Below are 72,089 nucleotides of genomic sequence, written 5' to 3'. Positions count from 1 at the left end.
TGGCCATTGTCTTAACTAAAAATTTTACTATAGCATTTGTATACACTGTATGGGTGCCAGTTTTAATACCTGTTTGTTCCAATATCCGAATTAATTATTTATAATTGTCTATGGCTAACGTACATGTTTTACAAATTGCCCCATTTTATCGTTGTAATGTTGCTTTTATGGTTTTCTACTTGTAAAACCGAATAAAGTATTTTAAAATTAAATGAATGCGGTTCCTGTAGCCCATGGGCAAACTAAGAAACTGGCGATGTTTGCCGCTACAGGTAAAACTCGTCCACTCACTAATAAAAGGGTACAAGTTATGGGCAAAGAAGCCATTGGAAATTTCAAGCGTGGTTTTGAACCTTTTATGCACAAGACTATCTACTAGAGCAGAGCTGTGGGTATTCTGCACCGCACACGTACGACAATGTGAGCTTAAGTGGCGGTAATCCAATACCAAACGGTACGAGCCATCGGGCTTGGTCACTGTAAAAAGTGGGTTATTCATCGGAGACACAGACGTTTCAATTACACTTTGATATTCCATTTGTTCAAGGATCTCGGCTACAGAGGCTTTCGCCTCACGCCGTATGGGGTATTGGGGTGGTGGCTGTGGCATGGACCGCAAAGGAATCTCATGTCGAGGGGATAATTTGTCCCATCCACAATGAGTACAACGCTGGCGCAATCACCTTAGCCCAATCTTCTGCAAACTGCAGTGCCTACTCCTTTGGGACAGTGTGCGCGAAAGCGGGGAGGATCACCTCCTCCCCTTGCGGAGCATCCAAGACAAACAGTGGGGGCCAGTCGACCTCCGCCAACAAAATGTCATAAGTAGTTGTTAGATTTTCCCAAAACACCCCTTTTATGGTACATTCTAAGTCACCTTCTATCACAAGGACTATTTCAAAAGGTCTGTCAGGGGGACCTATCCTGGTGTCTGCTGTTTCAACAACAACAAAGGTGTCAGTCGCTGTCACCTTCAGTAGAGGACGCAGCGCCTCTAGAATGATGGTAATCTCCGCCGCGCTGTCCAGCAGGGTCAGAGCCCATCTCAGATTCCGAAGCAGCGTACTCACTATCTGTGGCATATCTCACTGTTACAGTAGCAACTTTCTTCTTCTGAAACTGGGGTCTTTGACGTGGTGCCTCGTCCTGCTTGCCTTTTCCGTCAGCCTTACGAGGCTGCTCACAGCTCTGTTGGGAACCTTGACCTCTGCTGCGCCTCCTCCACCGGTGGCTGTTACCGATGTTTCCTGCAAAGAGTGAGGAGAACGTTGTTCAGGAACCTGAAACCTATCAGGTGACTTAATAGTACTGAGGTCACGCAAATCATATTTCCGCTCAACAGGGCAGGTGTAGGCGAAGCGGGAAGGGAACCCTGTTTCTGCTGCTGCTGCTTACCCTGCTTTTTGTTCTTACTCCAATTTTGTTTCTGAACTTTTGGGCGGTCATCCTTATCAGATGACCCTTGCTGAGCTTACTGTTGCTTTTCTTTCTTCGCGAAAGGTTTAACACCTAAACTATTACGGCCCACGGTTTTATAAGCAGTGCTCTCCATGCCACTGGAATCAAGCTATCCAGGCTGATGAGGGCTGAAAGCCCAAAACCGGTCCTTGGATGCTTGTTTCCAGTCCAGGGAGAACCTGGCTTGGCAGTTCGGGCTGGACTGTTCCCATGTGGTACAGGGTCAAGACTGATTTGCATATGGCTGGGTTCAAACTGGAATGGCATGGTGAGCAAAAAAACGATGGATTTAGTCCCAGATCTCTGTACTGGGGTGAATGTATGACATTGTTCTGCATTCTGTCCAACAACTGTTTTTTTTTGCATTTGTCGTGCAGAGATCACGCTGACCCTTAACCCTGATGAAATTGCCGGTAAAAAAAACTAGGCAATGAAACATGTTGGTTTTTTAATCAGAGGGGGCACACAGCATGGAATAAAAGTAGATGAGCCAGTGCAGCCTAGCTCTTTTTAACATAGCTCTTTTTAACAGGTGGTGGGACCAGGTCTCAACGTGTGAGTTTGGCATACCTCATTGGGTCACTTACACATAACACGTACAGGTTTTCTTTCTATGCACTGCTTTTGTCCCCTTTAAGTTGTCAGTTGGCAGATGCTGATGATGAGAACGTGAGGACACAGGCGAGTACCAGCCTGTGAATTCCTCCCCGGGTGTTGCTCCTGTGAGGCTCTGTCAACTTCCCTCCCCCCTTTTTTGAAGGATACACTTGTTCAGAAAAGCACAGTGAGGTGAGGGCTTAGGTACACGCTTGTCACGCACACAATTTTATTCTTGAAATCTGTGACTTTATTGAGCACATGTAGACAGGAGGTTGTAGTCTACGCTCTGTTGAATAGGTATAGTATAGTAACCAGGGATCATTGATTCCATGTTGAACTTGGGAGTTACACGCCAAAGATAACTCCTGCTCACCCCCTTGGTAGCTTGGCACGAGCAGTCAGGCTTATCCTGGAAGCCATATGTAAAGCATTTGCGCACACACACAGCAACAACATCCCAGGCACACTACAAAAGGAACTCCACACAAGGTTATATAAGAAATAGCCTTTGTATTCTCATAACACATTAGAATAGTAAACATATAATATACACTGTGCCATCTGGCCCGAGCAAAATTCACAAGGGATTTTATACACATGACAGGGCCACATGGACCACTGTCAGAACCATCACAAAGCGAACTTGGTAAAAGTAAAACAGATCATAAACGTACAACAAGTAAACACTGGTAACCACTGTACTTACCATCAGCCTATCACATAAACTACATTTTGCACAGTCTCACATCAGGCGAGAATTACATTCTGCGCCAACCTCACCAGCATAAACACCTTATGCAATCATCTCTCAAGTCTAAACACATTAGACCCTAACCTTCTAAGCATAACTCACATTAGGGGCGTACATCACACAGTGAAACATAATCTCACTAGCATAAACCATGATATGCAAAACAACCTCATAATCATAAACCATATTTAGAGGCATAAAACAGGGTGCGTAAAACATACTAAATGCATTACATTTCCTAGCACCACATCACATTAGCACATAAATCACATTAGGGCCTGGCGCCCTAACAATCTAACCATCCCCCGGGCCAACCGGCCATCCAATAAAGGAGCTCAAATGTCCTATGTCCACAAAGTCAGGGCTGCTGCCTAAGCAGCGAAAGTCAAGGGTGCGCCACTGCGCAAACCTAAACGTAGCAACTGCCCACTACTTGCTGGGCAGCTAAAAGTGTGGGGAAAGGAGTGCATCTCACTCCTAACTTCACAACATATCCCCCCAAAGAACTCTGCACCTAAACGGTGCAGCTGTGATTAATTGCTGCGCAGCTGTAACTAATTAAGTGGGGCATGGGCTCTCAGTGGCTCTAAAAACACATATGCCCACGTGAGAGCCACACAGGCTCTGGAAATAATGGCGCCAAACGTTGGGCCACACAGGGCTTTGTATTCAAATGATGCCCCCATGGAGCGCACTGGCTCCTGAAGATGAATGTGCCCACACAGGAAAAGAACGGGCCCCTCTGGGCCAGCCTACGACAATTATGGCCATTGATAGAGCCACGCACAGGCTCTGAAGATAATTAGCACCTCCAAACGTTGGAGCGCGCTGGATTTTGAGGAATAACGGGCCCACTGGACCTCAGGAACCCCACGGGGCCCTTGAAACAAATGTTGCCACATTGGAGCGGCCCGCTGCACAAACGGGCCACTCTGACTGGGTGCCTCTGCCAGGCACCATTGACTGCGAGCCCCACTCACCTGAGCTCTTTGCATGTCGAGGGTCTCCTCTCCGCAACGGGACTCTTCTGGTCAGGGTGATGCTGGGCTCCCTTTCGTCAATCACGGGAGCCCGGTGTCGCCGCTTGTACACTAGACCGTGCAGCAACAAGCGGGGACACCAGGAGAGCCCCCCCCCCCCTCTTCCCAGGGACTCTCCCTTTGCTTTGGCTGCTACCGTGGGGCTCTCCCGCGAGCCTGGGAGCCCTGCGTTACAAACTCACGCCGGCCTCTTCCGGCTTGGTTGCAGGCCCTCCTCGTCACGGGCGGGCCTGCCTGACTTCTGGTTTTCCACGAGGGCCACGGCGGTGATTCTCTCGGCGGCAAGAGGGGTAGGCTCCCTCAAAAAATAAATGAAGGAGTGGGGTGGGCACCTGCTGTAAAAATAGCACCATAAGCGGGGTGGGCACCCGCAATTCTGAAACAGATACAGAGCGGCCATGTGGGGTGGGCACCCACAAAGCCCCGGCAATTTTGGAGGAATCCCTACGCTGGGGATCCCTCCGGGCGAGAAGCAGCTTGGCGCTACGACGCCCACGCTCTCCCTCAGCTGGGCAGGTTTAAAAGCAGAATAAAGCACTCCTCATGCACTGGAAGGCTCTAGCAAGCCTTGGCACAAACAAAAATAAAGAGCAACAGGTCCCAGCAGTCCTGGAGGCACCAAAGGAGCAATGTAGGGCCCAGGGGCCAGCACACCGAAGGCAGCCCCCATGGCGGTCCCTCCTGGGCCCCACCAGAAGCAAGCCCCCCTCTGTCAAGATTCAAAAAGAGAACAATTTCATGGGATCACAGCCCCTATATTTATATCACATTTTCACAACTGTAGGGCGAGGGGAGAACCAGATACAACTGCTTCAGGAGCACTTTGTTTATCTCAGCTCCCCTCTTCTATTCACAGGACAGGCCAGGGACATCAGACGCACCACAGGAGGTGGAGCCAGCATTGTAGAGGGAAGGCACAGTCCTATTCAGGTCCCAGGTGCAACTCCTCCCTCCCATCTACATGCAGATCTCCATATTCACCACACCAGCCAGCCCCTGTCAATCACAAGCCAGACATGCAATTCACATCAGGCAGGCAGACACACTGCATACAGAAATGGCAACTTCTAAAAGTGGCACTTCTCCACTAGTCACAATAAATCTGCGCACACGATCACGCAGCATTTGTTCTCACGAGTTCGCACATACCAAACTTGCCCCTGCACTCCTCTCATACCAGGAATTACCATGTACACACATATCCCCCATTTATTCCTATGGGAGGGCAGGCCAATCTTACCACAAGAACTCAGAGAACGCACGCACTTTACACTGGGCCACAGTGCTAAAGTGCGCAGAGGCCAAAAACAACTAACATCAGGTCACATTTTAAGGCAAAACGTTCAGGGGTGAACCTGCCAAAAGGGTCAAGTCCAACAGTGTGATATAGACTAACATCTATTTTGTACTGGCATTTTGGGACAAATTCTATTATTTGCGCCATGCACGTTCTAGTACTTTACATTTTCCCCTCTTGTTCATTACTTCTCTCATAAACCATGGAGCCGAAGGGTTAGTTCTAGGTGTCCTATTTCTGACTATGGGGACAGCTATGGATGTGGCTTCTACAAGCCACTTGTTTACCTCGCTTACATCAGAAACCCCATCTCCTTTTAGTGTTGGTGTGTTGCCAGTAAGGTTGTCCTTCAGTAGGGGTATTTCAACTTTATTCCAAGAGTGATTATTGATGGTGGGTCTCTTTCCACCAGAATGTTTGACGGGGGACCAGGACCAAGAGAATGGCAGGATAAAGTAATCAGACCAAGGGGTATTAGTAAAAATGGCATCAACAGTATGGCCCGCTTTATGTATGGGCCCAGATGGAGTCATAAAGAGCTCTGCATCAGCTAGTATTTTGGTGAGTTTTATTGCCATAATATCCGCAGAGCTATCTAATTTGATATTAAAATCATCCAGGATTGATAGAGAATGCAGCGATAGAGCGGGCTTCCCTCCTTCATCTTTTACATAGTGCCACACGCCTAGATTTCATGCAGCCTACTGGGAGAGTTGTGATACAGCTGTGGCGGGCTAAAGTCTGACATGTGGGCTGGTGTCGGAAATTCACCCAGAAAACCCCTCTATGGCAGGGTACATACCTCTGCCTGGTGGCTGCTCTGAAGGGGTTCCGGGATTGGGACCTCGTGGGGATCTCGACCCTCGAAGATGTGTTAAGGGGCACCACACTGAAATCCTTCCAGCAACTTCAGGCCGATCTTGACCTCCATAGAACATAGTTCTACAAATTCCTTCAATTTCGACATGCACTCACTCCCCTGATTCGCACACTTGAAGCCCTCTCGGAATTTCACCCCCTGGAGGGCCGCCTGCTATTGGGCAACCTTGGCATCCACAAGATTAGGCAAATATGTTAGACCCTGACAACTCACGCACCAACAACACTTGACAAGACACGACTTGCGTGGCTTTCCGACATCCCAGACTCGATGGATGATGACTGGGCTGAAGCCATCGCTAGCCCGAGAGATTTGGCGGTCTCCATGTGATACCGTCCAATACAGTTCAAATATCTACACCGGGCCTATTAAACGCGGACTCAACTTTGCGAATGGGAGTTATCCAGTCCCCTACATGTCTGCTGTGTGACTGGGAGGAGGGTACATTCTTGCACACGGTATGGAGCTGCATGGCATTGCAACCCTTTTGGCGCAGGATTCATTCCTGCCTTCATGAGGTACTATCGTGGGAGCTCCCACTTGACCTGGTACTCTTTCTCTTACAAAGCACTAACGACATGGGGGGAATAGGTATAAGCAGCATTTACTTTTTCTCACTCTTACTATCACCAAGAGGGACATCGCACAACTATGGAAAGCGGCATGTCCCCAGACCCTAGGTAAATGGAAGACCCAGTTAGATAGATGTATGGGGGCCGAAATAGCTGTGTTCCTTGCCCGGGGATGCCCTGCAAAACATCGGAAGATCTAAACCCAATGGGCGACATATCGAGGAATCGAACTTCCCCCCTGCCGGAAGCAGACCCTGAGTGCTGCCCCTTGATCTTCATTACTCATTACTCTCTACTTCACTTTGACCGGGCTTTCCAGCTCTGTCTGTATGTGAATATCAAGGCCACTGTGCCATATTTTCTTGTATGGAGATCGATAACTGTCTGAATCTTGTTTTTGTTGTTTCGCCTCTATGTTTGGCAGGTGTTGATCAATGGTAGAAATGCGGTTATTTGTGTGAAGCTAATCCTCTTTCTCATACAGGTCATTTTAGGGCTATTGCCCACCCACTCGATAAATAACCCAATGAAATTTGTTGTTAAAAAAAATCACCCAGGATTGTAAAATTGGCATAGTGAATGTTTTTTGGCCTAAAACTTGTGAGATTCAATCAATTAAGTTTCCTATGTAACCTAGTGGGTTGATATAGTACGACTCCAGTGAAAGAGCATTGGGCGGAAGGTGAGATAGTAAAACCTAGGGCTTCCGCACCGGCTATGTCTTCCACTTGAAAAATGGTGCATTTAAGTGATCGATTAAAGCCAATTGCCACTCCACCACCTCTCTTGCCTTTTCGGTCAATATGCATGCAGGAGTAGTCTGGGGGCAGCACTAGATGTAGGTCAGGACAAGAGTCCTCATTTAGCCAGGTTTCCATCTTGAGGAGGGCATCAAGTTGATCCTCCTCAATCAGGTTCTATATATCTAATAAATGCTTAGGTAGAGAGCGAACGCTAATGAGTATGGCTTTCAGTTTATTAGGGGAGACACCTTGCTTTCTGTTAATATTGGGTTTGAGGTTAAGAGGGTGAAGGGGTAACTTGCAGAAGCGGCAAAAAAACAGGGCCCTTTACATCATAAAGCTCCAGGTTTTTACCCTTTTTTAGAGGTGCAAATTAAGTAAATCAAACGAGGTGTAAGCAGTAAAGGAACTTCAAACTAGAGGGGGACCCCACATCAATTAAAGGCAGGTCGACGGGGGCAATAAAGATCAGACAAGAGAGGGGAACCTGCCCTGTATGGTCTAATAGATGGCCTCAACGAGGTCCACTATATCATGTGACGCACCCAGAACCCACGAAGGACACTTCAAAAATACATTGGCTCCGATTTATCGAAATTATTTTTTATTTGAAAGTTCATTTTTCTTATAAATAGGTTGAAACAATCCAATGAATAAATATATACATAAATATAAGAAAGAGCAGCAAAACAAAATTAACAGTGGTTCTTACTCCACACTATCATACCAACTACACACATACTTAGACATTCACACATCACACAACACTATGCAGGGATGGTCTTTGATGGAATGGAGACCGATGGCTGGGTATCCTGGTTTGTTCTATGAGTTCCAGGATAGGAACAGACGCCAACGCGCGTTTTGGTGTGCGGCCCCGTCCGGAGCTACACCTTCATCAGGGCAAAGTGAGGTGGAGCAAGTGGAACCACAAAGGAGGTAGATGATCTGTATAAGGTAATATATTAAAAACGTGATTTCAGAAAGCATCCTTACAAGGGTTCGGGGCACATTAATATCGAATAATTAGTGACTAAAAGGATGATGACATCCTGATTGCCCAACAGTAATAACTAGGCCAACTAACAAGGATTAAACTAATAAGACAGCATACGCATATGTACATGTTTCAAGTGAACAAAAATGACAGATTCAACACAGAACAAGGCACAGACAAAGGGGTGCAAAACAGAAAACAGACCGTGCAGTTTGAGGGTAGCTACAGATTCAATGTCCTATATTTTACCTGTTACTGCTGAGCTAAACTAGCTTCAAGTAGAGGAATCTTCTCGTTCAAGGTTAGTTATATCTGTTTAACCCAAGAGTGCCAGGGCGTAAAGGTCTTTTAACATCTGTGGGGATAGGGTCATGAGAATATTTGAACATCATAAGTACACGCCCCTACGGATGGTTTTATGTTGTGCACATGAGGGGAGAGGGGGCCCTTTATTATTAAGAGTCACATCATACCTGTTGGAAAATTCGAATATTTCGCCCGGAGATAGGTAAAAGAACTGGATCTGCTGTAGACGCCAATGCGAAGAAGTTGATGGTTCCCTGAGGAAGGAGGAAGTAGGGATAAGTAATCTGAACTAACAGTGTAGGAGATTCTGTAGCATAGAGTGACGGTCCCACCATATCAAGGGGGTAACATGTACCTGGTAAAGCAGAGAACAGTTCCGTAGATTGGATTCCATTTTTCATAAAAAATTACATGTGCTGGAGTGCACGCACGACGCCGGCCGGCAAACACCTGACACAAGGCCTAGAAGAAAGTTCGAACTCCTTAGTAGCTAGTACATATAAGTAAGATGATTTCTTAACTAGTCCCAGAGTAGAAACATTCCTGGTATAAAGGAGCCGGTTCTAAATGGAGACTATCTTAAGGTAAATGGAACGTATACCGAGGAATGCATGCAGGTATCTTTACCAGGAGAGGGACCTTTTCCACAATCAAGAGAGACTTCAAAGATGCGGCTATCTCGCGACGCAGGGTTTCCTTTCAAGATAGGGGAAAGCCAAGGACGTATAATCTGTAAATAAGTACATATTGGCGGGTATCAGGGAGGTGGGGATTATGTCGTTTACGTCCTAGAGGGATGAGGGGGACGCGTAAAGAGAAATAAAAACAGGCGTCCTTACCAAGTTAAATGTCTATTCACCTTCCAAAAAAGAACGGCTTATTCGTAACGCAGGATTTCCTTAAGGGATAGGAAGAGGCGAGGGAGACACAATCTATAGACAAAGATATAATGACGGAAGTATCGTTTAGGCTCAGTTCATATAATAAGCTCAGATGGTAAAAAGGAGCTACACAACATCAGGACACGATAGATGGCATAGTCATACCTGAGGAGAGGATGTCTAGAGCGCATCTGGTCGGCGGCGGCGGCAGCACAAACGGGGACAGAGAATCAGCAGTGGAAATGCAGTAATAACGCCTCTTTATAGAGATACCCAACTTTAACTCGGGCCAGCTGTGGTGGTGCAAGATTACTGACGCATAGGAGACATCAACAGAGGATCGGAAGAAACGAGTCTACCAGTAAATAATGGAGCGGCCATATTGGAAGAGGAGTAAACAACCCGCAATTCAAGTTGAGGACTTCTCAGAGCAGATACACAAATTTCACAGATAGGCGGCTCCTTACGTGTGTATGCGTATACAACAACAGGGTGCCAATACGCATAACAGATAAACAATAACGGAGTGAAAAAAGGAAGAAAATAAAATAAAATAAAAATTTCAAACACGAAGGAGAGCGGAAGAAATGGGTATATTGGAGCCTCATCACAGGGGTGGGGAGGGGACACCCCCAACCGCGCTTGCAAGTATATTCAGTTTAAACACGGATGCCAGTTCTCAAATAGCATCATAATATATCAATCAGTTCAAGGACATTAAGGCTGGAGAAAATAAGAGAAAGGGAATTACAATAGGGCATTAGCCCATTGGCAATCCTCATTGAGACCCTTCTCCATACTATTGAGGTAGAAAATCCAAAAGACCTCCTGTTTTTTTTCTTTTTTCTTTCTTTGGGAGGTGGGGTTAACGCCCTTGGGAGTCTGGATTTTTTCCAATATGGGCCACCTTAAGTCAGTTTCAGAATGACCCTTGGTAGTCTAATGCTCTACTAAAGGGGCTCCCCTCTTGCTCATACGTATGTTGGACTTGTGTTCCCCAATGCGCAGACGGATCTCCCTCCCCGTTTCACCAACATAGGGTAATTTACAGGGGCAGTAGATGATGTAGATAATGTTAGAGGAACGCCAGTTCGCCATTTTGGTAAGGTTGATGGTACGAGTGGGTGTGTTGATTGTATTTCCCACTGTTGCACTTTGACAAGCTTGGCATTTACCGCATTTGTGGTTGCCAGTCACTGGATAAGGGCCCATGATGGAGCTCTGGAGTAAAGGTTCTGATCCACGTACTTTACCACTAACCAAATGGTTTTTAAGGTTTTTGTTTCGTTTAAATGCGAAGATAGGTTTGGGTAGGGCACTTTGATCCTGATTCAAGTTTAGCAGGAACCAGCTCGAGTTGATTGCCTGTCTTAATTTGTTGTTGATGGTTGAATGTTTGGTGATACATACAATAGACTCCTTGGTCTTGATGGTCCTGGGTTCAAACATGGATTCCCGGTTGTAATAGCGGGCTCGCTTAAAGCTATCCTTTACCAGCCGGTGAGGATAGCCCCGCTGTAACAGCTTGTCCTTGAAGATATCGCCCTTGGTTAGAAAATCCCTGATATCAGTGCAATTCCTCATGATACCCCCAACCGCGCTTGCAAGTATATTCAGTTTAAACACGGATGCCAGTTCTCAAATAGCATCATAATATATCAATCAGTTCAAGGACATTAAGGCTGGAGAAAATAAGAGAAAGGGAATTACAATAGGGCATTAGCCCATTGGCAATCCTCATTGAGACCCTTCTCCATACTATTGAGGTAGAAAATCCAAAAGACCTCCTGTTTTTTTTCTTTTTTCTTTCTTTGGGAGGTGGGGTCGTCGCCCTTGGGAGTCTGGATTTTTTCCAATATGGGCCACCTTAAGTCAGTTTCAGAATGACCCTTGGTAGTCTAATGCTCTACTAAAGGGGCTCCCCTCTTGCTCATACGTATGTTGGACTTGTGTTCCCCAATGCGCAGACGGATCTCCCTCCCCGTTTCACCAACATAGGGTAATTTACAGGGGCAAAAGATGATGTAGATAATGTTAGAGGAACGCCAGTTCGCCATTTTGGTAAGGTTGATGGTACGAGTGGGTGTGTTGATTGTATTTCCCACTGTTGCACTTTGACAAGCTTGGCATTTACCTTATTTGTGGTTGCCAGTCACTGGATAAGGGCCCATGATGGAGCTCTGGAGTAAAGGTTCTGATCCACGTACTTTACCACTAACCAAATGGTTTTTAAGGTTTTTGTTTCGTTTAAATGCGAAGATAGGTTTGGGTAGGGCACTTTGATCCTGATTCAAGTTTAGCAGGAACCAGCTCGAGTTGATTGCCTGTCTTAATTTGTTGTTGATGGTTGAATGTTTGGTGATACATACAATAGACTCCTTGGTCTTGATGGTCCTGGGTTCAAACATGGATTCCCGGTTGTAATAGCGGGCTCGCTTAAAGCTATCCTTTACCAGCCGGTGAGGATAGCCCCGCTGTAACAGCTTGTCCTTGAAGATATCGCCCTTGGTTAGAAAATCCCTGATATCAGTACAATTCCTCATGATACGGAGGAATTGGCTGAAAGGGATGTTATCTTGCTGGCATCGGGGGTGGTAGCTGCCATACTGGAGGGTAGTGTTACAGGCGGTGGGTTTAGTGAACAATGATACCGAGATCTGCTGGTTACGATGTTCTACCCATAGGTCCAAAAATTCTATTCTGTCCTGGTTAAAATGACTGGTGAACCTAAGGTTGGGGTCCGCTGCATTGAGCCATGCAATAAATTCATTCAAGGTAGTGTCATCACCCTCCCAGATGAAAAACACGTCATCAATAAAGCGGGACCAGGCCCGCACATTCTCGCAGAATGGGGCCATCTCATTGTACACATTGGTGTGTTCGAATGCACCCATATACAGGCAAGCGATGCTAGGAGCGCAGGCTGCGCCCATGCTTGCTCCACCCACCTGATGGTAAAAGTTGTTGTCAAACTCGAAATAGTTTTCCATTAAAACTATTTTCAGACAATCCATAATGAAGCTGGCATTATCAATGTCAGTATTGGAGGTAAGAATGTCCTGCAAGACCGCCAGTGCTCCCTCCTGGGGGATGTTGGAATATAGGGACTCCACGTAAGGAGTAAAGGGACTCATCTATCTGTTTTTAGGAGCATAGTGGATGGCACTGACTGTAGTTGGGACGCAGACAGGCTTGCCTTAGGAATTCCTTTTGCATGTCAGCAGCACGTCCACACTGAGACCATCCTTTAATACAAGGTCTTGGGTGCCTGAAACACTAGTGTGCTGCGGTCAAAGATGGCGCCTCTCAGTCCTGGGCCCCGCCTCTATCTCGGGCCTCACCTCAACATGTCGCAGAGCACGTGTCTCAGTGCAGGTTATATGTTTGGAGTGCGTATGTGGGGCGTACTAATGAAAGTCACAATATGGTGAGTGACAAGGATTAGAATGATTATATTGGCGCTAGTAATAAAAAAAAACACTTTGGGCTTAATACCATGTTATTGAGGGACAATGTGACGCAGTGATTGCAAGTCAGATTCAATCAACAGCTTTTAAAAAGCAGTTAATGCACAAACACTTTAGATCTTAATTCAGTCATTATGCAGTGTGAATTAGTGAATTCACATCAAATTCAACTGCAATTCTTTAAAACAATTCCCCATCCACTGTTTAATCCATACATGCACCATGCTAGTTCAAATAATCAGCTGTCCACCCCTGAAATAAATGAACAAAATAGAACATGATTATTGTATCAGTTTGCTTGAACAAGTGTCATTATTCAAAGCATTTGATTCACTAGCATTAGCCTGTGAGGAATATTAAAAGTAACAGTCTGTCAGAAAGTGATATAGGAAATCCATGGCAATAAAATGTATTTTATTCTTTAGCATACCGTCTTGTAGGGGTTATGTTATTTTACAAGGCTGTCCTTATCAACTTTGTCTAAGGGTATAGTTTAGTATTTTTTAAGCAAGGTCCATACAGTTCTGTCTCAAGCCCTCAATTGTGGTTGACTGAAACGGGCACACAGATAACTAAGAACATGTCTCCTTAGGTTTTGTTCAGCCATAAAGTTATACCATACATGAGCCAATTCTTCAACTCATTTTGATTTATTTCCTCACCGAGAAAGCACGATCTCAAGTGCCCCTTAAAGCCACAAGTAATTCATAAACTATGTTTTAGCCCTAGTGAGTAAGGATTCAACTCATAATCCGGTGGGTGGTCTGACAATGAGTTTGGCAGTCTTCCTGCAGGGCGCTGGTGTGGCGGCCCGCAGCAAGACCACCAAATCCGTAATCAGGCCGTAAGTATGGCATTTTTTTGTCATCCCTGTGACTTATGGAAGTTTACTCTGAATCAAATGTACTCCTTGAGTAACCAATCTTCCTGGGAAGAAAGAGGATCCATGAGTTCACTGTCAGCCTACAGCATAACCTCCTTGCCATCATTCTGTCCAAACTACTAGCTCCTCAGGAAGTTTCAAAAGGAAATGCACACACCTTCCATCAGTGCTGCTTAATGTGGAGATCTTCTTAGTGCATTGTTTATCCTGTGATGAACATCACCTCTTGTAACCTCAGTTCTTTCCTATAATCTAGTATGGAAAAGGTCCCAGTTAGGTTTAATTAAATTAAACTCTACCCTTTGAATAGATTCATGAAGGAACTTTTGAGAGAAACTAGCAATAAGGTCCTCTTCAGTCACAACTCCAACTCTTAATATCACTCCCTCCCCAAGGTCACATGTGCTGCACTCAGAAATATCGAAGTAAACAGCAAGCAACAGTAACACGGGTAACTGAGCTCAGAACATACTCATCAATTAAATATAGACCAGCAGCTGTTCCCTCTGCCCCTCGTGTCAATTACCTCCCTTGGACTAATGTTCTTATTGCCGTGCTTCACAGGCGCTACACATAGTCCATTGAAAGAGGTGGAGGACCGGCTAAAACTGAAGACAATTTAATGGTTATTTTAATGAATAACCTTCTTCTGTAAAATTTGATTCAATCCATTTAGGCAAAATGGAAAGATGCATTCAGGGCACTTTGGCAAAACTGTCGAATTTTACTTCATAGAGATTTGCCATTGCACCCTTTTAAGCGTACTATGGGTTGCAGACATGTTCACCCACTCCTTCAGAAGACCTAGCCCGAGGCATGGGTGGACGCAGTAAAGCTAACTGAACTATAGAAGCAGCGGTCAGGCAGCGGCTAAAAGGGTCTTGAATAATGAAACCGATCCTAACTTTCATTAGAACAGGAGTTACATTATTGATTCTGATTAAACTATGAAAAGGAAGGGGAAAATAACTGATACTCCAACGAGTAATACCTCACATGTCTCTAGCTGTTCAGCTTCCATGCTGAACTTTTCGGATAGCAAACTCGAAAGAAGCAAAAGCATTTGGGCATCACTTTTATTACATTTTTTATGATGTGCACAGTACTCATAAAGGTTCAGGTGTTAGCATACATCCGGGTCTACTGAGAATAGGATTTACACTTCAACAACCCTTTGTACTGCTTGGATAGCACATGCAGAAAATCTATCTTTTTCTATACTTGCAGTTAAATTATTCTAAAAAAAAGAAGAATTCGTGTGTTTTTAACAGAATGCTCTTAAAAGGCTGTTAAATTAGTACTCTGTTTCCAGATGTAGGATTCAAGTGAAAGAACGTGGAGACATTGACTACGCCAGCAGCAATTACATCTGTACAATGGATGCACAAAAGCCACATAACGTTGAGAGACGTGTATTAGCATATTGGCACAAAGAAAGCCAGAGCAAAACTTCTTCTGATATTCATTCACACATACACCCAACAAGCACTCAGAGCAACATAGGGCCCAATTCACAAACTGCATTTTATAGTACCTACAGTGGTACTGCTCACATACTACAAAAAGCTATTCACAAACCTACGGCCAGAGACCTCAGCTTTCACAGCTCCACTCTTTTCTGTGTGGGGACTCTGCAATGTATACAGAGATCTTCTCACACATAGGTATTTGTTTTTGTTGTAAAATTTGAACGGGGAAGTGTCAAATAGGGAATGTGTACTGCTTGCTGAGAGTGTCTTATGGAAATAAAAGAACTGTTTAGTGAGGGGCATGTTAATACCAACATTTTCCTTCAAACGAGTAAGCCAATTGCAATTCACAAAATATACTTTAAAAGTTACTACAGCCCTAAAGGTGTGACAACAAGCTCAAATGTACTCCAGCTTAGCCTTGCAGTAAGTCAAGCACCACACATAGCCAACAAATGGTGCTACATCACACTCCCATGGAAACAAAGCAGACAGGGACTTAAAATAACGCCCCATGGAAACGAATATTAAATTAGTTCCGGATATACAACATATGCATTGCAAATTATGTGCCCAAAAACTGTCTGACCCCTTCATTTTCGAGTTTGCATATGTGTACGGACTGCCAGTAATTTATTCATTCCATATTGTTTCTCTGCATGCCACACGCATGTTACTGAGATATATTGCTTCGTAAAGTAAAAGCAGACCCAATGATTTTCAGTTCGTTTGAAAAAGCATTGTTCACGGATGGACACAATTTTAATTACATCACATACAAAACATTGCAAGAGTGAAAAGAGAAAACAGACTGAATGTTGAAAAAGATTTTATTAGAGTCAGGTAGTGTACGCATCGTTACACGTTGCTAAGCGAAGTTAACGGTTATCCAATTTAAAGGAGTAATCCATAAAATCTCAGTAAGGACGGAAATCATTCTGGTTCATGTGTTGAAGACCATAGTCTATCCCTAGGTGGGACCAATGTTCGTCTTTTCATAGCAATCGTCACCATCTTGATGTTCCTATTTTTTTTAGACATTATCACTTTGATGTATTCAGTAATATTAGCCAGATTGGCATTGATTTGAGTATTACACTGGGCAGGATTAATTCAAATAGTTACTAAAATCTGCGCAACCCCAGCACGATATTCAGTTTACAAAAAATCATTTTATAATACAGTTAGAATATTTCCTCATCTATGGACCGGCTGGTAATCATGTGTGTCAATCTCAACTGTTAACACAATGTAGCCCCAGTGGGTCTAAATAACCACACTAGTAAAAATGTCCAAATTTCAAATGTCATGATGCTTGGGGAGGTAACTAAAATAATTGTATAAACCTTTTTTTTGCCAATTTGCATATCTGTAAAAGAGTAAACAGAAAGAATGTTTTCTAAAAAAACAACAATTGCTTTACAAAACAGCAACCTAGAGGCATGTTGTTGCAGAGCCAGTTAAAATCTTTCATCATGGGATGCGCTCATTAGGGCAAAATGAACAATTAAATCTCCCCCTACCTCTGGGGCTCACAAGTTTCAAGATAGACTGGGACTATAATTTTCTCAGTTCCCATTTCTTGTCTCCTTCTTACATGGGCATAGTAATTCACATACTACATAGTCAGAATGTCAATCTAATATGTTTTCATATAAGTCTTTGGTTATTATACAAAAGCTATAACGGGTCATTTTCAAGCTGTGTTTAGAAGTCTTACAATTTCTATATTTTTTAAAACCCTGGTTTTTCTTTCAATCAACTTCCTTCATTCTGGATTGACATTAAATGACTTCAGGGTAGAATATTCCTAATGAATCCGTTCTTTCTATACAAAATATACATATATAAATGTGCTTAATTATTAATTCTATATAATTACTATAATTATTTTTTCAAATTTAATAATACACCTTCTTTAAAAAAGTACATTACATTGTTTTTATTGAAAACCTTTTTTAAACTAATTATATCATTTTCAGCCAAGTTTAATAAGTATGAAATAAAGATGAAAATGTTAATGAGGTTAAATATTTTTGTTTAAAAGTTTATACTTTTAGATGATATTAATTATTACAATTATTTTATTATTCAATACACATGTAATTTGAGGTGGGTTGTAAAATTTGATTGTATTATTTCCCAGTTATAATACATTTTTTATTAATTCCCATTTATATTAGACATTGAATGTTATTTATTTATTAATTTAATAGTACACTTTTATTAAACTTCTTTACACTTTCCCATAGAGAGATCTCCAACTCCATGGCCCCTGTCTCTGCCCTGGTGCCAGACCTGTCCGCTAACTTGTATGAATGTAAAATATCATCATAATGTTACTTCTAATAACTTTACCATTGTAAATACCATTGTAGGAAGCTTTAGCCCCTCATTAAAGTGGTCTCCAACTCCAGGGTCCCTGTCTCTGCCCCAGTGCCAGAAATGTCCACTAACTAGACAGAATATAAAATATTATCATAATGTTACTTCTAATAACTTTAACATCATAAATACCATTGTGGGAAGCCCCACCCGTCAATAAAGTGGTGGGTAAAGATGTGTAAATCTCCATGTAAGTGTAATTCTCCTTGAGGAAATGATGAATAGAGGAAACATGGGGAGTTACACTTAAGTGTAATAGTACATATTCATGTGCTTAATTGTTCACATATGAATTAACCTTTGTGAATCTGGCCTATAACAAAGTACACGAATTCATGTCCCGAGAGAAGAAACAGAGCAGTCCTCCACACCCATAGACACAACATATATAGTATCAGACAACACAAACATAGGCATACGTGTATAGAAGCATGGGTACCTGCTACTATAAATAATAGTTAAGAGAGATTCATGACTGAAAAATCTAAAAAATGCATTTGCAGTTTATTATAATGACAATTTAATTTGCTTTTGTTTGCTGACCTAGATTGATTTAATTTATTATATATACTGTGTTAAATTTGTCTTCTGTTATTATTGCAAATGATGTTGTAAAGTCCAGTTCAGCTGTTTGTAGATTATAAAACTATGACTGAAGAAATAAAGGAGGAGTTTATTGTAGGTCCACCTAGAGATCTGAAAGCAAAGAAAATGGTCCGCTGATCATTTTCATTGTTGTGCCCTGCAAAATGCTTGTAACATTCACTAGTTATAAGTCTTGGGTGGCATTCCCTTCATTTGCATGTACACTTCCCTTTTTTCTATTGGTCATATTAAAAAATAAAGCTATATGGAGGGGACACATTGATGGTTGCCACTAAAACACTAACACAGTCTCCCAAAACCCCAAACCCAATGACAGCCTGAGACTGATGCTTTTTTTGGTGTGTGATAAAATTTCAGGCCATATTATTTAAGTGAACAACATCAAACGTAATATCAGTGCCTAGCACTCCTTTTTACAGGTTGGAACATAGGGACCCGATTACGATGGCAGTGGGACTGCCACCGTCAGGCCATCAGTGGTGGTCCCAACGTCATCGGCCCATGCAGGAACGCCCGCCGGATTAGGATGGAGGGCGGGTGGAGTGAGCGCCTGACACGCATCCCACAGGCTCAACGAGCCCGTCAGACCGTCGAAAGGACTGCAATCCCTACAATGGTCGCAGTTAACCCGCTATGAAAAGGCTGGTGGGAAGTGACTTTTGGGGCCTTTAGCAGCCCCCTTTACCCTAGCCCTCTGCCACAGGGGGCCTATAAGGGCCCCCTGTGGCTCTTTGGCCTGGGGGTAGTGCCCCCCTGGTTATGCACCCCCAGTTCCTGTACATGTGGCACGCAAGCCACACCGTACAGGAAGGTGCAGTTGACGCTCTCGGAATGGCAGTCTGCATATCAGGATCTTCAATGAGCCTGACAGACCGCCGCCTTAGACCACTGCAGCACCACGCTCCAGATCAGGATTTAACTCCTAAGCTGGTGGGTATCAGCACCACAGCTTTGGCAGTCCTACTGCGGGCAGTGCGTTGCACCCTGCGCTGAGGACCGCCAACGTCGTAATAAGGCCCGTAGTCTCCGATGATGTTCTGCCAATAGTGTAGGAAGTTCTACTACTTCTGTATGGAAATGCCTGAATTCCTTCAGCTTAAAGTGAGACAGAGAGTCAGTGGCATTATAGAAAACTCCAGGTACATCCAAGGACTTAAAAGCTCCATCAGCAAAATAATTTCCTTCAGAAACCTCAATGCCATCTTAAAGCTAGCTAGCTCTTTGCTGGTTTATGGACTCCACCACTGCCGTTTTGTTTGACCAGAATATTTCCGACTGATTACAGAAATGGTTAGTTCAAACAGTCAGAGCTACCAAAAGGGGAAACGATGCCAAGAAGGCCATGTTTCTTGACAGGCCCATTCCAAATGGTTCAACGGGCCATTGTTGCACAAACAATTTATGACTCATAAATGCAACAAACCCCATACTTCGAGCCATGCCAGTAAATAGGCCAAGCTCCTGATCAGATCTGGGAGGTGCTGGCCAGACCACTGACCCATGACACTGTTGTAAGAAGGACTCCAACATTTGCAGGTCCTGCTTCACCTTCCCAGACAGCCTTTAGTAATGCTTCAGCTTAAGGTCTGAAATTGCCTTTGCAATGTATCTTAAGAATGGGTGCCTCATGGGAATGATGCAGAGTGCAAAATAGAGCTGATGCACCAGGTCCTGGAGCTGATGACGTAGGGTCTTATTGAATTCCTGAAACTGCCACCTTCTGCTGAGTAGCCTGTACAGACCAGCTATGGAGTCCACTTCCATATTCCAAAACATAAGAGTCATGAGGAGCTCACATATTTTCCCCTGGGTTAGGGAACCCAAAAGTGGACTAGGACCTTCTAAAACTTTCCCACATCGAGGGGATCCTGGAGGTCCCAAAATAGGAAGCTGTTCAAGTAATGTAGGACCCTAGGAGAGAGTCTGATACTTCCTTAAATGCCCACTTCAGGAGTGAGCTACATTTCTCAAAGAATGTACAAGAGACCAAACACCCCATAGGCACGCATTTGTCAAAGTAATATTCCCCTTCAAATTGAAACCCAAAAGATGGAAATCCTCCAGTGTACTAGTAGTAGTCTGAAAACTGGTTCAAGGTTATGCTTTGCCAATAGTATCCTTGTATCCAACTTCTGCACCTTGGTGATATGGTGGTCAAGCAAAGCAAATTTAACAGAGAATAGGGTTAGGTAATTTGCTTGATTGACTGATCTCCCGTGTGCGGCAGATAGATTGTGTATAAAGCAATTTCCCCTGGCTGTTTTTAGGGCATCACCCCCAGCGGGGAAGAACAAACCCATCCAATGATATCTTAGAGAAAGGCCCTTCTAGCCACCTCAATTTCTTCTCTTTGTCAATTGTTTGCATGGCTACTGCCTGGTTTTGGCATAAGGAGTGCTGTTCTTACGTAAGGGGACATCCAACGCAATCCTAAAACCACACTTGAAGCCTTTATACAGGAATTGGCTGCTTAAGTGTTGCTATAATGGATGGAACTGGCCCTCTCTGCAGGGTCACCCCAAATGGCTTGCCTTTACCCTAAATTGTTTGCTGATTTTGTTTTTGTTGTACAAAAGGGGGTGGTGATGGACGGAGCATCTGAATCAATCAAACACTCACACCCAGTCAAAAGATCTGAGTTTAATCCATCACCGTTCTTTCGCCCACTCTGCCACCCCAGTTCAGACATGGCTATATGCAAATCAGTCTGACCCTGTGCCTCATAAGAACAGTCCAGCCCGAACTGCCAAGCCTTGTCTTCCCTGGACCGGAAACAAGCTTCCGAGGAGCGGTTTCTGGCATTCCAGCCGTCTTCAGCCCGGCTTGCTTGAATCTAGTGGCAAAGTGAGCAAGGGACTCACATCTGAGCATACCCTGCCACACTTACGGCTGCCAAAAGCGGTACAAAAGGGGGTGGTGATGTACGGAGCATCTGAATCAATTAAACACTCACACCCAGTCAAAAGATCTGAGTTTAATCCATCACCGTTCTTTATCCCACTCTGCCACCCCATTTCAGACATAGCTATATGCAAATCAGTCTGACCCTGTGCCTCATGGGAACAGTCCAGCCCGAACTGCCAAGCCATGTCTTCCCTGGACCGGAAACAAGCTTCCGAGGACCGGTTTCTGGAATTCCAGCTGTCTTCAGCCCGGCTTGCTTGAATCCAGTGGAAAAAGTGAGCAAGGGACTCATGTCTGAGCATACCCTGCCACACTTATGGCGGCCAAAAGCGGTACAAAAGGGGGTGGTGATGGACGGAGCATCTGAATCAATCAAACACTCACAACCAAACAAAAGATCTGGGTTTAATCCATCACCGTTCTTTAGCCCACTCTGCCACCCCAGTTCAGGCATGGCTATATGCAAATCAGTCTGACCCTGTGCCTCATGGGAACAGTCCAGCCCGAACTGCCAAGCCATGTCTTCCTTGGACTGGAAACAAGCTTCCGAGGACTGGTTTCTGGCATTCCAGCCATCTTCAGCCCGGCTTGCTTGAATCCAGTGGCAAAGTGAGCAAGAGACTCACGTCTGAGCATACCCTGCCAAATTTATGGCAGCCAAAAGCGGTACAAAAGGGGGTGGTGATGGACCGATGTATGACATTGTTCTGCATTCTGTCCATCACCTGTGGTTTTTGCATTTGTCACCCGAGTGGGATGGGTAGGCTCAGACGTGAGTGCCATGCACTCCACACCACTGGATTCAAGCAAGCCTGGCTGAAGACGGCTGGAATGCCAGAAACCGGTCCTCGGAAGCTTGTTTCCGGTCCAGGGAAGGCATGGCTTGGCAGTTCAGACTGGACTGTTCCCATGAGGCACAGGGTCAGACTGATTTGCATATAGCCATGTCTGAACATTGGGTGGTGTGGAGTGCAAAAAAATAATGGATTTAGGCCCGGATCACTGTACTAGGGTGAATGTGTGACATTGTTCTGCATTCTGCCATCACCTGTGGTTTTTGCATTTGTCACCCCGAGTGGGATGGGTAGGCTCAGACGTGAGTGCCATGCACTCCACACCACTGGATTCAAGCAAGCCTGGCTGAAGACGGCTGGAATGCCAGAAACCGGTCCTCAAAGCTTGTTTCCGGTCCAGGGAAGGCATGGCTTGGCAGTTCGGGCTGGACTGTTCCCATGAGGCACAGGGTCAGACTGATTTCCATATAGCCATGGCTGAACTGGGGTGGTGTGGAGTGCAAAAAAACGATGAATTTAGGCCCAGATCTCTGTACTGGGGTGAATGTATGACATGGTTCTGCATTCTGTCCATCACCTGTGGTTTTTGCATTTGTGACCCGAGTGGGATGGGTATGCTCAGACGTGAGTCTCATGCACTCACCACTGGATTCAAGCAAGCCTGGCTGAAGACGGCTGGAATGCCAGAAACCGGTCCTCGGAAGCTTGTTTCCGGTCCAGGGAAGGCATGGCTTGGCAGTTGGGGCTGGACTGTTCCCATGAGGCACAGGGTCAGACTGATTTGCATATAGCCATGTCTGAACTGGGGTGGTGTGGAGTGCGAAAAAACGATGGATTTAGGCCCAGATATCTGAACTGGGGTGAATGTATGACATTGTTTTGCATTCTGTCCATCACCTATGGTTTTTGCATTTGTCACCCCGAGTGGGATGGGTATGCTCAGACGTGAGTCCCATGAACTCCAAACCACTGGATTCAAGCAAGCCTGGCTAAAGACGGCTGGAATGCCGGAAACCGGTCCTCGGAAGCTTGTTTCCGGTCCAGAGAAGGCATGGCTTGGCAGTTCGGGCTGGACTGTTCCCATGAGGCACAGGGTCAGACTGATCTGCATATAGCTATGTCTGAACTGGGGTGGTGTGGAGTGCAAAAAAACGATGGATTTAGGCCCAGATCACTGTACTGGGGTGAATGTGTGACATTGTTCTGCATTCTGCCCATCACCTGTGATTTTTGCATTTGTCACCCCGAGTGGGATGGGTATGCTCAGACGTGAGTCCCATGCACTCCAAACCACTGGATTCAAGCAAGACGGGCTGAAGACGGCTGGAATGCCAGAAATCGGTCCTCGGAAGCTTGTTTCCGGTCCAGGGAAGGCATGGCTTGGCAGTTCGGGCTGGACTATTCCCATGAGGCACAGGGTCAGACTAATTTGCATATAGCCATGTCTGAACTGGGGTGGTGTGGAGTGCAAAAAAACAATGGATTTAGGCCCTGATCTCTGTACTAGCGTGAATGTATGACATTGTTCTGCATTCTGTCCATCACCTGTGGTTTTTGCATTTGTCACCCCGAGTGGGATGGGTATGCTCAGACGTGAGTCCCATGCACTCTACACCACTAGATTCAAGCAAGCCGGGCTGAAGACGGCTGGAATGCTAGAAACCGGTCCTCGGAAGCTTGTTTCCGGTCCAGGGAAGGCATGGCTTGGCAGTTCGGGCTGGACTGTTCCCTGAGGCACAGGGTCAGACTGATTTGCATATAGCCATGTCTGAACTGGGGTGGTGTGGAGTGCAAAAAACGATGGATTTAGGCCCAGATCTCTGTACTTGGGTGAAAGTATGACATTGCTCTGCATTCTGTCCATCACCTGTGGTTTTTGCATTTGTCAGCCCGAGTGGGATGGGTATGCTCAGACGTGAGTCCCATGCACTCCACACAACTGGATGCAAGCAAGCCGGGCTGAAGACGCTGGAATGCCAGAAACCGGTCCTCGGAAGCTTGTTTCCGGTCCAGGGAAGGCATGGCTTGGCAGTTCGGGCTGGACTGTTCCCATGAGGCACAGGGTCAGACTGATTTGCATATAGCCATGTCTGAACTGGGGTGGTGTGGAGTGCAAAAACACGATGGATTTAGGCCCAGATCTCTGTACTGGGGTGAATGTATTACATTGTTCTGCATTCTGTCCATTACCTGTGGTTTTTGCATTTGTCACCCCGAGTGGGATGGGTATGCTCAGACGTGAGCCCCATGCACTCACCACTGGATTCAAGCAAGCCGGGCTGAAGACAGCTGGAATGCCAGAAACCGGTCCTCGGAAGCTTGTTTCCGGTCTAGGGAAGGCATGGCTTGGCAGTTCGGGCTGGACTGTCCCCATGAGGCACAGGGTTAGACTGATTTGCATATAGCCATGTCTGAACTGGGGTGGTGTGGAGTGCAAAAAACAATGGATGTAGGCCCTGATCTCTGTACTGGGGTGAAAGTATGACATTGTTCTGCATTCTGTCCATCACCTGTGGTTTTTGCATTTGTCACCCCGAGTGGGATGGGCATGCTCAGACGTGAGTCCCATGCACTCCACACCACTGTATTCAAGCAAGCCGGGCTGAAGACGGCTGGAATGTCAGATACCGGTCCTCGGAAGCTTGTTTCCTGTCCAGGGAAGGCATGGCTTGGCAGTTCGGGCTGGACTGTTCCCATGAGGCACAGGGTCAGACTGATTTGCATATAGCCATGTCTGAACTGGGGTGGTGTGGAGTGCAAAAAAACTATGAATTTAGGCCCAGATCTCTGTACTTGGGTGAATGTATGACATTGTTCTGCATTCTGTCCATCACCTGTGGTTTTTGCATTTGTCACCCCGAGTGGGATGGGTATGCTCAGACGTGAGTCCCATGCACTCCACACCACTGGATTCAAGCAAGCCTGGCTGAAGATGGCTGGAATGCCAGAAACCGGTCCTCGGAAGCTTGTTTCCGGTCCAGGGAAGGCATGGCTTGGCAGTTCGGGCTGGACTGTTCCCATGAGGCACATGGTCAGACTGATTTGCATATAGCCATGTCTGAACTGGGGTGGTGTGGAGTGCAAAAAACAATGGATGTAGGCCCAGATCTCTGTACTGGGGTGAAAGTATGACATTGCTCTGCATTCTGTCCATCACCTGTGGTTTTTGCATTTGTCACCCCGAGTGGGATGGGTATGCTCAGACGTGAGTCCCATGCACTCCACACAACTGGATGCAAGCAAGCCGGGCTGAAGACGCTGGAATGCCAGAAACCGGTCCTCGGAAGCTTGTTTCCGGTCCAGGGAAGGCATGGCTTGGCAGTTCGGGCTGGACTGTTCCCATGAGGCACAGGGTCAGACTGATTTGCATATAGCCATGTCTGAACTGGGGTGGTGTGGAGTGCAAAAACACGATGGATTTAGGCCCAGATCTCTGTACTGGGGTGAATGTATTACATTGTTCTGCATTCTGTCCATTACCTGTGGTTTTTGCATTTGTCACCCCGAGTGGGATGGGTATGCTCAGACGTGAGCCCCATGCACTCACCACTGGATTCAAGCAAGCCGGGCTGAAGACAGCTGGAATGCCAGAAACCGGTCCTCGGAAGCTTGTTTCCGGTCTAGGGAAGGCATGGCTTGGCAGTTCGGGCTGGACTGTCCCCATGAGGCACAGGGTTAGACTGATTTGCATATAGCCATGTCTGAACTGGGGTGGTGTGGAGTGCAAAAAACAATGGATGTAGGCCCTGATCTCTGTACTGGGGTGAAAGTATGACATTGTTCTGCATTCTGTCCATCACCTGTGGTTTTTGCATTTGTCACCCCGAGTGGGATGGGTATGCTCAGACGTGAGTCCCATGCACTCCACACCACTGGATTCAAGCAAGCCTGGCTGAAGATGGCTGGAATGCCAGAAACCGGTCCTCGGAAGCTTGTTTCCGGTCCAGGGAAGGCATGGCTTGGCAGTTCGGGCTGGACTGTTCCCATGAGGCACATGGTCAGACTGATTTGCATATAGCCATGTCTGAACTGGGGTGGTGTGGAGTGCAAAAAACAATGGATGTAGGCCCAGATCTCTGTACTGGGGTGAAAGTATGACATTGTTCTGCATTTTGTCCATCACCTGTGGTTTTTGCATTTGTCACCCTGAGTGGGAAGGGGTGCTGCTCAGACGTGAGTCCCATGCACTCCACACCACTGGATTCATGCAAGCAGGGCTGAAGACGGCTGCAATGCCAGAAACCGTTCCTCGGAAGCTTGTTTCCGGTCCAGGGAAGGCATGGCTTGGCAGTTGGGGCTGGACTGTTCCCATGAGGCACAGGGTCAGACTGATTTCCATATAGCCATGTCTGAACTGGGGTGGTGTGGAGTGCAAAAAAACGATGGATTTAGGCCCATATCTCTGTACTGGGGTGAATGTATGACATTGTTCTGCATTCTGTCCATCACCTGTGGTTTTTGATTTTGTTTTTGTTAGCATTGGGAATATGCTCAGTTTACCACTGCTAACCAGTTGTAAGGTGCTTATGCTCCCTGCCCAAAAACGGTTCAATTGGCTTATACCCAATTGCAATATTTAATTTTCTTATAAGTCTCTTGTAGAGTTGTATACCACATACCCAGGGCCTGTAAATTAAATGCTACCAGTATGCAGAACTTAAAAAAAATATATTAGCCTTTAATATACATCATAAACAGCATATGAGTGCAAATATCCTGCTAACCATTATATGCAATACATAATCTGGAAAGTCAAATAAGGCAAAAAAAAAGGGAAGAGGAAGAAAAGGGGAGGCAACAACATAGGGAAGATCAGTGCAACAAATGTATATCACATGAAGCATCAAGACATTTCACAATTCCAAATACAATATGCGTAACAGTGTAGACAAACGAAGGAAAGGTCCAGACAACCAGTTGAAGCTTACTTCTACACAGACGGCACCTGTATAAAGTCTGCCTATCTCACGTGGCAATACACAGGTCAACAGGAGAGTCATGTAGTACTACCATTTTCACCCTGAGGCACAGGGTAAGGAGCATTTGACAAGGCCTGTGCACAAATTAAAGTCTGAAAGGAACCCCAGATGTCCTGTGGCCAGAAAGCTTCCGGCAACAGCTCCCAGAATGTATTGAGTTGCTCTGGCAATATGTGACATCTACAATCCAAGACTTCACCTTCGGGACCCTAGCCCTCTCTCAGTGCATGGCCACAGGTCGCTTTGCCAGCAAATGCAACATAACTAGCAGGTGCATGACTTCTGACGGAGCGGCTTTCGTCTATCCCAGGATGCCCAGGAGCGGTGATGGCTCCATCGGTATCTCAAATATTTAACTGATTGAATCAAAATGTTATAGCCGATATTGTGAGAACTGGGGGCAATACCAGGCCAGGTAAAGGAAAGAAGCCTGAGCAGAACGGCATCTCCAGCAGCCCGTGTCCTCACGAAGTCATATACGATAAAGCTGCGTGGGCGTCTTCTAATACACATGCAGGAATTTAAAGTGAATCAGGTGGAGTTTATAATTTGTGGATAGCACCTCCAGCTGACCACAGCAGAACCTCCACTATTCATTGGTCATAGGTGTGGTAGCTCCTCATTCCAGCTGGCAAGGGCTTTAGGCTGAGTGATCGGGTATTGTATGTTGTATCGAGTTGTATAGACGTGTGATCAGCTTGCATGGGGATGAGTTGTTTAAAATGTGCTCTAGGGCTGTTAATATGAGTGGAGGGGCAGGGAAGGATTCATGCCTCTGGCGACAAGTCGCCCTGATGCGGTAGTATAACAACAGGTCAGAGAAGTGTGATGTGCTACCTTCTACCAGCACCGGCGGGGAAACATAGGTATCATCTGGATATAGATCAGAAAATGTTTTCCAGCCAAGTCTTTCTGCTCTTAGCACATTGCCATGATCAGCTCACGCTGGTATTTGGGGGTTATATGCAAGAAGGGCGGAGGGGGCATATAGCAACTCCTGCTCTTCTCTCATGTTTAGCCCATCCCAAGCCCACCACATCGCTTCAACAGTGTCTATTACATTTCTGGGTCTCTTAAATTTAGCAAATATCGCCAGGTTCAACGGAATAGGCACCACCCTGTCCAGTTCTATTGCCACGTGTGGTTGAAATGGAGTTGGGAATGCCCAATGATGTAGGAACTGGGCTTGGGGGACATCTAGTGCTCCTAGCCCACCCTGGCTAAGTTGCAGTGTAAGCAGTTTCCAGGAGATCTGCTCCTGCTTCCCAGCCCACACTTGTTTTAGCATCAGGGATCTCACTGCTTTTAGGAATGATTGTGTAAGAGGGATGGGGAGATTGACGAATAAATGCAAAAGTTTAGGTAGTACTATCATCTTGGCTATAGCAATTCTTCCCGCCAGTGATAGTGGTAATCGGGACCAAGTATTAATTTTCCCCTCCAGCCATCTCATTGTGCGTCCATAGTTCATCTTCCAGAGTTCCTACACATCTCGACTCAGCCAAAACCCCCAGGTACTTATCCGGATCACCAGCCCATTTTAGCGGGTAATCAGGTGGAAATGGAACAGTGAAGTCTGTCATAGGGAACATTGTGGATTTAGACAAATTAATTTGGACCCCAGATAATCCTCCAAACCTAGTCATTTTGCGTAGTATAGGAAGTGTGTTTTCTACCAGATTGCTGATATAGAGAGTCACATCGTCCGCATACAACAAGACTATTAGGCCTCTAGATGTAAATCCCACCCCTCTATTAGCATGGTGTTGTCGGAGCCGAGCGGCCAAGGGTTCCATAGCTATGCTGAATAGGAGTGGGAAAAGAGGACACCCTTCCCTCATGCCTTTAGTGAAAGGGAAGCTCTCAGACAGGATGCCATTTACTCGAAGTCTAGCATTGGGTCCAGAATAGAGGATCTTAATTTGGTTTTATGAAAGCAGGGTTGATGCCTTATCTAGCCAGTATGGCAAATAGATAAACCCATTTGAGAGAGTTGAATGCTTTATTTGCATCAAATAATGCTGCAACTAACTGCGTATGGGGGCTGAGATAGTGAAGTAAAGCAAAAAAGGTCCTCAGGTTATGCACTGTCGAACTGCCAGGTATAAAGCCAGACTGATCTGGTCTGGCGATGAGGGGAAGGATAGGTTGCAATCTTTGTGCTATTAATTTGGCATATATCTTATTGTCCGTGTTTATGAGTGACAACGGGCAGTAGGAATCCCGGCTACTCGGATCTTTACCGGCTTTAAGAGTGCTAATATCACTGCCTCATGCATTGTGGGTGGGAGGCGGCCAGATTCGTGTGATTTCTGGTAAACTTCTAATAAGTGTGGGGCTAGTAAAGTGCCATACATTTTATAGAAAGAGTGGTCAGGCTGTCTAGACCAGGGGCTTTGTCATTAGGGAGGCTGTTAATAACATGTAAGATATCTTCTACTGTGTTTGGTTCACCTAAGTAGTTCCGATGTGACTTGCCCAGCCAAAGTAATTCTAGTGATTCTAGATATGTGTGAAGGTCAGCCGACATGTTCGGGCAGTAGAGAATATAGGTTTGCATAGAATTTGGGAAGGTGGTCGAGTATCTATTGCGATCCTCTTATTGGTTCGCAATTCACGTTTCTAAGTTTGGTAATAAATGCCGAGTTTCGTGGTGGTCAAAGTGTAGATGCTAGGATTTTCCCAGAGCGATCCCCTTCTCCATATCTTCTGGCTGTATTATAAATATTTCCCCAGGAACTTCACTTTGCGATTTGCTCCTTTTGTATACACCAAAAGATGTGTCCTGAGTGATGCTAAGTGGCTGCCGTCCTCGTTTTATAGAAGTTCATTTCCCCATCTTTAATTTGTGCCTCAAGGGTCTGGAGCCTTTGTCTGATAGATTTTAATACACCCACTTATTTAGCGATACAATATCCCATTATTACCACATTGAAGGCTTCTCATAATATTCCTGCCAAGGTCACAGACTCCATGTTCTCAGGAAAATAGTCAGTTATGCCTTTTCTAATTTACTCTTGGAAAGCTGAGTCTAGTAAGGCGAGGGGTGGGAGCCTTTTTGTGAAAGTACATCAAGATGACATCAGAACGCTAACCTGCAACAAGCAAGGGGCATGATCAGAGAGGGTTCTGGGCAATGGAAAAACGTCTGTCATCCATGCACCTGAGGAAACCAGGCAATAATCCAACCTGGACCAAGCATTGTGATGTGAGGTTATGCAAGTGCCTACTGGGTCTGCAGCAATTATTGCGCTACCCACTTAAGTAGCACTTCATAACATGTCCAAGGCCTGCCATTGCAGCCGGAATGCAGTTTTGCACTCCCATGTCGGGTTACCGTTTAAATCCCCTTGCAAGCCTTAAACTCCCCTTTATTACATACAAGTCACCCCAAAGATAGGATCTAGGTAGCCAAGAGGCAGGGTGCTGTGTAATTAGAAAGTTTGACATGTTCTTTTATGTTTTACATGTCCTGGTAGTGCTACTGGAAGGCCCACTCCCCATAGGATAACATTTGGAATTCCTTATTACATTTAATTCATAATTGGGATCAGGTAGTTATATCATGTTTGGTACCTATGAAAATGTAATGAAAAACCCACTTAATGAAAAAGTTGGATTCTTCAATACAGTTTTGAAAATGCCACTTTTAGAAAGTTGGCATTTTTGTGCCCTTATCCGTTTGTGCCTGTAGCCTGTCTTGGGTCACATGACTGTGTGAAGCTGACAGTTATACTTTGTGAATTCCTCCCAGACAGTCATACAATAGATGGATTAGGTGTGCATCAATGGGCCATCTGCTGGCATGATGGGGTGACAGAGCTCAGAACAGACCCTATAGTGTATATGTAAATTGATACTCGTATAGCCCACTACTCACCCGCAAGGGTCTCAAGGCGCTTGTACAAATACCGCTGTGGAACCTATCCTGGATTTCCCTGTGAGGCGTCCACTCCTGGGCACCCGCAAGGTGGAGGCCAGGCATCATTATCGTTGTGGGGGCCGTTGTGGAGATTAAGCAAGCTATTGCCCAGAGTTGCAGAGTGGGACTCCATGATTGGAATAGGCACTGAGGCGAGAATTATCAGGTCCGTGGAATTTTTGAGCCCAAGACCCGCCGAGGCGGGGAATTGAACCCTGGTCCCGGGCTAGACCTCTGCATCAGGGTCTGCCGCTCTAATCATTGAGCCACACTTCTCCACTTCTGTCACTGCAGCCAGCTTGGAGCCAGGGTAGGGGAGTCAGGAAATTCCATGCACTTCAAAGAAACTTTCCAGAAGCTTCTCCCACCTTCCAGAAGAAGAGCACCAGAGTATAAAAATAGGACCTTGAGATCTACTGTTGAGTTCACTACTGGACCTGAGGAGAGACTCTCAGACAACTTCCTGCTGCTGTAACCTGCTGTACTTGGAACCTGCCTTGAACCCCAGAGGCCATCCCTGCTGTTGAGCCCTGCATCTTCGCCTGCACCCAGGACCACCAGAAGTGACTCCAAGGACTAGTTTGCTGGCCACCTGTTCAGAGCCACAAAGACATGAAAGGCTAACAACATCTTGAACCTGCATCTGTGCCCAGCCTGAGTGGGTAATGAGTCCCACCAGCCCTGGAACCTTGGTTGTGGTGGTAAAGGTGCTTAGATGGCCAAAAACCAAAACTGAGGCCCATAAGTATCAGAGAACAAGGAGGAGACCGGGACCAACCTGTTCGCCTATCCACTCAAGGTGCATCGCCTGTTGGATTGACTTCACAGCTTCTCCTGTTATGTTCTTCTCCACATCAGAAAACCAGTTTCAGCCGTCCTTCACCAAAGGAGTATCAGACCTCGTGGACTTGTCTTCAGCTACAGCCCCTTGCATCTTGGTGACTAAGTTCAAAAGTAGAAATCTTCACTGCGGCTTTTCAACCGCGCTCCATTGTGGTTGGGTATATCTTTCTACTTTCACCTAGACTTGCGCAACTAAGTGTCTGCGGTTGGCGCTTTGAACTTTTAGGTGCTCGTTTTCACACAAAGAAAATTGAAAATTCATAACTCATGTTCTATCAATATTGGATTTGTATCCTTTTGGTGTTGTATAATTTATTAAAAAGTACTTTATTTTCTAAATTGGTTAGGAATTTTTTTGATGTTGTGTCTTCACTTTATTACTGTTTGTGTGCTGCATAAATACTTTGCACATTGCCTTTAAGTTAAGCCTGACTACTTTTTATGCCAAACTAACCAGAATTAAGCAGAGGTTAATTTAGCGACTTTTTGTGATTCACTCTGCAAGGGATTGTGACTGTTGCTTGACCAGGACTCCCACCCCAGTCAGCTAGCAACCCAATTTCTTACAATATCTGTTTAGTTAAGGGCTCATAACATGTAGGCTCACCAGGGAATACACCTTGGCAAATAAGATTGGGAGAAAGGAGGGGCAGTGTTTCTGTTGCTTCTTCTCATGTCCATTCTTGAAACACTTAATCTCTGGGTGGGAGGACATACCACAGAAAAAGCTGTTGTGTTTGAACATACATGTGTCTGGGGCCTGCTACATGTCTTAGTACATGCCCAACACACCCCTCTCATCTCTTCCCCTCCCTGCTGTGAGCATAAGGACAGTTGGGTATGCTCTTCAGACTTTTTAAGCATCATATGATGCAATCACGTTTTAATGTCCGTTTGATCCCAAAACTAATTCTGGCAGGTGATTTTCTATGTCCTGTCATATTTCTTCAATGAATGGCCATCAAATTCATCATGAGAACAGACAATTTTATTTTGACTGCATGAAAACTGTGGCTTTACCTCTGGGAATTTCTCAACCAACACATTGTGAAAATCGTGAACACCTTGACCTTGATCCAGCGGAAGTGGTGTAATTTTTATAATCTTACACATTAACTTTACTATATCACATTTTGGATTTTCCACTATAACCCATAGAATTTTTCCATTATAACCCATAGAATTTTTCCACTATGGACCATAGAATCTCAATAACCACTTACAAACATTAGGTACTCTGATAGATCTTTTGTAGAGCTAATAGGGACTTGACAATAAGAGAAGGATGCTATTTCCTTCATATAATAAATATATAAAGGAAATGCCCATCTAACAACTATAGTCACAATATGCAATATGTCAATAATTCATCAATACAAACTCTGAATACTTAGCAAGTTACTTTTATCTAAGTTATTTCAATACATGAATGATCAATACACAAGTACATTAGGTATCATCGATTCTGTGTTCTTCAAAATGTTACAGGTAAGTACACAACAAGGAAATACATTTCATTACAAATACATCAAATAATCAATAACAGTATGAGAGGAAAGAGAGAGAGAGACAAAGAAATATTTAATTGCAATATCAGTATGCAATTCAGAATTTCATACAAACCTAGATCAGAGAATACTAATGCACAGCGTGCAAAGGTCAGAAATAGCTAACCCTGCGGCCGAAAGGTATAGCTTAAGCAAACATCACTAGACAATGATGTGCAATAATCAAGATAGTCTCGCTCAGGATTTGCAAGGATACTAGCCAGCCAGAGTAGCATAGAGAATATGACAGCAAAGGCTCTGTTCTCATAGAAACAGCTACCACTCAATTATGTATTCACTGTAATAATTATACTTCAAATGCTAACAAGTTCAACTCCCCTAAAGTTACAATGTTACAATTTCACGCAATTCCATTGATCAGAATAAGGAGTCGACCATCATGCGAGCCAGTCCATCCTATTTTCTCAATTAAAGCTCTTTGTTTAAGATGAATGTCATCAACGCTCCTCGGAAGCAGGAAAACCAATTTGATATTTTCATGTCCTCTCGCTCGCTTCCACAATCAGTTGACAACATAATCGGGACAAAAGAGTTCATAGAAAGAAATACTCTAACCATAGGAATAGGAAATCCTAGTGGTATGCCTTGTGCACAACTAAACAAATACATCTTCATTATTAAAATAATGAAGGGCAACATACATGCACTCAATGGCGTCAGCCGGCCCACAGGGCGTTGATTGTATATGCCGGCAGTTTACGGCGGCACCAGCAGCATTACACTCCCACCAGGATTGTGGGCACAGGCTGCGTCAGGGTCCTTGGTGCCCGATGCCCAGACGTGGGTCCTGTGTTCTCTATGCCACTGGAGTCAAGCTATCCTGGCTGATGAGGGATGTAAACCCGAAACCGGTCCTGGGATGCTTGTTTCCAGTCCAGGGAGGACCTGGCCTGGCAGTTCGATCTCGACTGTTCCCATTGGGCACAGGGTCAAGACTGATTTACATATGGCTGGGTCCAAACTGGAATGGCATGGTGAGCAAAAACACAATGGATTTAGGCCCAGAACTCTGTACTGGGATGAATGTACGACATTGTTCTGCATTCTGTCCATCAATTGTTCTTTTTGCAATACTACATCAAGATCAAGCCTATTTTGCAAAACCATAGATCCCTTCGCAACCATCCCAGTGTCAATCATCAAGAACCCACCAGCAGTATCCGTTGATAAACGATCAACCACTGCAGACAATTTTCTAATCGTACGTGAGTTCCAGACAACTCTCACTGAAGGTATTAATGCACCAAACCTTTCTCCATCTATCTCTGCAGCACTTATTCATCTCTCCGTGTTAGTTTCATTTCATTGGTTCCATGATTTTCACTCACATGGTAGATTTTGGGAATATATAACAACACCCATTTCAATGTTGTGGCAATCTATAATAAGCAATTCTATCACACACATAATAAAACACCAAGATATACTTGATCATTACCACCTCTTAGTCCCCAACCTCCTGCAATTAGGAAGGTATGTTCGCATTCACTAGAACCAATGAAATAATTGTTATAATCAGTGTTTTTTCTTAGTAAGCAAAGCTTCCCTTTGTAATGCCAGTCTAGAGTCATTGTAGCACATGTCTCTCCTTTCTTGTAATTACCCTTCCTATGAGCCCCTTGAGGTATGTTAGTCTTTTGTTCTGTAGCTTTTCTTTTAAACTCTTGTCGCCTATCTTCCACAGTATTTATACATTCTATTTCTACGCTGCGTAAACCACAGGTCAAATTATTTTGATGCAAGTTTACAGTATCTATTGTTCTAGTAGAATGAAGAAATTCTCCCATATATTCCGCACTCCTCTCACTATTCACTATATTCATATTCTTCTTAATAGGCACTTCTGAAAAACAAAATTAAAATTCAAATAAAAATATTGAAATTGCTCTTTGCCATAAAATAAACTGGTTAGTACTGGTTAGTACACTACATGAAATTCCATATGTTAATGGAAGGTGGTGATAAGTCACCCCTTCTGACACAGATAAGGGTAATTGCATACACACATAACAATCTCTTGCATCCATAGTGTCCTCCTATTGGTAGAGCAATTTATTGAAAACATTTAACGAAAAGTCGTTAATAGATTTATCTTGATGTAAGCCATTATCTGTTAGTTTTTTAGTATTAGGCTCTGGATCTTCTTTAAAGCAAGCACTAAGACACCTTCACCTAGATAAACCTTGGCTTTGATCACCAGTTTCAATTTTACCCATTTGAAATTTAAAATAAATAAAAAAAATATTGTATAATTTGTTTTAGCAAGATATGTGTACCACACACTTTCTGAGCTAAGCTTCAGGTCATGACTAATTTCAAATCTCCCCTCACCTTTTCCGTACTCCTTTTCTTAAGCACTGTTCATTTAGGGTAGCTAATATGATGAGTTGTCTTTGGAAAAAGGCTCAATGAATTATTTTTCCCAATCATTTGTTGCAGCAGCCAAATATGTCCATTCAGGTGATGTTTATTTCTTATTTGGGACTTTTATTCCTTTTGTTCTGCGTACTATATTTGCTTCTGCCTCGGTATCACTTTGTTCAGATTGGTTAGAGATTTCAATCACAGTCGCTGACATTTTCTCATTTAAAGTATATTTCACATTCTTTACTCCTCTAGTCAACTTATCACCAATTCTTGTTCATTTTCCAGAAACACTGTCTACTTCATTCAAATCAAGGTTTTGTTTAGCTGATTCCATTTGTTCTTTTTCTCTGTCCTTTTCAGGGATCAACTCTCTTTCAACATCAGTGATGACAGTGTTACGAGACCTAGTAGCTTGTGACCACTCTACTTGATTCTGACTCTGTGCTTTCAAGTGGACATGGAACCTCGCCATTAACATAAGGACCACAATGATCTACCGCTAAGGATGCGCCAAGCACATATTCATCCTCCTCCCTCAGGCACCGCCATTGAGATGTATCTGAATCATTTTCTTCCCACTGCTTCAAATATTGTGAAGCGGCCTGCACATTTGGAATTACTTGGATCGTTTGTATGAAAAACACATTTGCACTGTTCTTCTGTACTTGACCACTCACATTCTGATTCTGCTAGATTTTGTCCTCTACCAACCGAGAACTGCTGATTCGGTTGACTCATCTGCATCTGATTCATTTAATTTACTCCTGTATCACCTGTGTTTACCTGTAGACTTCTACACTCACGCTTCCAATGCCCCAAATTTCTGCATGCATGACAAGGGAATTTCTTTTTCAATTCATCTCTGTTACTTCTACCTCTCCCTTGTGGAATCGGTATCATATGTGTCACAGTATATCTATTTGACACTACAACTCTCATACCAGTAGTAGTCTGACCATTTCCTTGTTAAGTTTCTGAAAAATCAGTATTTAAATATTCTCCATTTTTCACTGCTTTCATCTGAGCTAACATTAATTTCTCCTTTAACTTTTTATGTATCGTTTCAATGTCATCACCACAATATTTCGCATAACGAAGAATTTCGTCAATCCTCTTACTCTGCCAACAAATCAAATGCTGCTGAATCATAACACTAATTTCTGATCTTTATCCAAACACAAATCTATACACAAAATCTCCCATGTATTTCTCAGTAATGTTTTCAATACCACTTTACTGTTTGAACACGTGTAGAAGCCTTTCATAATAAGCATATACTGATTCTTTCAACTCCTGAGTTGTCCTGCCTAGCATCACCCAATCTGTTTCTTTTGGTGACATTTTCCCTTTCAAATTGGTGATACCCTTAATATATTTTTTCATGACCTCTTTAGATGGTCCTCCTGTTTTTGGATCTCTTGAATACTCTTCTTTTGGCCAATCTACAGCAATTTTACACTCAACCCACAAGTCAACTGGAACTGCAATATCAAGCAATCCATCTAAGTCCTTCCACAAAACTTTCACAAACCTTTCTACTTCTTTGTACCATTCCACTGGTTTTTCCTCTCAATCTGGAGAAATCATTTCTAAATGATACTATATCCTGTCTTGACCAAGAGACATGAACATACCCACCTCTTGGCACTTCTCTCATAGGATATATGGTTGCATCAGCTATTTCAGTACCTGTCTCACTCACAGGATACAATGACAAAGCCACTGAGGTAATTGCTGTATCTTCTTTTCTTTTGACCAAGCTTTCCTTCCATCGATCCAACTCCCCCTATCATTTTAATGAGCTAATTATTTCTTTAATTTGTACGTGTTTTCCTGAAACATTCAAACTTTCCAAACCTTTGTCACTGAAAGCTAATCTATATGTTTTTTGTATGGCTTTAGACTTTTCTATGTCAACTCCATACACTTGTGTAATTTCAGCAAACTTCTCATGTAGATTTCCCGCTGTCCTTGTCATATTTTTACACTTAAAAAGCAAATCTTCATCCTGATATTTATCCAATCTATCTGGCCTGATTGTACCAAGAATCATTTCTTCCTAATCTGTTTTTAACTTAATCACATCTACACCCGAGTTATTAATCTGTACTCTGCAACAAGGTGCTATTTCTTTTATCCATTCATCCAATTTTTCTGGTGATGGACCTAATGATCTCTGAGTATTTTCATTTGTCTCACTTCTTGACCCTCCTGATGTAGGTGTCACTCTTTTCTCAGTCCAAAAATCTTTTTGGATCTAGATATATACCTCATTTGGGGGTTTCAGCTGATCTTTCTGAGATGTTAATCAATTGTTCTGATTCTCCTGTAACTACACTCACATTTGTTCCACTATTTTTAATCAATCCTTGATTAGTCTCATTTCTTTTTCTGTAGACTGTATGAACTTCATTCGTATTTCTATCTGGTATTGTTAGAGCATGCACTCGAAAAACTACTTGTCCATCATTGTATAATGGAACAATTGGACCAGTAGTCACTGGAACTGACAAAACATCTGGGTTCATTGGTATCATTATTCATGACAATTCCTCTCTAACTAAATTTTGATTCTGACTTACACTTATGGGTGTTTTCTAAAGAAGAATTTCCATTTGAATTAACGGAGCACTTGGTAAAAGATTTGTCTCTATTCTATTTTTTTTCCTCTTGGTAAGGTGGAGGTCTATTCGTCAATAATTCATTCAAAAATGAATCCTCCAAATCGTCAATTCCTTCCGAAAATTCAGTATCCCCATGTTTCTGTTCTTCAACATTTAAAAAGAAATTGTTTTCAAAAGATAAAAAGAAAGAAAAAAAACAATAACAAATGGCAGTTACAATAGCGTCTCAGCGCAGTCTTAAAGCATTTACATAGCATTGTCACATGAGCCTGAAGGAGAATACGTTAATGCAACGATAGGTACATATGATGTACAAGTAATCAATTCCCAGTGATTGCTCAGCTGCTAACACAATGAACCTAATGCAGGTTATCAACACCTGTAGCTAGCACCAGGGTAGCCTTCAACTCTGAACATGGTGTAGAGTCCCGATTCACCTCTCCACCATCAAGTTGGGGGTTTTCCTTCAGCCGCTTTTGCTGCCAAATAACTCGGGTACAGACTCCCAAAGCTTTTGGAACCTGACCGGGGTGGCAACAATATGCTATATAACTCCGACTGAGTGTTGCAGAAAATCATATCTTTTGACCAATTCGCAACAGTGGGGGCTGGCCTTCGAGCCCAACTCATCGCCCCCCTTCTCTTTGCCAGCAAGAGTCCCATATCAATCAGGCAGCGCACATCGTTATGCAGTCGCTTTGTCCACTCCAGTAAAGCCACCAGCAGGTCAAATGACATTGTCAACCCTGTAATATCAATCAGCGCATGAAAAATGTATTTCCAGAATCTAGCGACCACTGGACATGTCCAGGCAACTTGCAGGAACCCAGCCAGACTAACCCTACAACGCTCACATTCTGCAGAGTCACTCAAACCATTCCGACACAGCTTATCGGGCATGTAATAAACTCTATTAAGAAACTTAAAATGTGTAAGTCGATGCTTTCCATGCAAAAGCTCATGTTGCATGACCTTGCAGCAACACCACCAGGTAATGTCATCTAGCATCTCCCCCAGATCGTTCTGCCAGTCCAGCCTAGCTTTAGTGTAGTGATTCCTACTGTAGTCCTTTGATATACTATAGATGGTAAAGACTATCTTACTGGGCGAGTCCGAGCATAATAAAGAAGTGAAGGAGGCTACCTCTGGGGGTTCGAGCATGTCCTCACCCAGCAGCTCACATGGTGCATGCCTGCTCTCACAAGCAGAGTATGAGTATGGCCCACAGCTTCAATATCAGCCCATTCTCGAACTGTGCCGTCAGCGAACAGATGCCCAATTTTAGTGATGTTGACTGCAGCCAGAGCTTGAGGTTCTTCAATTTCTGATTTTGTCCCCTATCTAGCCGCCATTTTGTGGTCCGTCGCCATTTTGTGTTGCCCTCACTCAGGCGCACGGCGAACAATGTGTTTTTGCTTTTCCAGCTGCTACGTGTCCTTTCAGTTAAAAAGTAACTCCATTGCCCTTGTTCACGAAACCCGATGTCAGGGTCTGGCTGAGTTTGTTAATCCATGTCTGGCTCGATTGATCCCTGTCTCGGCCGACTATTTGCCCTCTCCTATTCTTTCCTTATACTATCTTATCCGACTGGCCTTCGCTATTCTCTCCTTGTATGCTGCTATTACACAACTATCCTTTGAGGCACACAAATACGTCCTGCCACCTGCAAGAAGGGATTGTGAACGCCAGCACTGATTAATTTGTTGGGAGGGGTAGCACACGGGGTCTGAGAAAGGGGCGTATTTGAGACACCTGATAGCTTGTTTTCCAACTTTTTCTATTGGTCCGTTTTGTATGTGTAAGGAGTTAACTCTGTAAATGTGCTTCCTATAAAAGATTGTGCGCCACGGATTGAAGTGGCAGTCTCCTGAGAATCCACCTTGTGTGTAACTTCTGGACAACTGTGCTTAGCTGCAGCTAATAAACCTGGCTTCCACGCTCAACGGAGTGTCTCGTGTCTCAGTTTTATACAAGGCAGGTGAACTCGGGGATTAAGGCGTGCCCTGCGCCGCCAGGCCCATGAGGCCCGGTTCTCCAACTGGCGCCCAACGTGGGGCGGTTTCAGTGGTAGCGATTCAGCCCGAGGGTCGTGAGAAGCCCCGCAAGAAAATTCCGGAGGATTTGCGAGCCACGTCAAGCGACCCCTGTGTGTCGAAGTGGACCGAAGGTCTTTTGCAGCGCGGCTACTCCTTTCCGACGACTGCTGATGACTGCTGCCCTGACTACCGCCCTGCCTTGGACCCTCTGGTGATGACTGGTATTGCAAGACGTTAGACGGACCTTTGTTGGCGTGAGAAGACCATTTAGTTACGTTTCGTGGGTAGCGCCCACTTCTTTGATTTGTTTTTGACTTTTGTTATTCGTCTGTTGCAATAGCTGAAGCCGAGGGGTGAGTACATTTGTACTGTGTTCTTTGCTTTCACTCCTTGAAGTTAGTAAACGGATCAGGGTGCTTAACATGCCTGGTCTGAGCGGATTTAGGAAATGTTGTTGTTTTTGCTGTACTAGGGATTCCCTGCTCGAGGATTCATGTCCGATTCCTCCGGTTTGAACTCCCACTTATGAGCTCTATTCCAAGCATGGTGTTGGCCCCATTGCCTTTAATGAGGCATGGATCCGATACACGAAGAAAGATGGTGTTTTACGGTGGCCACAAAATGGTAGCTTTGAGCCAGATATGTTAGATAATTTGGAATCAATTCTGTTCAAAAGAAAAGCCCGGCCGGCAATGTTTGACTCTTTCCGCCTTTGGCGTAAGGAAACCAAACAGAGAGAAATTAAACAAGCAAAAGGAGATAGGAAAATGAAAGATATGACGGTTATACAGGCTGCCCAGCAGTTCAAAGATGATGAGACTGTTCGTGCGATTGAGGTCTCAGATAGACAACATCGAATGGCAATTGATAGGTGCTATCCCGTATTACCTCCACAGCACAAAGATCTTGATGAAGATCCCTTAATGTCCCATTTGGGCGCCAGGTGCTGATGCACCATTATTATTGCCACCTGTGCAGCAACCTGTTGTTCAGCCAGGAGCTCCGGCTCCTACGCAATTGCCTCTTCCTGTATTACCGCCTGCACCTCCTTTGCCACCAACTTCTGTACCTCAGTCTCCTTCGCCTTCAGTTTCTCTTGTAACAGCTAGTTCTTCTCTTCCTTTGCTTAATACTGCGTCTCCAGTTTTACTCCCTACTTCTTCTCCGATTCGTAATCGGTTAGTTGATACTGTCTCTGGTCTCTTCTCCCCCCTCTTTGGGCCGTTTAATAGGACTCCTGCTTTTTCCTGAAGGCAATCCCGTAGCCAAATTCCAGATTCTGAGGAACGAGTTGTATTTGACTCTCTCGCTCACAAATGGATGATGAATGGTCCACTGTATAGTGTACCCGATATACTGAGTACCTTTCTCCAGTGGAATGCGCCTACACAGAGATAAGTTTTTAATGTCATGTGTGACACACTTGTTAAAGGATGGGAGGATATGGAGTTGGATTTAACTCCTCAGGGTCTATTGGATATACAGGACAGGCTTGATAAAGGACTTATTGTGGGAACTGACGTTGAGGGTGCTATAAATACACTTGTTACTTTTAGGTCCTTATATTCTTCCCAGACTATTCCTGAACCTGATCCTGCAGTTAGACAGAGAACGAAGAATTATCCTATGAGAGAAGTTCCTCCAGTATGGAGGGAAGTGGTTCCACAGGCAAACAATGTCCCAGGTGTCCCTGCTCATTTCCAGCGTATATGGGTACATGTCCCTTGGAAACGAGCTGAAGTTTTAGCACTTAAGCAGTCTTTGCCGGACCCTTGTAAAAATCCTGCTGGTTACTATAAAGAGCTGTCCCAGACTGTTGATGCGTGTATTATGAATTTGTCCGATATCGATATGCTAATGGGGAATGTAGTTCCACAAGCATTGTGGGCTCGGATCCGTAGAGAGGATCACGATCAAGCTTTGGGAGGTACTTGGGCTGATATATCTGCCGCAGATGTAGCACAAGTGGGTGGTGCTAAGCCAGATGATTTGATTACACAGTTGCCTGGTAGGATCATTACCTTGATGAAGACGATGATGCCTGCCTTACGCATTAACTGGGATATGTTAGCTGCGTGTAAGCAGAAGAAAGATGAGAGTGTCTCTGATTTCTTTACTCAGTTTGAGGAGACATTTATTGATCATAGTGGTCAGGATTTAAGTACTGAAGGTAGACAGCGATTATTTGTGGATAAATTTGTCTTTAATCTGCTTCCTGAATTGTCACATAAGTTGAAAGATTCGGAAAGCTGTTGGGCTGTTTCTTCATCTGCACAGATATTGGCCACTGCTCAGTATTATGAGAATTGGGATAAAGAAAAAAAGATAGGGCTGAGAATGAAAGTTCTTCTTCAGCAGGCTTATCCCCCTCGTTCCGGCCAGCGTCAGTTTCAGCAACCTACTCAGCCTCAGAGGTTGCTACAGAAACCTGAGCCTTTGGTTCCGCGACCTTTGCTTGGTCCTAATCAGTGTGCTATTGTAAAGAGGAAGGCCATTTTAAGAATAGCTGTCCGGTTTTATTGCAGCGTAATGGTTGATTTCAAGGGCTGCGAGGCCGTGGTGGTTTTCAATCAGCACCTAGGGGTAGAGGGCGAGGGGCATTGCCTCAAGGGCAGCGTTCCTTTCTCCCTCAGAATTCTTCGAATTATTTTGATCAGCAGAATACTCAGTCTGCGCAATATTTTAATGATGATTATTGTGTTGAAAGTGAGGTTCAGATTTTCATTCTAATTAGGACAGCCATGGACAAAGTAAGGGAGCCGTATCAGTTCCAGTGGATCAGAATGGGCCTTATGTTGAGGTAGTTGCTTTGGGTTTTGCAGAGCAATTTATTTTGGATACTGGTGCAATGAGAAGTTCTATGATCCATTCAAAACTCCCTGGGGCACCTTTGTCTGGCTTAACAAACGTTTCTGTAGGATTTTCTGGTGCCCCAGTTGCTAACCCTGTTTCTTGTCCTTTGCCTCTTTCGATTGGTCCTTACGATGTGGAAGCTCCACTTATTCTGACGACTGGTTGCGGAGAAAATTTGTTGGGTTTGGATCTGTTGAAACGTCTTCATGCAACATTGTATCGTTCCCCCTCTGGTGTGTGTCTTACTTTGGGTAAGAAATTGGTTTCTCCTATATACCTATCGAAAGATAGCTTTCCGCCTGAGTTGCAATCTCTTCCTGCTACCCTTTGGGCTACGGGTCCGAATGATGTTGGTTTGTTGCAGATTCCTCCTTATGTGGTTACTATTAAGCCTGATGTTAAGTTGCCACGTATTCCACAGTACAAGATTTCTAATGATGGTGAACGAGCTTTGATGGCTATTATCTATGATCTGGTCCAGAAGGGTGTGGTTGAAGAAACGAGAGGTAATGTTTGTAACAGTCCTGTTCTCCCCATTCTCAAATGCAGCGATCCTTCTCGACCTCCTGTGTATCGCTTTGTGATTGATCTTCGGGAGGTCAACAAGATTGTTGTCCCCCAGTTTCCTGTTGTCCCAGATATCACTGCTTTGCTTACTATGATACCCACCTCAGCTGCATGGTTTTCTGTTATCGATCTAAAGAATGCTTTCTTTAGTATTCCTATTGCTGAGGAAAGTAGGGATATTTTGGGCTTCTCTCTCGGAGGCCGAAGTTTTCGGTTCAAGCATGCTCCTCAACGTTATTGTGAAAGTCCCTCCATTTACAGTCAGGCTTTGAAATCTCAGCTTGATGCTTTCATTCTACCTTCAGGTGCCACTTTGATTCAATACGTTGATGATTTGCTGATTGCTGCAGATTCGGAGGATGTTTGTAAGGATGTGAAGGTTTCTTTGTTGCGTCATTTGTCTGACTTGCATCATAAGGTGTCTCCTTCTAAGTTGCAATATTGCCGCCAAGAGGTTACCTATTTAGGTCATCTCTTGTCGAAGGAGGGAAGACAGTTGACCCCAGAACAAATTCAAGCGATTGCACAAATGTCTGAGCCAACCACACAAAGCGAGGTAAGTGCCTTTTTGGGCTTTACCTCTTATTGTAGACAATGGATTCCGATTTTTTCTTTGTTAGCTAAACCTTTGCTGGCACTTACGTTGAAAGATACGCAACAACCTCTCCCTTGGACTGACGAATGCCAAAAGAGTTTTTCTGATTTACATACTGCTTTGTGTTCTGCTCCTGTGTTAGGTCCTCAGGATTACAGTAAGCCTTTCACACTTTATGTTCATGAAAAAGAAGGTTGCGCGTTGTCAGTTTTAACGCAACAATTTGGAGACAAACAACGGCCATGTGCCTATTTTTCGGCTACGTTGGATCCAGTAGCTAAGGCATTGCCTAGTTGTCTCGGAGCTACAGCGGCAGCAGCGATCTCCATTGGCCAATCTGCTGGATTGGTATTGGACAACACTCTTGTTGTTATGGTACCACATGCAGTAGATACTCTTTTGAATAGGAAAAAAACACAACACCTCACGAGTGCTCACTTGTCTGGATATGAGCTGACGCTCTTGGCTAGCCATATACACATCAAGCGGTGTAATACTTTGAACCCAGCAAATTTGTTACCCATTCCGGATGAGAAAGGCATTCAAGAACAGCATGATTGTTTTCTCCGAACAGAGGAGGAAACGAAAGGCAGACTAGATCTAAAAGACACACCACTTGTGGATCCGGATGGGATCCTATGGGTAGATGGAGCTTGCTTCAAGCTTCCAAATGGCGAGACGACTGCAGCTTATGCTGTTACTACCTTGCATACAGTAGTAGAGACAGCACGCATTGCACAGAATTCAGCCCAAGCAGCTGAGTCAATTGCCTTGACAAGAGCATGTGTGTTGGCAAAGGGAAAGAGAGTGAACGTTTACACTGATAGCCAATATGCTTTCGGTGTGGCTCATAGTTTTGGTCGCTTGTGGAAGGAAAGAGGATTCTTTACTTCCCATGGGACTAAAATACAGCATGGTCAGTTGGTGACTGACCTTCTCGAATCACTTGCTTTGCCTACACAAATAGCAATAATCAAGTGTAGTGCTCATAAAAAGATTATTGATGATGTGGGTCGTGGGAATGCTTTTTCGGATGAAGTAGCAAAGGAGACAGCGAGAGATGTTACAAGTCATATTTGTGTTGCGGGCCCTGCAAGATGGGTCAGAGAAGGAGGAATGTGTGAGGACACAATAAAGAGTGTGAGAATGATTCAAGAAGAGGCTACTGAGAAAGAACTGAGTAAATGGAGAGAAAGTACGGGAATGTTGGACGTGACTGGGTGTTGGAGGGAATTTTCAGAACATCAACGATGGCTGTTACCAGATGCCTATGTACTACCTGTAGTTACTATGGCGCATGGTCCAGCCGACATTAGTGCAAAAGGCATATGTAAGATTTTGGCTCCAGTATGGCAGAATGAAGGAATTCCTAAATGTGCAGAAAACGTGGTGAAGCATTGCATTGTTTGTTTAATGCATAATCCAGGAAAGGGAACCCCAACTCCAGCAGGTCATTTTGCTCCCCCTACGTATCCTTTCGAGGTATTACAAATCGATTATATTCATATGGATCGTTGTAATAACCTCAAGTATGTTCTGGTGGTGGTCTGTGCCTTTTCCAGATGGATAAAGGCCTACCCCCTAAAGGACAATACTGCTTTGTCTACTGCCAAAGTCCTTTTGAAGGAGTTTTTCCCGAGGTTTGGTTTGCCGCGCATTGTCTGGTCTGACAATTGGAGTGAATTCGTAGGCCAAATTATGCAGAAAGTGTGTACAGGTCTCGGTATTAAACAGAAATTCCATGCGGCAAACCACCCTCAGTCAGCAGGATTGGTAGAGTGCTATAATGGCACTCTCAAGTTGAAATTGGCAAAGATTCAGGCGAGCACAGGTCTCGCCTGGCCTGATGCCCTACCATTAGCACTTCTGTCTACGAGAACTACTGTGCATTCTCGTTTAGGTCTGAGTCCGTATAAGGTCGTTTTTGGGCGCCCAGCAAATGTCTGGGGAGTCCCTCGACCTAAGAAGTATTCTGATATTCCATAGCCAATGCTGATTGACTATTTGCATAACCTCACCACTAAATTACGTGTTCTTCATCAGCAGGTTCAGAACGCTTTGCCGGAGGCCTCCACAGACCCAGGTCATTCCATCCAACCTGGCGACTGGGTCTGCGTGAAAAACTTTCAGCTGAAAAAGAATTTGGAACCTCGTTGGGGCCCACCGCGACAAGTGTTGTTAACGACACGTACGGCTGTGAAAGTTGTTGGGAAAAAGAACTGGATTCACAGCGTGCATTGCAAGAGGGTACCCTTGCCTTTACCTTTTGACCAATGGATTTGTAAAGGCATAGGTGATAACGAAAGTGAAAGAGTACCTAGATTTGTACCGTTTAGTAGTGCACGCCTGCAACAAATGAACTCTGAGAAAGAAGACGACAACGTGTTACAGGAGGCCGTCCCAACATACCTGCGTTTGAATACAGCGAATCCAGAAGCCTTGTTTAAGGACCAGACGATCCCTAATAAGACTCGATATAATTTACGGCCGAGAATGATCAAAGACAATTGAACTTTTCTTTTTTCCGATTTTTCTGATTATACCTTTTGAAAGACATTAATGTTTTCTTCCACTATCCATCAAGTTGCAGGGTCACGGTAGGAGTCTTAAGCTGTGACCTGAGTAGTGACATAGGTCTGCAGGACTTGCAGTGTCATAGGACGGCTAACAACCACAGCTAAGTGATCTAGGAAGATTATCGTGAGCAACGCTTTAGAGTAATGGATATTAAAGTGGGAAATAATGATAACAATGTAAAGTTAAAAAGAAGATGCAAAGGACTAATGGTTAGTCCATGTGGTATAATTTTATGTACTTTAATATATTTATGTATTTCATTAGCCTGTGTAAGTTGGGTTGTTTATATTAGGCAGCAAGCACCTGTCCCAATATCTGTCTCTTTATCTTTTCCTACTACTGCCTCCCCACATCGGTTCTATACACTTTCAGAACACGAACAGATTAGGAGAACCGAATATTTCAATAATTTGTTTATTCAGTTATTGCATCAGCACCAACTGGTAATGAATACTACTGATTGATGGGTTTGTGGGCTTATGCCTCATAATACAGAGAGAGGTATGCCATATTTAGTTTTTCCATTCTCCTATGAAGGTTCCGCCTGGGCTTATTTGGCTATGTTCTCTAACATTTATCAGAATCAACTACGGTATCCTCCTGGTAGTCCATATGGTGGTGGAACAGACTTCAGTCACAGTTCCTTGATTAAGGGAATAGTGACTATGGCTAAAATTGCTGAGATTAACAAGATTCCTGTAGATGAGAAAAGAGCATATGATGGATGGAATATAACACAATATGTTACTAGCCTCACAGAGAAGGCTAAACGAAGGAGCTCACCGCCAATTTGGACTGTACCTCATCGAGGTAATTTCTGTTTGCAAATTAATGGCCAGAATGTTAAAAATCAACAGGAGAAAAGTGTCTGTTCTCATACTTATGTATATACATCTCAGATTCCCTCACCGTTAGTGCCATCACAAGGCACATATTTTATCTGTCACGACAGAGCCTATACATGGCTTCATACTTATTTCTCAGGAACCTGTTATGTGGCTTTTCTTCTTCCCCCAACGTATACTGCTCCTTCAGGTCATTTCAGGAAAAGACATGGCAGGGGAGTCATTGATCAGAAAGATATAGCAGGACAGGAGGGAGGTGACTTTATTAAAGGGTTGCTTCCTTTCTGGGGCCCAATGTGCAATAGCAGAGACATCAGACAATTAGTTAGTGTTGTTGAGGCTACTATAAATGAAACTTCTGGAGCCTTGAGTAATCTGACAGCCGAACTTCAGACGGATCGTCTTATGACGTTGCAAAATCGGATAGTTATAGATATTATCCTTACAGATCGTGGAGGAGTCTGTAAATTGATCGGGTCTAGTTGCTGTGTTTACATTCCTGATAATGCCCCTACAGTATACCAAACTATCGCCAAGTTGCATATCATCTCCGAATCTATACATCAGGACACGGGAGATTGGTCTGTGATGGGATGGTTATGGGGACTACTGTCCACATGGTGATGGAAGATACTAACTTTCCTTGGAATGGTTTTGGCCATAATTTTTTCTTGTTGTCTCTGTGTACAGTGTGGACCTGCAATATGTGGTCTTTGTGCCACTATGTGTGTACCGAAGCCCGCGTCACAGAAAACAGAGAATATTAGAATGATGCTACAGCAACAGCTCGATGACCTCATGGCCATTGACATCGACTCAGATTGACTTGAGTCCCTGGTGTTTTGCCTGAGTAATGGCAAAAGGAGGGTCTGAGGTTCTTCAATTTCTGATTTCGTCCCGTATCTAGCCGCCATTTTGTGGTTCGTCGCCATTTTGTGTTGCCCTCACTCAGGCAGCACGGCGAACAATGTGTTTTTGCTTTTCCAGCTGCTACGTGTCCTTTCAGTTAAAAAGTAACTCCATTGCCCTTGTTCACGAAACCCAATGTAAAGGTCTGGCTGAGTTCATTAATCCATGTCTGGCTTGATTGATCCCTGTCTCTGCCGACTATTTACCCTCTCCTATTCTTTCCTTATACTATCTTATCCGACTGGCCTTCGCTATTCTCTCCTTGTAAGCTCCTATTACACAACTATCCTTTGAGGCACACAAATACGTCCTGCCACCTGCAAGAAGGGATTATGGACGCCAGCACTGATTAATTTGTTGGGAGGGGTAGCACACGGGGTCTGAGAGAGGGGCGTATTTGAGACACCTGATAGCTTGTTTTCCAACTTTTTCTATTGGTCTGTTTTGTATGTGTAAGGAGTAAACTCTGTAAATGTGTTTCCTATAAAAGATTGTGCGCCACGGATTGAAGTGGCAGTCTCCTGAGAATCCACCTTGTGTGTAACTTCTGGGACAACTGTGCTTAGCTGCAGCTAATAAACCTGGCTTCCACGCTCAATGGAGAGTCTTGTGTCTCTGTTTTATACAACGGTACAAAAGGGGGTGGTGATGGACGGAGCATCGGAATCAATCAAACACTCACACCCAGTCAAAAGATCTGGGTTTAATCCACCATCGTTCTTTATCCCACTCTGCCACCCCAGTTCAGAGGCACAGGGTCAGACTGATTTGCATATAGCCATGTCTGAACTGGGGTGGCAGAGTGGGCTAAAGAACGGTGATGGTGATGCTCCGTCCATCACCACCCCCTTTTGTACCGCTTTTGGCCGCCATAAGTGTGGCAGGGTATGCTCAGACGTGAGTCCCTTGCTCACTTTGCCACTGGATTCAAGCAAGCCGGGCTGAAGACGGCTGGAATGCCAGAAACCGGTCCACAGAAGCTTGTTTCCGGTCCAGGGAAGACATGGCTTGGCAGTTCGGGCTGGACTGTTCCCATGAGATACAGGGTCAGACTGATTTGCATATAGCCATGTCTGAACTGGGGTGGCAGAGTGGGCTAAAGAACGGTGGTGGATTAAACTCAGATCTTTTGACTGGGTGTGAGTGTTTGATTGATTCAGGTGCTCCGTCCATCACCACCCCCTTTTGTACCGCTTTTGGCCGCCATAAGTGTGGCAGGGTATGCTCAGACGTGAGTCCCTTGCTCACTTTGCCACTGGATTCAAGCAAGCCGGGCTGAAGATGGCTGGAATGCCAGAAACCGGTCCACTGAAGCTTGTTTCCGGTCCAGGGAAGACATGGCTTGGCAGTTCGGGCTGGACTGTTCCCATGAGGTACAGGGTCAGACTGATTTGCATATAGCCATGTCTGAACTGGGGTGGCAGAGTGGGCTAAAGAACGGTGGTGGATTAAACCCAGATCTTTTGACTGGGTGTGAGTGTTTGATTGATTCAGGTGCTCCATCCATCACCACCCCCTTTTGTACCGCTTTTGGTCGCCATAAGTGTGGCAGGGTATGCTCAGACGTGAGTCCCTTGCTCACTTTGCCACTGGATTCAAGCAAGCCGGGCTGAAGACGGCTGGAATGCCAGAAACCGGTCCACGGAAGCGTGTTTCCGGTCCAGGGAAGACATGGCTTGGCAGTTCGGGCTGGACTGTTCCCATGAGTCTCAGGGTCAGACTGATTTGCATATAGCCATGTCTGAACTGGGGTGGCAGAGTGGGCTAAAGAACGGTGGTGGATTAAACCCAGATCTTTTGACTGGGATAGAGGGTTTGACTAAAAATAAAGCCCCTGGCCCTGACGGTATCCCCCCTGATCTGTTCCTGAAATGCATAGAACTCTGGGCCCCCTTAATGACCAGGGTCATAAACACTGCCATCACCCGTGGCCTGCCACCGTCCTGGTCTAAAGCCATAATTGTGCCGATTTTTAAGAAGGGCAATAGGGACGACCCCAAGTGTTATCGCCCTATCTCCCTGATTGATGTATCGGCTAAACTCCTGGGTAGGGCGATCCTCAATAGACTGTCCGAGTGTACCGAAGAAAATAACATCTTCTCGGACACCCAATACGGTTTTAGGACAGGGAGGTCCACTTGTGATCAATGCCTGAACCTTTATATGCTGACTGCCAAATACACCATGGCCAGCGATGAATCCATCTACATGGGATTCATGGATTTGGCAGCGGCATTTGATCACGTCAACAGGGAGACACTTTGGGACATGATGTCTCGTATAGGGATAGATGGTGGCTTAATTAACATACTAAGGGAACTTCATAGTGACACCTCGGCCAGGGTTCGATTTAACAGGGAGGGGGGGCTGACCGATTCCTTTCCCTGTATGAGCGGAGTTCGGCAAGGCTGCATTCTTGCCCCTTTTTTGTTCTCCCTTTATATAAATAATCTTGAGCAGTTTCTGTTAGATTTAAAGGCTGATTGCCCAAGGGTGGGGTCGCGTCACATTCCCGTTCTGCTCTACGCAGACGACGCGGTCCTGCTTGCACGCACACCAAGGAGCTTACAAATTCTGATTGACGGATTTGTTAAGTTCATGGTTGCCTTAGATCTCTCCGTCAACCTGGGCAAATCCTATGTGCTCCTGGCTGGTAAAAAACCCTCCACTAAATTTACTTACTCAATTGGAAGTCACATAGTAGAAGAGGTTAAAACGTTTCCTTACCTAGGTGTAACTTTTGATGGTGCCTTACAGTTTAATTCCCTGGTTGGGGAGCGTTGCAGTAAAATGATTGCTTCTAATGGGGCTATAGCAAGTTTTGGTAGGAGGTTAGGTAGATGGAGTCCGGAGCAGGTGATGAACCTGTACAGCTCCATATCCTGCTCTAAAGTAATTTATGGGGCTGAAGTTTGGGGCTTCGTTAACACCACAAGAATCCAACGGGAGGAAAACAAATACCTAAAAACCATCCTGAGGGTACCCCCAAGTACTGCTGGCTTCATAGCACACAGGGAACTAGGGAGGCCGCATCTAGATGATTTGGTAAAACTTAGGCCAATTGTGGCCTGGTTAAAGATCTGGGTTAACCCTGATGCGTCTCTAAGCAGAGAAATCTTAAAGGACTGTTTAGAGAGGGACAAATGTATGTGTATACCATGGCTCAATTATGTGAAGAACACCCTAGAGGAACTAGGCTATGGAAATCTCTTCACTAACCCTGCAACAATTGTAGCCCAGCACAAGATGCAAGTAAAGAATGTTTTTCTAGAACTGAAAAGTCAACGTAGAGCTGAGGCTGAAGGGCTTAAAAAGACAGTGAGGGCCCATAACCTGGTCAAGAGCATTGAGGGAATGGCGCCATATTTGTACCTTATGCATAATGCACAGGACAGGTTTCTGATGTGCCGTTTTAGACTTAACCTACTCCCATTCATATTGGCATCACCAGCAGGGTTTTCAACATCAATTGAACAGAAGGGATCCTGCGGCTGCGACAATAGGTCTCCGCAGGATTCCCTTCACTTTGTTTTACTTTGCCCTTATTTTACAATGCCCAGGCGCAGATTTCTAATAAAAGTTTTAAAACAAGCCAAATTGGAACATGCTAGTGAGGCACTAGTCTTTTTACAAAAAGCGTCGGACCCTTTTACACTGTGTTGTATAATGAATTTTATTAAAGTGGCGGTCCGTTTAAGGGTAACTAGGGGGGAAGAATGAGGTGTTCTTGATTTCCTTTCTGGTAATGTGTTGCACTTTTCCCCTTGTTTTGTGTCCCATGTTAACATAAATATTTTAGCAACAGGATCTTGAAAATGTTTAATGTCTTTTTATCCATGTAAATATGTTTGTGCTTTTATGGTGATTTTTAATCATCGAATAAAGATTCCTTGAAATTGAAATTGAAATTGACTGGGTGTGAGTGTTTGATTGATTCAGGTGCTCCGTCCATCACCACCCCCTTTTGTACCGCTCTGTTTTATACAAGGCAGGTGAACTTGGGGATTAAGGCGTGCCCTGCGCTGCCACGCCCATAAGGCCCGGTTCTCCAAGCTCGGACCATCTTTTTTTTTCAGCATACTAGCAGCCAGTAGCACCATTCCACCGGGGTCACGGGGAAGTATAGAACAGTGCCTTCCTGCCGCTTTGGGAAATTATGCCTAGCATGAATAACAGAATTAACAGAGTCTAGGATGCCCGGTCGTCTGAAAGAAGCCTGGAACTACAATAATGGGAGAGGGGAGGGCGCTGCCACAACCTTTTCAATTTGTAAATGCAGCCAGTAGTAGGCATGTGAGTTTTGGGCCACAGGGTAATAAATCTGGGGCACGAAGGGCTCCCATAACGTAAGGCAGTGTAGGGGGCGGAGCTTGCTCGGGTCCAAAATGGACGCGTAACGCTCGAGCTCCACCAAAAGCCAACTTAAATATCCTTCAAAATCCCTAGTCCTACTGCTGCTGGAACTGCTCGCTGTTTGAGATGGACACTGGCACCACTAACTGACGCCCGCGGTGTGACGGCGCCCTGCAGGATTTCTTAGATCCTGTAGACCGGCGGGGGACTGCCCGGGAGGCACAGCAGGCCCAGACGCACCGGCCTAAATTACTTATAGCCCTCGCTGACGTCACCCTACGTGCGGCGCGCTGTGAGAGGGCCGCGCCGCGGGACCTGCGAGACCGGGAGAGGAGGAAGACCCGGGCCGGATAACGCCCAGCGCTGCATCGGACCGGCGTGAGGAGGCGGAAGCTCGGGTGACGCAGGCCAGTAATTACAGAGCAGTTCGGAGGGTCTGAAATTGCTGCGTCCTGGGGGGAGGCCGCCCGGAGAGGGAAGAAGCCCAGGGCTCTCCCCGAAGCTGTGACTAACCCTGGACCTGCCGCCGGTGGAGCTAAGTGGGGGCTAAGCTAGTAAAGAGGCGCAGTGGTTGCAGCCGGGCCCGGGGGGGGGGCACTTGTGACCTTGGTGGTGGCACCTAGGGGCAGATCTGCGGCCTAACTACTGCCCCCCCCTCCTCCTAAGATTGTTTTGCAGCCCCAATTGAGGCCACAAAACACTCGCAATTGGGTGGTAAGCCACTCGCAAATGGGAAGGGGACCAAGGGGACCCCCTCCCCTTTTTGACTGGCTGTGAAAATATTTTTTAAGAGCAGGCAGTGGTCCTGCTCTTAAAAAAGGAAACAGTAACTTTAAAAATATATATTTTTTAAATGTCTCCCGCTTTTTTTAAGTAAAACGAGCTACATAAAAAAAAACCCTCCTTTATTGAAAAAGAAGTCACAGGCATGATGGCCTGCTGACCACAGCAGGACACCATCCCTGGGAGTGCTAACCATTCCCAATAGGGTAGCTAATTGAGCCTGCCTCATGAATATTAATGAGGCAGGCAATTTGCGACCCCATTAGGAATCGCAAACAGTGTCTGAGACACTGTTGTAAATTCCAATTTGCGAGTCGTAAAATGACGTAATTTGTGACTCGCAAATTGGAAAGGTTGTACATCTGGCCTTATACTTCTTTTCTGCGGAAATTTACAACCTTGGGGTTTCACCTCCCAGGGGCCATTGAATAAGATACAGCCTCCTTAAAAGAATCCCCCAGAGTTACATAACAACTCTGCAAGTAGCAAAGATTCTTTTTTTGGAATAGAGCCGCGAACAGCATGCAATGCAGAAACCCAGTATATAGTTTGCTTGTCATGTGCTGAATTAAGCAGGACAACAAATCTATATACAAATTAGAGTGATTGAACCGGATATTTGGAGAAGAAAAGTTGGTTGTGCCACTACCTAAGATAGGTCATGCATCTGTATGACATTTCTGATTATAACATGTAGTCAGCACATATCAGTCACACATAAAAACCACAAATCAGGACAATGAAGGTAGCTGCTAAAAAAGAACTGAAATCTGACCACTAACCCAACGATTCCAGGACAGACATGGGTTACAGATAAGCCTGGACTATGTAATGCAGAGAAGATCAAAAATCTTCTAAACCAAAGTCCATCAAAGCAGTCACAGGTTGCTGGGTTTGATGAAATGTAATTCAGTTATTGTCGTACAGTCATTGGGAGCAATACACCTTTAATTCCAATATATAATATTTAGTTGGAAATTACCAAGACATTTGAAGAGCTCGATTTATCTAAGAATATGTAAAATTGCACAAACTACTAATCATACCTTTCGGCACTGTGGATTCATGGCTAATTTGGGTACCATTTCTTTCGAACGTGGCAGGTCAGGCTAGAAACACATATCTATTACCCGAATCTCAAGAGGGATTTGAGAGTGAAGTATCAAACAATGACTAAAGGAACTAGCTACTGAATATCATTGAATAATTTACAAGCATGTCCAGTCAGAAAATGTATGTGTTGTGGATTTTCATTGGATTTTGAGCGTGCCTACATAGGACTTTTAAAGGAAAAATGCACACCTCAAAAGTTACACAACGAAGTGGTTGTGTTTTATTTAACTATGTTTCTTGAGGGGAAACTTGCCTGAGCTGACTGTCGTTCTGAAGAAATAAGGAGAGATTAGGCAATGGATACACCAATTTGTAATAAATCAACTAGCTAATACAGGTGATTAAAAAAATATAAATAGATATTTACCGTATTTGAAATACACCCATGCTCATTCAGTCTAGGATTGATTGTGCTGAATTGCTTGACCAAGAGTGGTCTATTCTTACAAAGCGGCTATATTTGAAAGAAATTAGAATTTTCTGAGAGGAACTTAATTACAAATTGTAATTTCATAAATTATACTGAGATACAGAAAGACATGAAAATCGCCTTTATTATAGCCAAACACAGAAAAAAATCGGAAATGACCTTTGGATAACAACAATTTCAGCTCACCAGGGATTACAACCTTGTCATGGTTCTTCCTCTTTTAGCCTCAATAAAGAACGAACTTAAAACAGAAATCTCTATCAACAACTACTAACTAGGCCTGGGCAGAGTTCGTGGAGTTCCGCTATGTGAAGTGACCAGAAAACTCCACCGTGCTACATGGAGTTCTGCAAGTGGTGGAGTGCGTTACGTTGCAATGTTCGTGCTGATTTCTTGCACCGGGTGTTCCTACCACCCTGGAAAATCAGTGCAAACAGCATCATGTAGTCTTTAAACTGCCATTTCGATCTGGCAAAATAAACCTTTTCTATATGGGGCGAGAACTCTCCCCTCCAAATGCACAGCTGAAAGCGCCTTCATAGGCTATCATCCAATTGTTTCAAATTCATCCAATTGTTCCACATGTAATCCATATATCTCATCATTTTTTATCGGTGCATTTTCCAAAATAGTTTCTCCACACCTGGGGTGTGCTTGCTGATTTTCAAGTTTTCTAATGCTTAAGCTGGGCCATCCGAACCTCATGCAAAAACACGATAAAGGCAATTTCGTCTGAGGCAGTGTTGTTTATTTTAACAAAACCCAATGCATTTCGGGCCACTGGTGCCCTTCGTCAGGGGTCACTATAATAACAAAATAAAACAGCCAATATTAACAATAGGTCCACTGATGTCATAATAAATTAATAGACAATTTAATAAACAGGACTTTCAATATTCTCTGTTATTGCTCATACGTTATCACCATGTTAATTATGAACATTCTTTAACTGGCGGGACAGTAGAACTTTCCTCAGTTTTTCTCTACCCTGCTCACATGATTCCCCCCCCCAAAAAAATATATACAAAATAAACCTTTTGGCAGGATCGAACCTGTCTATTTAATACATAGAAGTCACACCTAGGGTAGGCCATAAACAGCAAACAGGGCAGGGCGCAGTGTATTTTAAATGTAGGACATGTCATTTTAAGTTTTACATGTACTAGTGGTGAAAAACTCTATAGTATTGCATTTTTCACCTCTCCAATAGGATAACATTGGAGTTCCCTTATTACATTTAATAAACTGTAACAATTACATTGGAACAGGTCAACAGCTCATACTTGGTGTCTTTGGAATTACAATGAAACATCCTCTTTTATGGTGACGTCAGATATTTGGTTACATTTTTGAAAATTCTAGCAGCTCTTCAGTACACTTCTGGCCCTGTGAAAGGACTTCCACTCTGCTGGAGTGCTGCCCTGAAGGACTGCTGCCTGTTGTGCTGGCCTGCTGCCTGCTACTCTCTTGCCTGGTTGAGAAGGACTGGACCACCAACCTGTACCTAGGACCACCAGAGTGACTCCAATTGACTAGTCACTTGTAAACAGCACCTGGTCTCTGCAACTGTGAGTTCTACCCTGCCAAGTTGTGCTACCCTAGCCCTTGACCCTTGGAAGTGAGATTCAAAGTGCTCTGCTAGCCCATCTGTGGATCCAGCATAACAGACAGATGCCTCTGTTATGCTGGATCCTCTACTACGCTGTGCAACCTCAAGCAGAGCTGACTCATTGCCTCTGCTGCAAAGACACTTCCAGCAAAAGGACTCCTCATAAATCTCACAGCAAGCAGCCTCATCTGAACAGCTGCTACTTGACACATCCCTGAGACAGGCCCTCACATTACAAGCCCCTCTTTAACAGCAGCCCGACGACAGTGCAGAACTTTGCATAGAAAGCCCCACAGTGTTTTTGAAGTGACAAATCTTCGATAAAGGACTTTGCATCTCAAGCTTCCTCAATGACGACGTAGGACCTCTCATTGCAGTCTCACAGTTCCCCAGTACTGACGTTGAATGGTGCATCTCTGACCCGGACCACGCATCACATCAGCTGTGCGACGCATCCTTGACGTGGGACCCAGCAACGCTCCGTAAACCAGTATTTACGGTACTCATTTTCAGTGGCCCTACCTGGGTCCTTGTAGCCAGCACTTCATCATGTTTGGCCCGACCAGATATCCACAGTTGGCGCTTTCCTCTTTTTAGTGCTATTTTTACTTAAATCTTTAAAGTTGCATAGCTCTGATTCTAGAGATTAGATTTTTGTCATTCACCTCTGATTTTATTATTTAAAAAATGCTCTATGTTTCTAATCTGGTGTGGGATCCGTTTTGTGGTGTCTTTTCACTTTGTTACAGTTTGAAGTGTTGCACAAATTCTTTACACATTGCCTCTGAGTTAAGCCTGACTGCTTTGTGCCAAGCTACCTGAGTGTCGAGCACAGGTTCATTTAAGGTTAGCTCGTGACTTCACCCTGACAAGCTTTGTGGTTCCTGCCTGAGTAGGGTTTTGCCCCATCAACCAACAACCCAATTCCCTACACTGGCTGATAAGAAGGTTCAGACGATTGAACTCTTGAATGTAGTTTCCATGTTCTCTAACTCATTTTATGGTCTTGCTGGTTGATTTAAACATCCAAAAAGCAGGGACATCTACTTCCTCTTGGATGTACGCCCACATTATTTTTGGATGCAATGACTGCCACTTTCGGCTGAATGTGAAGGAGAATACATCAATGAAACTCAAAATGTTCCTATTGCTCTAAATATTATGTACTCAATTATGAGGGCCCTTTTTAAGAAATTGGAGTTGGTAATGGCTGTACGATTAACTCATTGACAAAACATATGCAATAGCTATATGCATCAATAAAGATGATCGATGCAAAACACCGGATGTATGACGTTACTCCGCATACCGTTACAACTACCTACCATTACAACGCGACCATTACAACGCATACCATTACAACGCATAGCGCTTTGGGGTGCTGGATAGTGGTAAGTATAATTTACTATTCTAACTCCAGTCCCCGTGGACCCTAGGGAAGGTGTTGGATAGTAAATTATACTTATTCCCTATCCTAGAGCGCCCCCCAGCGCAATGCGTTGTAATGGTATGCGTTGTAAAAGTCGCGTTGTAATGGTAGTGCGGAGTAAAAAATGCGTTGTAACAGGTGCATACCCAAAACACCCTATGACAGATGACTACAATGTTGAAGGTGCCGCGAACTAGCAGAGGGCAAGGCAGAGAGATATAAACACTGTAAAAACAGACATATTGTTATCTCAGTTCAGAGTGTTAATATGGAACTAAATCAGGACCCAGATCTTTATATTTGTTCGTTATAAACTCTGTAATGTACTACTCTCTCAGGATACTGCAAATTCTAGTACATTTGGATAGGTCCAGCATCCCTTTCTTAATTATCTTCACACATAGTAGTCTTTTAGAACCTTGGACCACACATCAAACCCACTTTGTTTATTCTTCAGTCCTCTTTCCAACCAGGCATAGTAGTCTAATATTCCACTCCTGACACATATGTTTATTGTTCTGATCAGCTCTATTACTCCATGACAGTCGAACTATAACATTTATAAAAATATTGTCCTTCTTCAATCCCCTCTTAATCAATTTTAATATACTTCTTACCATGAGAAAGCGTGTAACCCTCTATGTCGCCAGAATTACAAAAGCTATGCACATGTTTCAGTAGGTGTCTTCAATGTAAACCATGAGGGGTGTCTTTTAATAAGGAGAAATGGCGCCTATCGAGTTTGCATTAGTTTGAGATGATATGCATTCTGCGGTGCAACAGATGAGGGGAACCCCTATACCCTCAAATAATTGGCCCCTAGGGCCAATACAATTATCGATTCTTATCCTCTGCACACGCTCAATTTACAAGTCAAGTGACATAAAGTAGATAGGAATTGCATCAATAAAGAGTAAAAAGTTCTTGTGTTTTTCTTTTTTTTCTTCAATCCAAAGCACGCCAGGCCAACACGTGTTTCTTCGAACGGGGTATACCCCACAACTTCTTCAGGGCTGTACGACTGTTTAAATTCTATGTTCTGTATCCTCTCTGCCGGTTATAATTCTGACCTAGCTGTTCAATGTACTTCACAACGATATCCATAGCTGTGGCTGAGGCTGAGTGCTGAGGCTGTCCTTTGTTTGTCATCTAACTGCTTTCAGTCTTTTCTGAGGCCAGTTTAAGATAGTGAGTAGATTGTACCGCTACTAGATATAAGTTTCAATGGGATTCTTTGCTAAGATTTAGTACTTGGTTTTGTTTTATTTCAGCAGCGTATATTGATCCTTCAAAACATAAATCAAATAAATTAGATTCTCTGCAGATCATCAAAAACTGTACATCATTTACTACTATCATAGGAAACAATTTTATACTTTGAAATCTATTTTGCTTTAAGTATGGGAACCATGGCAAGTGATTGTTGGCTTTATTCAGGATGCTAAGGCACAAGAATCCACTCTGTGCCTTTTTCTCACCTCTTTGCTAGTGTGACGCGTAGGATGCCAGAGTGCTTTCCAGTATTAAGCAAGAGTAACATTTTTGATCACATAAGTGCAGGGAAAAACACTACAGATTTATATATAATAGATTAGGTGATAATATTTGAGGTAATTAACAATGAGATGGTAGATGGTAATACAAGTTATCCGGTAGGCATTGTATGGAATAATATGATGTGGTAGCATGGGTTAGTAAGAGAAGGAGGTACAGTAGAGCAGTGGAGGCCACCTCTACCAGGGTAGTGGGCATGAAGTTGTAGACAAGAAGAGAGGGGTTCCGAGAACTATTATAGTAGGTGTGTTGGTGGGGTTTATGTGATGCATAAGCTTTCAAACCCTTTTTTAAGGATACAAAAATTGGTAGTTTTTTAGGGTTCTTTTGTAAAGCGGTTGTATATCTCAGGCATTTGGCAGGAATAGGATTATGAAAAGAGAAATCTTTTACTGAAATGGGAGTTTGAGTCCATCAAAAAGTTATGCTATGCAGGGCTCTCTAGCCACATGAGGCATTCAGTTTGTTTTGCCAGATACTTGGGGTTGTTCACTCTTAGATTGCTAATGCTGTCTTGAGGCTGCAGGGGGTTGCAGAAATAGTCATAATTTGATGGATTTTAGTACTGATATTATGTGTTCAGATTTCTCTATTTCAGAGCAGAATTTTACAGCCGCATGGATGGCAGAGACGATCAGGAGGAGGAACTTTCTGTAATATAGGCAGGAGTTGTAAAGCATATGTACAGCATGTTTGAGATCATTTTATGGAAATGGTTTGCTGATTCTAAAAAGTCTCAGCTGGTAGTTAGTACTCTTTGGTATTTTATTACGGCTTTTACATTTGAACATTACCATTGAAATCCATAGATATGGAATTAATATTAGAGAAAATGCCTTATTTCTGGGAAGCAACAAGTCAGTCTTCAGAGGAGACCATTCTGATTTTAGGTTAGAGGAATCAACGCTCAGTGGTTTGTGAATTCTGCTTCAGCTTCACCTGGGATATTCAACACTGAATTTGTTAGAGACAGTTTTTGAGATGCACAAAGTAGCCAGAAAACGTAATGCATATGTAAAGCGGAGTGCTTTCAGCGTACTGATGGAGAACAATCTTGAACCAAAAGGTTCAAGATACTGTTTAAAGGTGGGTGCCAGGATAAAGCTTTTAGGAACACCATATTTAGCAGAAAATAGTGGGAGATATTGTTCTTGAAATTTCTTAATTGGAACTGATTAGATAATTATGATTTAAACAAGTTCAAGCCCTTCCTTCCAATGCTTACTCTGTACTGTAACGTGTAACATAGGATGTTGTGGTCAATGTGTTGATGACCATGTATAAATCTAGGAATACTGGCAGAAAGGGGTTTCTGTTGCCCATGATTCTCAGAGCCCCATTCACTATTTATGAAGAAGGTGTATTGTTCAGATGCATATTTTCTAAGTACCTTCTTAAAAATGGGAAGCTATTGATGTACTTTGGGTCTACCTTAGAGTTGTTATGGAAAGGGTTGAAAATCCCTATTTTGAGAGTATTAAGGACTGTTGCTCAAGAAAGGGAAGCATCCATGATATTTAGGCACTGGCAGAGTAGTGATGAGCAAACAGATTTAGCTAAAAGGGGAAAAGAGAGAATCGAACGGTGGTTAGATGGTTTAGTATTTACTACTGTGTTTTCAACAGCAGCTGGGAGTACTGGAATGAAGGCTGTCCAGATGTTACAAGGGGGTTTCCGAGAACAAGGCTTGTTAGGAAAAGGAGAAAGTGCATTTGTCATTTCAATCTCCTCTCTAATCTTAGTGATCTTGTTAGCATTGAATTTATACAGCTTCTCAAAACTAGTTCTGTGCTGAGGAAAGTCGAATGAATAGAGATGATGGTTGTTTGGCAAGTTCAGATAGTTTCTTAGGACTCCGCACAATATTTCTGTTGGCTCTTAAATAACTAAGCCTTGCTGGTGAAGATGTTTAAATTGACTGTCAGTCTCTTTTTTCAGTGATGAATTTAGAATAGCTGAAGGAGATTATCTCAATTTGCATTCTATTGATCACTAGAATTTCCTTAAAACAAAAAAACCAATTCCTTTTTGTGTCTGTAGGTGCCGAGTACTATTTTGCAGATTTCTTGGCTTCTTTTCTTTTTTAAAAAGTGGAAATATCATTTACAATACTAGATAAAGAGGTATTGTAATTATGAAGTAAGGGAGAAAGGAAGAAATTGTCTACACCATTTGTTCAGAGAGAGCAAGCGTTTGCTTTCAGTAGGGTCATGCAGCTATATTTGATATTTCTAGCAAATTACGAAGTAGCTCATGTTGATTACTGGTATGCAATGCTGATATATTGATGTACAAGGAGATCTAAAGATGGCATGATCAACTGATAGGTACTGGGTTACCCACTACAATTGTGTTGGCTTCTGTTTTGATTAAATTTTCTATGGTGTCTTATATATGCATATATATATATATCTAAGGGAGATACAGATTTTAGGTGCTAGCCTTTGGCTAAATATGTGGGCAATGAAGTCCAATCAAAATGACGTTCTTACCGGGAGAGTGATAAATTGGGATGGATTTAGTAGCGACTGAGGGAAAAATCTGAATATTAGTTTGAAGGCATTGGAAGAGGGGTTATTGAAGGTTATGAATGGGCCTGGAATTCATAGCATCGGAATCATGGCAAAATATCCCTAACATAGTCCCATATGTGAGCTTGTAGTATATTCCAGATGAAGTTTCTTGCTGAAGTTACTGGGTTTAAGAATTGATGATGGGTGTTCTCGGATGATTGGTCAAAGGGAGCAATGAGGCGTGGAAGAGGAATAGATGTAGGAGAATGATAGGTAATAGTTTTACATTTTATGGAGGAAATCTGGAGGTTTTATCTGAAGATTGGATCATTATTATGTTTCATTTTTTTGTTAATGATGATGCATAATTCACACTTTTAGTTCTGAAAGCCGGGGTCAATCAGTTTATTTTCAGCAGGGTATTTCATAGTTTTTGTTTAAAAGAAGGTTTACAAAAAATATGAATGCTGGTCAGCGCATTTGGGCAAAAAATAAAAGAATGTCAGTTTCGATAGGCCAATTTGTTTGCATATGATGTTTGCTGGCTGCAAGAGTTTCAGGATTAGAGGTTAAAGCATATTCTTTCAAATGTTTGGTGGCATTTTTTGATAGATTGGAAATACAGAGTATTTCTAGCGTGTTACATGCTTCTCATGTAGTCGGATTTGGTGGGTTGCTTTCTTTGCTCTGTAGGAGTCAAAGGGCCAGATGTAGGTAGGCTTTTACCGACCGGTAAAAGCCTTTTCCTATGTAGGAGGCTATTTTACGTTTCGATAAATAATGAATCGGTATTTACCGATTCGGTATTTACCTAATCATCATTTACTGATTCGGTATTTACCAAATCCGTAAATGAGATGTAGGAAGCACTGTAAACAGTGCTTCTGGGCTTTAAGATTTCGTTATTTACCACCAACTATTAGTTGGTGGTAAATAAGGAATTCCTATGTAAATGCATAAATGTGCATTTACACCTGTGCCATGTGACAGACATACATGCCCTTAGGGCATGTATGTATGCCACATGTGCACACCAGCACTAATCAGGGGTGCAACAGGGTGTCAAAGTGCCACCCTGCCAACCTCGACTTTTTCCCAATTTTACCGAATCAGTAATTACCGATTCGGTAATTGACATTCATTCCTATAGGAATCAATGGCAAATACCGAATCTGTAAATACCGATTCGGTAAATACCGAATCTTACCGATTTGGTATTTTTTACCGAATTATTATCTACATTGCAATTACCGATTCGAAAATACCGAATCGGTAAAATTCAGTATTTTCGAATTGGTAATTTACAATTACCTACATCTAGCCCAAAATGAGAATTACAGGCTTAAAAGGTAGAGAGGAAAAGTGGTAGGACGGAAATGGGGACACGGAGACAGTACTAGAGGGTAGAGGGAAAAGACAGAGAGAGAGCTTGATCAAGTCTTAGGTTGAGCAGAATGGCTAACATGGGTTCTGGTCCATCATCCAAAGGAGAAGATACACTTAGTAAACGGACAGAAAGGAAAGAGTTTACCAAATATTCACAGAGGGAAAATGTTGATGGCCAAACAAATATTTAGAGGCGATATATATTTGATGCTAATAATAGAACAACTATGGCATGAAAGACTAAAAGAAATCAAGGAGGGGTTAAGTTCACTGTTTGGATGCATGCACAGAATATTATAGACTGAAACAAGGAGGGAGTTCTGTTTGGAAAGGTCAAAACTTGGCATTCTTGGTTAAATACATTAACTAGGGAAATGGTGACTGATGATGCGTCATTTGTGGGACTGTGAGGAGATTTTTGATCTGATTCACAAAGCTAAATTTATACTTTTGTCATATAATTTCTATTAGTAAAAATAAACTCACAGTTCATGAATATCAAAAATATAGTAAAAGTACACAAAAGTGTAAAGTGTGAATCAGGCCCTTAGTTTCCTAGTAAAAGTCAAAGTGTTTTTTTTTCTTCTGGTAGCAACCAAGGTCCTGCAGTGCTACAACCCACTTTAATCCAGTCACCTCCTCAGAAAATATAAACAAAAAGGTGGAGAGTGGGGAGCATTAAATTAACAAAATAACAATCCAATGTATATAATCCAACATAAGCTCTCACTGGATAACAATCGCCTATGAAAATTCTTAAAACTCGTCAGACATGTTTATTCATCCTTTCCTCGTGAGTGCAATTGCCACTTCTTTATTTTTGTGCTACACATGATATCCAATCCGGTTCATAAGTGACAGCCAGCATGTATTTCATGGAAAACTGCGTCACTGCAAGTAAAGAAATAAAAAAGTAGGCCTAAAGAGATGATTCATAAGTGATTACAGATGTCAGAGTTATAGCGATTTTAACAATTCATAACCCTGAATAGTTAGACATTTAAATGGTACATAATTGAGTCTTCATGGAAATGTATTCATTCCATAAGCTTTCTGGGGAAAGGCAATACATTGCCAAAAGTATTCAGGTATTTAGCAGTATGTTGGTTTAATCAGATCACTCATTTTTTGGAGTTTTGTGCTCCATACGAAGGTCTGGAATCGATCAATATGTTTACTAAGGGTATGCTTCACAATGGGGCTCTGTTCCTTTTGTACTCGTTACACCAGGTGTTATTTCTGTTTGCAGGTGGCAGTTGATGTATTATCTCTTGCTGACTTGGGTTCTGTTTATTACGTCTCTTATTGAGAGGTTGATTGTTGTTGAGCTTTTGTTGTTCTTCATTATTTCTATGCTACCGACAACCTCTTGTCACATTGCTTGTTTTCAGTCCTGCATAATAGTTGACAAACATTTATATGATTGCCTATTCGAAAATGCTCCTTCTTGTTAATGCAGGCATGCTGGGCTGCTATTCCCAAAAAATATTCCTCCTGTGCTGTTTTCTTGTTATTTGGATAACTTCTGTTTCTGTTGCAAGCTCCGCCACGAGGGTTCTTTTTTGTCTAATGTATTCCCCAAACATCTCTGCTTGCAATGTTTTAGAACTGTATTCTTTTTCTCTGCCAGTTGCTTCCTGTGGAGCATTTGTATTTTCTTCAATTTATCATTGTGTATGAACTTTTTACTTCCACTTTTGCTATCACTCATAATAAGCTTGAATTAGTTACATTCTTAAATAATTCATGTGGTATGATTCCTCAATGTTCCGAACACTCCACAATGATAAAACAAAATTGTCTACAAATTCACACTTTCTTGGACATTCAATTATACTGTCTGGGCCGCTGTTACTTTTTTTCGTACGTGACACAAATATTATTCCCCTTCACTTTATCATTTAACATTTTAAGTCATCTATATGTATGATCACATGAACTATTAAAACGAATTAAATTGTCCTACTTTTATACTTCTCAATTGCTGAAAATAATCCAAGGACATTCTTGTATGTGCGCATACATACCAAAATACAATTGTTTTACAACAACATTCAGCACCATAGTGGTCTCTGGATACTGAAAAGACAAACAGGCACATGCATCAAGCGATTTTGGAATCGCAAACGGTGCGAATCGCAAAATTTGGCCGTTTGCGATTCCAAAATCACTTTTTGGGTTGCATCATTTACACACACATGCATCAAGCGATTTTGTAATCGCAAACGGTGCGAATCGCAAAATTCGGCCGTTTGCGATTCCAAAATTACTTTTTGGGATGGATCATTTATTTCTCATGTATCGCAATTTAAGAATTCACAATTTTTGGGGATTTCTCAAATTGCGATAGCATTTAAGGAATCGCAAATTTTGCGATTCCTTAAATGCTATGCATGATTAATTTTAATTTGCGAATTCGCAATTTTGAAGGGAAAAATTTCCATGAAGTAAACCTTCATGGTAATTCGCGAAAAGTTTCAAAAATGCAAATAAATGCATTTTTTAAACTTACATGTTACACACACACATGCCCTTGGGACATGTGTGTGAGTAAAATGTACTTACATGACATTCCAGGGGTGCAGGGGGGGGTCCTTCGGACCCCCCCTGCACCGATGAAATCTTATTCTCATTTTGCGATTCCTTAATTGCGAATTCGCAAAATGAGAATGCCTTCCCATTGATTCCTATGGGCCTCTAGGCCCATAGGAATCAATGTACAGCGTTTCCTTATTTGCGATTCGCAATTAAGGAATCGCAAATAAGGAAAATTAAGAAATCGCTAAAACCTTTGCGATTTTTTGATGCATTGCCGTTTGCGATTCCTTAATTGCGATTCCTTAATTTTCGCAATTAAGGAATCGCAAACGGCACCAATGATGCATGTACCTGAAAGGATTGATGATTATGACTTATGTGGAATGACATTCCCTTGTAGAAAGTAAAATTATGAAATGACTAGTGTTCCCACACCCGGACTTCCGATGTGCAAGAATACAGGACCCCATTTTCTCAGCTGGAAATGTCAGCCATTGAAATCACCTTGGGGGAATGCCTTGTAGTTCTGACATGTTCGGCAGTATAACTCTCCCCCCTTCAAGGAGACCTTCTGAACTTCCTTCCTCACGCCATCCTACACTGGACTTCCTCATCTCACATTGGTTGTAGCAGGTGGTAAATGTCTGCATTAAACCATCCGCAATAACGAACTTACAACTATTTCTAAGAACTCTTATTGACAAATAAGTAGTCCATTGTTCATTATAACATGATATCGCTAAGACATATGCAGTATTTTTTTACTGTATTTGCCTCTGTTTAATGGGTTAACTGATTTTTACCAGGAAGCCATTTTGTAACTTGTTGGCGGCCTGTAAGTTAATACTGGAATCAAAACACATTGTTAGACCTGGCCCTTTTTGCAGGATTATCCCCAAACCATTTGCCTTCCTCCTGTCTTTTTCTGACTTCGCCTTTTCTGCTTTTAGAACTCTGGGTACTTTACACTGCTGATCAGTGTTAAAGTGTGAGTCCTCCCTATGTAAATTGAAATAGTGATTGGTTTATCCATGATTGGAATATTTGATTTATTGGTAAGTTCCTAGTAAAGTGCACTGTGTGTGTAAATCAAATACTACTTGCAACCGCTGTCGTTAGTGGGAGTACCTGCTGGGCGGTGACGTGGGGAGGGGTAGGGTGGGGGGTAGTAATCTATGGATTACGGAGGTTTACAGGTAAGTAAACATATAAATAAATAAAACGAATTTTGTTGCATGCACTGCATCCCTAAATGCGATGCAGTGTGCGCAACAAAATTTGTTTTATTTACTTACCTCCGTAATCCACAGATTACCACCCCCCCACCCTGCCCCTCCCCCTCGCCCTCCCTATGTCACCACCTGCAGGTGCTCCCACTACCGACCGCGGCTGACTACTTGTGGACTTGCAGCACTGAGCAGCCTACAACCATGTCTCTGACCCACCACTGCATTGTCTGTGTGTGCAGTTTTGAGCTGCCAAGTCAACCTGGCAAGCACATCTACTTGCCAGTTCCAAACTTTCCTTTTACTACATGTAATATTTTATCATTGGAGCTGCCTTGTTACCTCTTACAAGTGTAAATTATAATTGGAAGAGATAGAGATTTGGAGTTTGGGACTCCTGAACTCACAATTTAAAAATACATCTTTTAGTAAAGTTGTTTTTTAAATTGCGTATTTAAAAATGAAACTTTCTAGAAAGTGGGCATTTTCTTGCTTTACCATTCAATGCTCTGCCGGCCTGTGGAATCCATGTCTGAGGGAGGGTGACAGTTGGGCTGTTTGTGCATTCACTCTAAACAGTCACACAAAGGGAGCTGAGGTCTTCCTGAGCTAGGGTGGTGGGAGGAGCTATCATTGACACCTGAATAGTGCTGTGCCTGTCCTATCTCAAAGCTGTCTCCACGCCCAATAGTGTGTCTGGGAAAGGCAGTGTCTTGTGCACTACAAAGACTTTCCTTTAAGTTTGCCTGCTTCACAGACAGAAACTGGTATAAGTACTGGAGCTGTGACACCATAACTTTAGAACCCCTCTGGACCAAAAGAAGATTTTGTCAAGGTGGAGCAGCTGTAGTAGAGGAACTGCCACTCTGCTTGTTGCTGTGTTGTGATGGTTTACTGCTGGACTTTGCTTTCTGCATCTTGCTTGCCAAAGTTCTTCAAGGGCTTGCCTGTGCTTGCTTCCTGTTAAGCAGACTCTTGCCATCAAAGAATTCACCTGCAGCCCCTGAACTCCTCTGCTGGGAGCTCTGACCTGCCAAATGGTGCCAATTCCAGGTCTGGACCCTTGGAGGTGGCTTTGCTGAAAAGGACTGAAGTAAATCCACACATCATCCTACAGTGCCTGTGTTTTCTGACGCTGTACCGCCATGTGATTGAAAAACCAACGCAACGCCGTGGTGCAGACAAAGAATCGACAGCGCCTGCTGTGCGACTGAAACATCGCCGCAGCCCGAGTCCAGAGCAGTGTGTCACTGAAGTCCATGGAGCTCGCTCCGACTCTGATGCAGGCCCTGCTGTAGAGCTGAAGAAATCGATGCATCACCTGCTCACGGCTGGATGGTCAATTCAGTGCTTGTTTCGCTCCCAGAGCATCGACCCAGCCCATCTGGATTTTCGATGGATCACACCTGTGCGCCAATTTCTTCCTCAATGTTGTCCAGCAGTAAGAAACCGAGGCCACATGTCCGCAGATCGATGCATCACCTACCCTCACAGTAAGGAACCAACATATCACCTTCCCTGACAGTAAGGAATCAACGCATCACATCCCCTGCACTGCAGTAAGGAACCCATGAATCCCCTCCCCTGGCAGTAAGGAACCGATGCATCACCTCTCCTGGGAGTAAGGAACCAACTCGTTGCTTACTATTTTGGCACATCACCTCCCCTTCACCTGTTTCAGCCTTTGATTTTGACGCATACCAGGTACTTTGTAATAAAAGTGATGCATCCGTCGTTTTTTATAGACTGAACTATTTTGAACCTTTTAAAAGTGATATCTTAACTTGTGTATGTTGGATATTTTTCGTTTTGGTCTTGGTTGAGTAAAAAAAATATTGGTTATTGTACTTGCTCTGGTGTCCTTATGCTGTTTTCACTGTGTTACTGAGTGTGTTGGTAGAAATGCTTTGCACATTGCCCTGAGATGAGCCTGACTGCTCGTACCAAGCTACCAAGGGGGTGTGCAGGGGTTATCTTGGGTGTATAACTCACTTACCCTGACTAGAATCGGTGTACCTACTTGGACAGGGTACAAGCCACTGCCAACTATAGACCCCCATTTCGAACACACATCCCCAAGAGGTTTGACTCTATGTTTAATATAAAGAGGCCTCTTTACACCAAACTTAGCATGAAAGTCAACTTTACCCAGAAAGTGAGCTTTTTTCAGTTTTATGTAAATGTATTCAGTAGATTTTGCAATATTTGTGTTTAGAAGAAGTGCTGGGTGGGCTTTAAGGGGTTAACACTTTTGTGTATCTCGGCCACCAAGACAGTGTACAGTGTAGAGGGAACAATAAGTTAATCATAGAAAAAAGCAATGAAATTCACTGAAAAAAACTGTTAAAATGTGAGTCATGTTTGAAGCTTAAAAAAGGCATAAAACAACTCAAGTTCTCCAGTTATGTTTAGGAATACATTGACTCAATAGAGTAGGTTCAATTAGACATACATAAAGAAAGAAAATAAAGTGTTATGTGGGACAGTGCATTTAACTATCTACTGACAGGGTTCTGTGTTGTTTACAGTGTTTATTTTTACAGACTGGGGAGGATTAATTGGTACTTGTTTGAACCATGGATCAGTCTGCAAGGGTGAGCTTGTCATGTCATCTGATTAATGCTATGTGAGCAGCAAGGTCATTGTGAAAGCATTCTTTTAGCAGCACAAAAAGAAAGAAGGAATGCTTTGTTAAAGGTTTGACTATTTGTTTTGGAAAGATACATATCCTGCAAATGAATTCAGCATGGCGAATTAAGTGGACATTATCCACACTGAAGGGACCACTTTTCTGTGAATTACAATCTTTGACACCACATGCAAACATTTAATATGAAGGTGCACCAAGGTAATATTAATGTATATTTTTCAATGAAAATTAAATTTAAGGTTTGGTTATAACACCTTAACCTATATTTAAAAATGTCAGAGATTCGCACACCACATTGACTTGCTCATTACCTCATCTTGTTGTGACAATTGCAATTACAAATGACACAAACAATAATACAGATCTGATCACAAATCACACATGCATTAACACTAAGAATGAGGCAACAATGAATTTAGTATTGTTTATTTTTCGAGTATGTATTCTTATGTAATGATGTTGTTGACACTTTTAGTATAATTGTGAGTTGTGCAAGTAATGGGTTGCACGAATTACTGAATTTCTGATTTTTTAAGAACACATTAAGGTGTTGTGATCGCATGTTAACATTATTTCTTTCAATGAATTTGTATGTTTGTATCATCGATCACATCCTAAAATGCTGTATGAAGCCAACCACTGCAGCACAATGCGTTTGCCCTAAGTATCAGAGGTTGACCACAGAAATTAGCCTTCAGACTAGCCTTTGACCAAACTAGCCAACGGCAGTCAACCCCAATAGTGTAGAGCCTTCATCCGTTTCCAGCAAGTACTGGTTCCTGGCCTGGCTATCCCTTCTTAGGTAGTCATTCAGAGCCTAAGGAAGACAATCCCTTTTATTAATTATTGTTGATGGTTCTCAAAAGAACCATTTTTTTGGTGGGGTTGGTCGGGGTTGGTTGTAGAGATTGTGAGTTTTTGTGTATTTTGATGTTTCAGAGTTTTGTATAACTGTTGTGCGAAATGGGCACTTATTACTTTTTAACATTTTATATATTCACTCAACACCAGCCTTTTTTGCACTGCATTCAATAGAGAGAAAAGATGATCATGTAGTGATTGATTTCCTCTGCTAACTGTAGCATTTCTTAAGGCACATTCTAGGGAGTAGAGGATTCCTGGTGCCCTGTTTCTTTCATTTATAACAAGAACCTCCCTGCCTCACTCTCTCATTCCTTCATATCCTTCAATTTTAGGTGTTGACATATAGAAGATATTCTGAAGGAGAAATATCCTCTAATACTTGCTGACCGGGCATGAACTGTGCTGCTTCTCCCGAAGTGAATGTGTGAAGAACTCCCAGATGTCCGACTGCTAATCTAAATCTCCACTCCCCACAAGGCTTTGGATGTCTGCTTCCTTCTCACCTGGAGTTGCAGAGGATAGTCTAAGAATGGACTCTTTGACTCCTCTGCCTTGGCCTTCTCAAATGAAGTGGTGAGTAACAGTAGAACCTGTACCGGTCTCCTGTTTCTCACAAAATGGTGGATGTGCCTGCTGTTGGCAAAGAAAAAGCACATTTTTATGTAGTAGTATAAGTGAGCTCTCTAATAACGTGGACCTCAGAATACACGTTAAAATGTAAAATAATCCATGGGAACACCGGAACTCTGTGGACTGTGCAGGGAGCCTACCCTGTTGCGAGGCGTGCTAGGTTCACAATCTCATGACAGCACGCTGAAAAATAAGGTAAAAATTACACTAATGTTGGAACTAAGGATCGATGTATTTTGATATGTTGGACATGTCCACACAATTTGAGATTGTCATTAGAAAATTATATGGAG

Source organism: Lissotriton vulgaris, chromosome 4_1, assembly GCF_964263255.1.
Source record: "Lissotriton vulgaris chromosome 4_1, aLisVul1.2, whole genome shotgun sequence".
Taxonomy (NCBI): Eukaryota; Metazoa; Chordata; class Amphibia; order Caudata; family Salamandridae; genus Lissotriton; species Lissotriton vulgaris.
The sequence above is the reverse complement of the archived record's forward strand: the minus strand, read 5'-3'. Positions refer to the sequence as shown.